General features: G+C 41.0%; 1 protein-coding gene across 1 annotated transcript; it reads right to left on the bottom strand.

Moving 5' to 3' along the window:
- Window positions 1-1873: 1873 nt before the first annotated feature.
- On the bottom strand, window positions 1874-46827 carry ONECUT2 (one cut homeobox 2). The gene is made up of 2 exons (XM_038402769.2): window positions 45419-46827; window positions 1874-6444 (listed from the first exon to the last, which is right to left on the bottom strand). The coding sequence occupies exons 1-2, from the start codon at window positions 46569-46571 to the stop codon at window positions 6158-6160; spliced, it is 1440 nt and encodes a 479-aa protein (XP_038258697.1). The 5' UTR covers window positions 46572-46827; the 3' UTR covers window positions 1874-6157.
- Window positions 46828-50679: the final 3852 nt, after the last annotated feature.

Genomic DNA, 50679 nt, shown 5'->3' with positions numbered 1-50679 from the left:
TGTAAGAGAGAAAGGTGAAAACTATAAAAGAGCACGAGCAAAATGCAGACCGCACAGAGAAAGAAATCTTTGGTATCTTTGGTATCATCAACACGATTAAAATTACAAATGGAAAAAGTCAGTGAGGTAGCCTCTTTGGTTCTCACTAGAAATAGAAAGGTTTTTTTCTTTATTTTTTTCTTTGTTTTTCCTCCCCCCCTCCCCCTGCAGAGTTCATTCTTGGAAGCAGCTAGTTTAAGGGTTTCTCTGTTTTTGCTTGTCATTATATTCTCTCCCTCCCTCCCCCCCCCCAGCTTAAGTTTTTAGAAGCCACAAAGTTCAGGCAAAGTATCTCAGTGTCTTTTTTTCTATTGTTTCTGAATGCACAGTTATAGGTTGAATATTCATTGCTTGTCCACAAAATTCGCTCTGTTGTTCTGACAGCAAATAAACTGTAGTGCTTTAAGTTGTTTTAAATAAAAAATATAAAACTATACAAAGGCATCTTCCGCAGATGCTGAATAAGTTAAATAAATAAGGTATATTGGGAAGGCTTCATGTGTCATAATAATTAAAGGTACGTCCCACTTTCTAATGAGATGGGAAGGGGGATTAACTTAAATAATTTAATTATTGATATTTAAACAATTTAAATCAATTAAAAGAAGAAATAAAACTTAAAAATCCTTTTTAACCTGTTATTTTCCCATCTGTAACAGAACTTGGCTGCTTTATGAAGCAATACTAACTTTAAAGTGTATATACTAATATAAGCATTGCATCTATGATGCTCTACAGTTCTAGAACTGATAAATACATAAAATTAACTCAGATGACAAAGTAATCAGGAATGATAAATTAAATAGTTACAAAAGATTATCACTTGAGCCTGTTCCTGCAGTCTGTAAGCAGGCAAAACTCCCATTGAAAATTAAAATAAAATGAAACCATATGGGGATTTAGCCTGAATAAAGACTTCAGGATTGGTCTGAGACTAATTTAAATAAATTACATCATTGATAGTTAATATATTGGGTCACAACCCAAAAGAGTCAGGAAAAAAATAAAATCATTCAAAGATTACCATTTTTTAAAACGTTTAAACAATAAAAATTCCCCTTAATAAATATAAATTAGGCCCAGTATAATCTATAAAGTTTTCCCACTTTTAAAAATACTCAGGTGTTGTGACAAGCAAGAAAAACATCAGATTTTCTCCCCCATAGCTAGCACAACTTTTCCAAAGCTATGTCATTACCATGTCTCCTTTTGGAAGAGGAGATTCCTATTCCCTTAAGTAGGTTTGAGCTTTGCTTTGCTGGTTTAGTCCTTCTCAGGTCTTTGGATTTAGCTTTAGTTAAGAGAGATCCAGAATAAAGCTATTCAACCGAAGTAATCAAGCACATTCTTTGTTCCTTCAGAGATGATTAAACAATATCCAAGGGTTCTTGAAAGTTGAATTCATCTTGGATGTGCCCATGATAGTGACTCCAAGTATATAGTAAAGAAGATGCTGGGATACTATTTTTACGTTAGTTTTTTGCATCCGAACAAATAAACAAAAAAGATACAAGTTATAGTCATATAGCTGTTAAGAGTTATAAACAGATGGCATATAAATGTAACACGCACATTTTGGATTGTTTTTAGTATAAACAGGATATACTGTATATCATACATATGTATACGCATACCCACAAATATATCTACAATCAGTTTATACTGTTAACACTCATTTTCTGAGTTATATGCTACATAAAAAGCCTGCTACAGTTGACAATGAAATGAAAGACTTAATATGGGTTGATAAAATATACGGGAGTCAAAAATGCAGCAGTATGTTCATATGTCCATATCAAAATCATTTTTGACAAATAGGCATATAATAGGAACATTGACATGGCCATAGCCTCAAAATGCAATCTTCTCTCAGGCAAAAATCTTACACTACAATTTTGCTTGAGCAAAGCCTGCAGGGTTGGAACCCTAATCATAACAGCAAAATCAGGGAGCCACCACTGTTCAATCAATATATTGTTTCCAGTGTGTGATTGTTTTCCAGTAGTTTAAATTTAAAGATTGGAATTTGAGCCATTATTTTGTCTACCAAGCACATCTAAACATTTGTGGGGAATCAAAAATATCACATTTTATCTTAAGGATAATTTTGGTTTGTTAATAATTCAGTATGTAACCTGGATTGTTCTGGCTACAGCTGCTGGCCTAGAGTCAAATAAAAAAGACTTTGACTCACCCCCTTGAATAAAAATAGCTTTTTTTCATTGCGTGGTTAACAGCTTTTGCATAACCCCATGAGATATGAAGCTTAGACACAAATTTCCTGGCCATGGTCTTTCCAGAGATAGTTGGGCATCTGCTGTATTTTTTATTGGTGAAATGAGACAAATAAAGCCTAAAAGGTGTTTAGATTTTAGACAATAAATTATTCTATTTTGGTCTGAAACAATCAAGGACCTGATTCTGCTTCTGTCATGTTGCGTAGCAACATATGTCACAAGGTGTCCCATTGAAATTCATAAGGCTGCTCACAGAATGCAATACTATTCAGCAAAGGTCAGGGTACTCGAATCTGGCCTTAAACAACGAGAAAGATGTGGCAGGAATTTCTAGAAAATTCACTGAGATTCAGTGCATATGATGTAAAAATGGTCTTTGAAGTTGTGAGAATTTACTCACGTTTCTCCTTTTACTTGTTAAAAGTTCACAAATCACTCTAATTTGTTAATCACTCTTTGTTAATTTTGGCTCATTTTGACAACATTCCTTAAATGATGGCTGGGATATTATTTTTTGTCAGACATACATATCAATTCACTGCAATCATAAGGAAAATTAACAGTAATTTAAAAGAGGTTAAGAAATGACATTCTGTGCTTTAACTAAAGTACTGTGTCCATTCCCTTTATAGAACAGCGAAGGGTATATAACTTTATGGAATGGGATATGAGAAAAACAATAAAGAAAAGCAGCATTGTATAATACTGCTAGACAATGAAGAAAAACAGTACTGGGATGGAAAATTGCTAGTATGGTCAATGATCATACTCAAGACATGTGTGGAGATAGGCACTCTCAAACCAACCCTGATCTGAACACTCCCTTCATTCCAAACTTTGAAGGTGAAGTTTAGATTTGGATCAAAACTTCATAGGCTGGACCCTCTTTCTATTATGGGCCAAATCAAAACCTTAAACCCCAACACCTTGATTCTTTGGAAAAGTGTGAGTCCAGATCTGACTTTTGCAACTCAGTTCCATCTCTGATAATGAGGCTTCACTTGTTCTTTGGAGACTTGTGTATGACCAATCTTCTCTGGGAAAGAGTTATGTGGAAAGAATAATTTCCCCCCAAAGCTAGCATTTATCAGTTTAGTTGCTGATACTGATTCCAGGGTAGCAATCTTGAATTTCTAAGGAAAGGTCTTAACTATCCTTATGGTACAGAAACATTTTCTGTTTTTCTTTCTTTTCTTAAAAAAAAATGTAAAATGTAGAAACTGATTATATTACTTTTATATACAGTGTTAACTGAAAAGAAGCCCTAAATCATGTGTAGAGATGGATTTGAATTGAGACACTGGTTGCAACCCTCCTCAGATTCCATCCTCCCCTGCATGCCCAAACTTTGAGGAAATTCAGATTTGGCCCTGGATCTAAACTTCATTATTTGGAAGTATAATGATTCAAACCAGAACAATGAATGCAAACCACCTGAACTATTGGAAGCTCTGATCCAGTTTGAATTCTAGATCTGATCTTTGTGACTCAGGCTCATCTCTAGTGATATGCAGTATTTACAATGAAGTATTTCAGAACCTATCTTGCAGGATTCATTTAAGGGGAAGGGGAAGAGGATCTTGTCAGTTAAGCTTTGTTTCCCCAGATGGGTTGGCTGTTTAAAGCTCTGAACATACAAGAGAACAATTCTACTTGTTAAAAACAAATAATATTCAACTGACATTTTCCCACATACTCTTATGGACAGAGAAGACAGATTAGTTTAGTATCCCAACACCTTATACTTGGAGTCCATGGAATCCTTGAAAGATTCCATGTGGGGGGAGAAACAGAAAAAAAAATTAAAAACCACCCTTTTTGTTGCTCAAAGAAACAGAACTGATTACCTTTACACAGATCAATGGTGCTATAAGCATTTTAGCCGTGCAAGAGGAGATAATGAACTGAAACAAAAGTTGTGAGAAATCCTCATCTTTGGTATTGTAGCTGTTGAGGTTTCGGTTGCTCTGTTCCTTGTTCTTTTGAAAAAACTGCATAGGCACAAATTAAAGACAATCTTCAACTTTAAGATTACTGAGTTGTCAGATGAAGCAGCACTCACATTGGCTTTACTTTGTTTTGATTTTTGTCAACCCTTTCTTTGAAATCTGCTTCCTAAAATGTCCAAGATGTCTGTCAAAACACAGTGTGTTGTGTTGTTTTTGTTTCCTGACGTGCTTCCTTGGTTTTTTTATTTTATTTTATTTTATTAAAATGGAACAGTTTGTTGCAGAAGAAGTAGGTGCAGAAAAAGTTTCTTTGGTTTCGATTAAGTAGTACATAAAAAAGTCTCAAGTGTCTTTAAAGAATCATTACAGCGTTTGGCTTGCTTTTGAACACTCAATCGGTGTTTCAAAAGGGGCCATTCACTGGTAAATATGCACATCAAGTGACCATAACAATTTCAGTGATAAGGATTGTTTATACTATTTGAAGACTACTGTAACTGCAGCTAGTATGGCCCTATTAGCTCTGCTACTCCACTCACGACTTTGCTAATTTTGTCAGCATCCACTTTCTGCTCAATTGTACAGCAAACTAAAATGATAGAGTTATACTTTTTTTGGAGTTTGCAAGGCTTTCTGATTTCTAAAATAATCACAATACTATGATGATGATGGAAATAAATGGCAAGTTATAAATGTCTTTGGCTTACAATATACTGCATCTTTGGTGTACTGTGTTCTCTTCAGGTTAAATGAATTGGTAATGGAGATGTGACAGATTTTGATGTCATATTTAAGTCATATGCAGCACATCTAAATGGTCAGTGACATCCTGAAAGTGGATGCTTTTTTTCTGCTAAGAAAATACCGAGAAACTCTAATACAGAATGCATCAATTTAAAAAAACAAACAAACAAAAAAAAGCCAACAAACACCTAAATAGACTTCAGTAACAATGAAATGATAAGGAGAAACTAGATGCTAATAACTAAAAAGGACATATGAATGACCTAAAGAAATCTAGCTTTCTTAAAGTGTTGTGTTTGCTCCATGCACTGTAGCAGTTAAATTGACCTCCTGAGTGTGCATCTGCATTATGTACAAACACAGAATTTGTGACAAACAGCAAAATGTGCTTGAAGCTTGTGTGGTCACATACTTTTCATTAACAACTTCATAAATTAGAGTGTCTTGAAAGAACAGATGTAGCAAGTCCAGAACCATTCTATTTCTGTATCTATTGTCTTTGTGCTTGATACTTTGAGCTCAAGTGAACTGAATTTTAGTGATACAAGACCATGTGAGTGTTCACTGATAAGTTTAAAAAATAAACCCAAAACATAAAATTGGATCCATTTTTTTCTAAAACATCTAAACAAAACAATGCCTGAGATTACAAAACAGGTTCTTGGATTTTTCAATTTCCATCTTTTAAAATTTGTGCTCAGTTCTCATGTTGTTATGTTATGGGTGTGAGCTTTGGTATATTGTGGTGTGGCAAGCCTAAGCATTTGGAAAACAAAGTAGGTCAGACATGTTTGTACTTCTGTTCAGCTACCAACTCTGGGCAATCCTGCCGTACTCCCATCGCCTTCAATGCTGATTCATAGTTTAAGTCTTCATTGGCTCTCAGGAAAAATTTGTGTCATGAATGACCCACTTATATTTTGGATATGCTTAGCCTGTCTTGAATGTAATACTATATAGAAAGTGATTAATTTGTGATTTGCACCTTCTAAAACTGACTAAATAGCCATTAAAAAAGTGTCCTATGTTTACAACTAGACTAGAATTACTTTCCAAGAGAATTGTGCTTTCAAATCACCAGTGAAGGGCCCCACTCAGAATCCATACTTTCTTTCTTTTCTTTCTTTTTTTTTTCTTTTCTCCTTTTTTTATGGTTGAGTTGTGCCCAATTTAGATTCCTTTCTTCAATCATGCTTTGGTACAAGTGCTGGAGGCTGAAGAGGATCCCCCTGTACTCAAATCATCCTGCCATTTCTCTAGGCTGCGCCTCCTAGCGTTCATGAAGAAGTTACTGACAGTGGTAAGTTCCAAGCCCAGCTGTTGGGAGATGGTGATCTGCATTTCTTTGGATGGACGTTTGTTCTCTTTGAAGATGGCAAAAAGTGTTCTGCGCTGGAGATCGGTGAAAACCAGACGAGATTTCTTCTGGGAATTGTTCCTGTCTTTGTTCGGTTCTTGTTCTTTGCGTTTGCATGCTTGGGGAACCAGAAAAGAGAGAGAGAAAAATGAATCAATGTATGCATAAGTACCAATAAACTGAGCAGGTGATACAGTGAAAACATTGATAAAACTGTACAGTGGATGTAAACTGTTAAACCTTATTGTGCAAACTGCAGTGCTGTCAATAACCACCGTTCTCAGGTTCATCTCTTAAGAATGTGAGTCACTGATATGCCTAGTGTGGGCAGTAAAACCAAAGAGATCAATGATCTGAATTAATACTGAGTAAACAATTAGTACTTGAAAAAGCTTTCTAGGAGGAATTATATAGGGGGGACTTTGGTCCCAAACACAGCTAAAAGGCCTGATTTTTCAAAAATGACTAGTGATTTTGAAAAAAGAAAAGGAGTACTTGTGGCACCTTAGAGACTAACAAATTTATTAGAGCATAAGCTTTCGTGAGCTACAGCTCACTTCATCGGATTTTGAGTCACTCCAATTCTAGGTGCTGAGCACCCATCCACTGAAAATCAAGCACCCTCAGGTGTCATCCAAAAATTAAGGCTCTCAAAAAAATCACTATCCTCTTTAAAAATTGTAGGCTTTTAGGTCTATTCCTGTTATAAACGGCCCCCTTTCAGAAACATATAACTCCCCCATAAAATTCGCTTCATGATCTGAAATGTAGAATACAAAATTTCAGCCTAGAAAAGAAAATTCAAACCATATCTGTCTCGCCTTTCCCAGTAGCTAACAGAAAGTGTCACTGTTTTCAGATACTTTTTGCGTGCTCTTATGACACACAACAGGCTCAGATTTTATTTTGCAAATGAAATTGTGGAGGCTATTAGTCCATTATGTCAAGTAAACCATTTAGGAAGTGGATCTATGCACAGAATAAATACAAAATGGAAATGACTACTATATGCATGCAGAGCATGTACTCCATGGGCATGTTGGGGCAAAGAGCCTTTTCTTAGGCCTAAAATTACATATGCACTCCAGTAAACTGGAAAAGGCACTACAGTGGTGAGGTGAAGGCATGAAAATCTGCTGTGTAAACGTACAGGAGAAGGTAGAGAGCAGAACCAGCATAATCCACCCCCCTTCTTACAAAGCCTCACCAAACAGACACCATCCATCTGGAGCTCTATGGATTGAAAGGATACGTCAGCATGGTAGCAGTTTTAATCTAGCAGACAGCCCTCCACACTATAATCTGCTAGCAAATCAACGTAATTTCCATGGGAAATTCCAGAGGGAGTGAATGCTGACAGTTCCAGCATTAATTCCTGCTGCATACCTTGAAGAGGGAGTAGAAAGGCATGGACTCACCAAGGTTAGGAAGGGATGTTCACAGTTTAGCATGGAGAGTAGGCTGTCTGCACAAATCCCCTAAAAATCTAAGGCACTTCCCCCCACAGATCTCAGGACATACGTCTGGATAGAGGATTATGTCCAACTCCTATGCCTTGAACTATGAAGTCTGGGCCAGATTTTTAATGGTATTTTGGTGCCTAAAAATACAGATTGGGGCCTAGTGGGATTTTCAAAAGCACCTAGGTGTCTAGCCCCCATTGAATTCCAAGTGTGAAAATCCCCCTTGGCACCTATCACATCTTCACTCACTGAAATACCTTTAAAATTCTGTCTCTCTATGCTCTGCACTCTATTGAATTTCCCCTAGTTTTCCTCTTCCTGTGTGTTGTCATGAGAGAGGATGGTTTGGCCCCAAAAGCTGTCAGACACCTGTGTTGCTAACTTGAAATGTGGAAAAGTAGAGGAAGCATTCTAGAGGACAGGTCAGGACTAGGCCTCTGAAGAGCTGTGTTCCAGTCTCAGCTCTGCTACAGATTTCTGTGTGTCCTTGGGCAAACCATTTAATCTCTCTGGGCTTCAGCTTCCCACTCTGTAGAATGGGGACAAGGAATACCTACTTAACAGTGGTGTTGGGAGACTTAATTCATTAATGTTTCTAAGGCGCTTTGAGATCCTCGCATGGAAGGCCCTATAGGAGTGAAAAGTATTATTATTACTTTTTTTACAAATTACACATTCATACCATTTAAAGCTCTTATCGTAGATGCAAATCTGGAAGGAGTGAAGTGGTTTGGAATAAAATTATAACTAGTAGTGCAAACTTTTACCCCAAACTTCAGCCAAACTAAACCTTTTTTGAAATTTAGAACTGTCTGGATACTTTTCTCCACATCTCCTATTATTTGTCATTTTCATCCATATCTGCACCAGCGACAACCAGGAAAAGAGCTGCTGAAACACCCCAAGAGTTGTGGTGCTATTTATAGCCCAAATGGGGACAAGAAGTACCAGAAAGCTGTCAAGCATGTTTATTCTCTTGAGATTTCCAGGCACATTTTGCTGACTTGAGATGTTCCAATAAAGTTCAGCTAAGAATCAAAAGTCTTGATGTTTATCAGACCATGAACTAAACTTCTGGACCTTTTGAAATTCCTACATTGCTACTGGGAAGGTGTAGCATGAATGAGACATAGAGATCAACCCAGTCTTTTAATATTATTCAAATGGCAAGCAGACCTAAAGTTCAGCAATTTTATTTTGACTAGCCTAGCCCAAACTCCCCAAAAAAACTAAAACCAAACCAACCAACCAACCCCCAAAAATATCCAAACAAAAAAAACCCCCAGTTCCCCACATCAAATTATAAATTCCTCAAATGATATGCAGATTGTATTATCCCATGTTAATTATTTAATATTAGAAAACACAAAACCAAGAAAATTCAGTTAAAACTAAAACCCCTGTTTAAAAAGTACATTAATGATGCAATATCCTTATTTATTTATTTGTGCAATATGAGGTGATCTAGATGCAGTGCTCGCATTCTATGATGCTGAGCATTATGGAGAAACCCTAGATAGCTAGATAGAGAATTATTAGCACGCCCTTTAAAACCTTGATTCAATCAGTCTCAGAATAACAATTTTTGATCAACAACTTAAAAGGGCCACTGTCAAGGTCAGTAGGCCCGAAATGTCACTCACCTTTTCTTTTCCTCTGTCTGTCTGCAAACTCTACGCAATTCTTTCTGGCTTTGATCCTGCAAGGTGCTGAATACTCTGGCCTTGATCCACCAAAGCACTCAAACACATTTTTAGTTTTAAATAAATGACTAACCCCATGGAAAGCAATGAGGCTAATCACATTGTTAAAATTAAGCACATGCTTAAATACCTTGCTGGATTAGGACCAGAATGCTCCGCACCTTGCAAGATTGAGCTAGGTATGTCAGTTCAAGCCTCCCTGTCAAAATCACAAATACTTCAATGATCTTCTTATGAAACAGGAAAGATCAAGCGCAGGTACCCCAAATTCATGAACAACCCTACAATAACAAATCAATTTGTGTGCAACAGAAGACAAAATTTTGTCATATGAAACCAGATTTCAGTTTCAAGCTTCCACGAATTACTGTAAATTGCAGTTAGAAAAAAAAAAGCATATGAGATAACCCCTTCATGGCATTTTTTGCTATTGCTAAAAAATCCACATCAAGTGTATGCACACTCAGGGGTAGAGTATCTGAGATAGCCTCCCATTTCATAAACCTCTTTTTTTTTTTTTTTGCAAAATGGAATTGTTTTCCAACCAGCCCTATTAGGAATTAACATTTCCTTCCTAAATCACCATGCTCCACAAGGGACCTCTCTCCAGCCTTCTAGCAACATGAGCAAAGACACCATTCTCATCTCCCCCTTCTATCTATAACAGATAAACTGGTTATTTGATTCACACCCAGTAAAAAAACAGATTTTATGGTTAATTTAAAATCCAACATAACCTGTCAATTATGGTATGAGGCTCAACAAAACCCTATTTAAAGCTGGTTTGCTTGAAACTCATCACAGGTTCTTCAGGCCAACTGATGCCCTCAGATTAATTTAAGGCTAGTGGGGTTGCACAGATGTTGCTGAGGGCTCAATCTAAAGACAATGGGTGGCAGAGGTGTGGCTGATGGCATAATTTGGCCCGCATATTACAATGAATATGGAACTCCAGAAGGCTCTTTTTACAATGTCATTTGTTAGGGTGGATCAGCAGTTGAGCAACAAAATTCCATCATAGGCCAAACGGTCATAGCAGGCCCCAGTTCAGTGGAATCAGTGTTTCCAATGTACTGAATAAGGCAACTGTGGACTGGGATAGCTGAGGAACTCCATATGACTAGCTCCATGCTTGCTATTCTTAGAGCAGAATGCAGGGGGCCTTAGAATCAGGTTGAGGAGAGCTGGCGGGGGCTGCTTCTCCTCTGTTACCAGTTTTACAGTAGCAAAACTCCATTGACTTCAATAGTAAGTGAGAGGAGAAGGGAGTGCCTAGGTGTCATGGCTCCTGTTTCAGCCTGGGGCTGCAGACCTGCCCTGTGCCCGCCTGCAGGACGGGCTGGATTCTGTTCACCACAACCGTGCATATAGGCTGTTCTATATATATGTTCAGCCACCTCATACATGGCCCATCCACAGCTCTCTGGATGGCCCACGATTGTTTGATGAAGCACAGGGTGATTACAGACTTGGGGCCCCATAGGAAAGCATTTAGAACTTCTCCTTGTGCAGACTAAGATACTGCCTGTGATTAGTCTATGAGGCTTTCCAAATGGAGTCAGTGAAGGACCTGCTTGTCCGAGCTGATTAGAGGGTGATGGAAGCAGCCTCCAAAGCATCTGACTCTTCTGATAGGCTAAACTCCCTCTGCAGCCTAAGTGGGGAATGCAGGAGCCTCCTAACAGGACCATGGTCAGCAACATAAATGGAAATGAACATTCATGCACAAATCCAATTAAATATTGTCATGTGCACAAATGAGCTCCACAGCGCAATCCCAATTGTGCACTCAACTGACCAATCAGGTGTACAATGCGCCCTATTCAAACAGGTGTAGGTGGATGCAACTCCATTAACTTCAATTGACTACAGTATACTGATGGTACTGCAGCTCAAAACAACTCATAATCATTGAATAGAAGAGACTTCAGGAGGTCATCTAGTCCAACCCCCTGCTCAAAGCAGGACCAATCCCCAACTAAATCATCCCAGCCAGGGCTTTGTCAAGCCGGGCCTTAAAAACCTCTAAGGATGGAGATTCCACCACCTCCCTAGGTAACCCATTCCAGTGCTTCACCACCCTCCTAGTGAAATAGTGTTTCCTAATATCCAACCTAAACCTCCCCACTGCAACTTAAGACCATTACTCCTTGTTCTGTCATCTTCCACCACTGAGAGCCCAGCTCCATTCTCTTTGGAACCCCCTTTCAGGTAGTTGAAGGCTGCTATCAAATCTCCCCTCATTCTTCTTTTCTGCAGACTAAACAAGCTCAGTTCCCTCGGCCTCTCCTTGTAAGTCATGTGCCCCAGCCCCCTGATCATTTTTGTTGCCTTCCACTGGACTCTCTCCAATTTGTCCACATCCTTTATGTAGTGGGGGCCCCAAAACTGGATGCAACACTTCATATGTGGCCTCACCAGTGCCTAATAGAGGGGAATAATCACTTCCCTCGATCTGCTGGCAACGTTCCTGCTAATGCAGCCCAATATGCCATTAGCCTTCTTGGTAACAAGGCCACACTGCTGACTCATATCCAGCTTCTCATCCACTGTAATCCCTAGGTCCTTTTCTGCAGAACTGCTGCTTAGCCAGTCAGTCCCCAGCCTGTAACGGTGCATGGGAATCTTCCTTCCTAAGTGCAGGCCTCTGCACTTGTCCTTGTTGAACCTCATCAGATTTCTTTTGGCCCAATCCTCCAATTTGTCTAGGTCACTCTAGACCCTATCCCTACCCTCTGGCATATCTACCTATTCCCCCAGCTTAGTGTCATCCGTGAATATGCTGAGAGTGGAATCCATCCTATCATCCAGATCATTAATAAAGATGTTGAACAAAACCGGCCCCAGGACCGACCCTTGGGCCACTCCACTTGATACCGGCTGACAACTAGATATCGAGCCGTTGCTCACTACCTGTTGAGCTCAACAATCTAGCCAGCTTTCTATCCACCTTATAGTCCATTCATCCAATCCATACTTTTTTAACTTGCTGGTGAGAATACTGTGGGAAACTGCATCAAAAGTTTTGCTAAAGTCAAGATATATCACGTCCACCGCCTTCCCCATATCCACAGAGCCAGTTATCTCATCATCGAAAGCAATCAGGTTGGTCAGTCCTGACCAATCCTGCCAGCAAACTCATATAAACTGTGAACTGCAGAGGTGACAGAATAGAAGTATTGAAGATAATAGGTGCTGGAACTAGCGGTGCTGGAGGTGCTGCTGCACCCTCTGGCTTGAAGTGGTTTCCATTATACATAGGGTTTACAGTGTGGTTTAATGGCTCTCAGCACCCCTAATATACAAATTGTCCCAGTGCCCCTATGCAGGATCCTACAAAAGGGAGCCTGAGTAAGGGAGTGTAATTACCTCACACTGTGCGTTACCCATCTCACAAAGAAAAGGAGGAAGCCACCCAAGAGCAATTCCATCCACGCCTGTCAGAATTCATGAAGGTGGGTGGATCAAAAGATCAATTACATCAAAGACTGCTAATGGATCTTAAAAAGTTCAGTATAAATAGCTGATTTTTTATCCATTAGCAGAAGGAGAACTTCTAGCAGGAAAACTAATGTCATCTTCATAATGTGTCCAAGGCTAAAACTAGACTGATAGAGGTATCTGCACAAAATCCACGCTTTGACATGCTTTGGAAACATGCTAAGACCAAAAGATCCCTATTAGATAAGTGATTGGATTTGCAGATGTGCTGTTGGAGCTAAGCTAACTTTAGGCACTTAAGTTTGAAAATTTAGCATCTCTGGAACTGGGAACAGGATTTGATTCATCTGCCTCCCTTCACACTGGATGGAAATGGGTGATGTTGATGGAGGTGCATCCACCTACACCTATTGCAATAAGGCACAGCTGTGTGCCTGATTGCTCAGTTGGGTACATAGCTGAGATTGCACTGACAAGATCATTTCTGCACATCAACATATTTCTTTGGATTTGTGCAAGAAGGTGTGCACTTAATTGAATTAATTGGGCCTGATTTGTCTCTTACATCATTTTTTTCTTCCAATGTAACACAATTAACTTCAGTGGAGTTAATCCTCTTTTACACTGAGTGTAAGGTCAGAGTCAGGCCCTTTGAAATGAAATTCTTTATCTCTACCTGTATTTTTGATTAGATTGTAATTGAGAGTCACTATTGCCTCTCTGATTTTCCTCCCTTCCCTGCCCGCCCACTCCTGACCACCTATGCTGAATGAGGAATGGGCATGCAGGAGGCTGCTTTCACTCCCCATGCTGTGACCTGCAGCACTCTTAGCCTATGCTGAGGAGTAAGGAAAGGAATGGTCACAATTCTGCCCTTACTTATGCCAGAGTGACAAGTTAGGTGTGGTAATATCTTTAATTGGGCCAACTTCTGTTGGTGGAAGGGACAAGCTTTTGAGCTTCACAGAGCTCCTCATTATGCCAGAATGACAGCTGACATGTCAAATGCGAGGATGATGAATGCATTACTCAGAGACTTTAAGTGGGAATTGCTTTTATGGCATAAGCATCAGAAAGAAAACTAGTGCACATGGCATGATTCCTTTTCATGCAACACACCGAGACTTCAGTGTAAGTCATAGTGGACCCATAACTGTATATGGACCCTACGCATGTCCAAAAGGAGAGATTAACTGTAAAATTAGGCAAAGTCAGGGCCACACTTGCTGTCTACCCCCCCGCTCCAGAGTTGATGGCATGTAAGAGATGCCGCACTTTTGTAGCAGGGATGGACTAGTGGCGAAAGGGTGCTCAAGGAGTGCCTCTTTGACAATCCACCAGTGCAGGACACTTTCCTGGAACTTTTGAGTGCTAGGAGAAGACCTTACTAACAAGCCTGCTGGTGATCCATAGACCCTCAGGGTTAAATTCTGCTGGTTTGAAGCCATGGTTTCTTAATCCTTTTTGCATATGCTGCAGCACATACCTGAGTGGGGGCACATATATTTCCATTTCAGAGCAGAGGTAACATGCACTACAGCATGTATCTCCCTGGTCACACTGAGTCACCCTACCTTACCTCAGGAGGGTGGCTCTGAGACCTACATCAAAGCCAATTCCCTTTGTCCTTCTCCAGTATGTGGCCACTATTAACAAAAGGAGGATTTTGTCCAGCATTTGGAAAGTGCTTTTGGCTGGAAAAGACCATTTAAATGTGTAACGTTATTATTATATTATTCTGGTACTAGAGATGGGCCTGAACCAACCCCCCAGGTTATTATTATTTGTATTACAGTAGTCAACAAAAGTTGGAGTCTTGTTGTGCTAGGCGCTGTACATATACAAAGCAAGAGACTGCCTTGCCTTGAAGAGCTTACACATTTAATAGACAAAAGAGAAGGGAAGTATTATTATTTCCATTTTCAGATGAGTAATGGAGGCACAGAAAGACTAAAGACCAGAATTTCAAAATGAGCTCTGCACCCACAGAGAGTCCCAGAACTTCAAAAGAGTTCAGCAGATGGAGTGTTGAGCTCATTTGAAAGCTTAAGTGTCACAGTGGTAGCTTCTGGGTCCTGAGCTCTTTTTGAAAATCTGGGCCCTGGTGTCTTGCACAAGGTCAAAAAGGAAGTTTGTAGCAAAGTCAGGAATTGAATCCTGATCTCTTGAGGCCTAGTGCTGTGCCTTACCACAAACCAGTGCTTTCTCTCAACAGCCATGCGCTTTGGGCAAGTTCTGAGTGGGATTCAGTGCCTCACCTGAGCTATCCCACTGGCTTCTTTTTCCATAACAGGACTAAACTATATCCCTATATCTAAACACCCAAACCCTGGGAAAGTTTAGACCTGGATCCAGAATTTCATGACTCTGACTATAAAGGGATGAATCAGAACTCCAGATCCAAAGACTCCCAAACTTTGGAAAAGCTCAGATTGGGTCTGAACGGTATAGCTAGTGGGGCATTCTCTAATTATGACAACAAACAAAACAAAGCTCAAAGCTCTTTCTTCTATTTATGATAAAAATAAATATCCCCTACCCTCATTTATCTAATTTCCATTATATTTCCAGGTCTTGTTTATTTCTCCACTGTCTTATTGTTTTACATCTCTGCTTTCCCCGGATTCTTTTTCGTATTATATTGTAACTTCTTCTTAGTCTTGGTTTGGGAACTAATGACTTTTATTTTGATGGGGGAAGATTACGGAAATTATGGATTTATGGGACAGAAATAATTTTTCACACATTCCTCCCCCCCTGCCCACCTCCAAATAACCAAGTCCTATTGAACTAATGTATTTGGGGCAAGGGGTGGAGAGTAGAGTAAGAGGGGAAAAGTATGAAATTGATGGTGTTTTTTGTTTGTTTTGTTTTTGTGCACTGGGGAGCATATTCCAGTATTTAGTTCAGGAAATGTCTCATGCATGATGAAGACTGGCCGAATTTTTTTAAACAAACCCCTTATTAAACTGTTGACAGCATGTCACTTCTCTATATGCTTGGCTGCAACCTGTTCTCGCCTGTTGCTTTTTATATTTTATAACTCGCCTTCCTTTTTCCAGTCGTCATGTCATCTCACTAGCTAAATGTTTCATTCATTTTTATTTCAGGTTGATTTTTTTTCTTCTATTCTTTCTCTCTCCACTTGTCCAACTGGTTTTTTTCCTCCTTTCTTTCTTGCTCTCTCTCTCTCTCTCTATTTTTCTCCATTCTTACTGTACCTTCTCTCCATGTTTTTCTTTTCTCACCTCTTCTTTCCTTCCTCTTCTTAATTTTGTCCCTTTTCTCTCCTTCTATCATCTGCCATCATTTTCTTCCTGGGCATCATGTGTAATTTTGCATGAATTATCTTGTATGATATGGTACAAAACTATATTTTGTATGGCACATTTAATGCAAACCATATCCCAAAACACTTTACACTATTTTTTTACATAAACACAACTTTTCCTGTGATATTACTTTGAAAACACAATGGCCCTGATTTTGATCTCACACTGGTTTTACACTGGTATAATGCCAAAGGTTTCAGTGGATTACTCCTGATTCATATTGGTGTAAATCAAGGGAGAATCAGGCCCAATGAAAACAGCAGATTTCATTGTGATAATTTTGCTACAAGACAACTTTTTCCCTCCAATCAACAGGTAGTCCAGAAAGGGATAAAAGCATTCTGAAGTCTCAGACAGAGGTAAACATGCAGTGACCTAATTCAGCCTTGGTGTAAGCTGGTGCAGCTACACTGGAGTAAATGGAGCCTTAGGACATGTCTGGATTTCAGTCCTGGACCAGATCTAACTAAAAGATGTCTGGAATTTGAGGGTGGAGAATGTATGATTTAAAAACCACTGGTTTCCCCTGCTAATGTGGTAAGGGCTCATAGGGGGAACCTGGTTTGCCATCTGTTTCCCCAGTGACCACTGAGCTCTCTCGTTCCCTCACCAAGGCTTCTCCATGATCTCTCCTCCCCTCAACTTCTCCCAGTGCTTCCCCAGAGATTTTCCATTTGTCTGATCTCCAGCCCAGTCCTTAGTTCTCCTTCTGAGTATTCTCTTCCCGACAAGTTCTGCCACCTATGAATTCCCTGCTTCTAAACTTTCTCCTTATTCCCTCTGGAGCTCTCTATAAATGCTCTTTCAAACTCAAGCTCTTTCCCCCTGAGAGGTCTCTTCTGTATCCCAAAGCTTTTATTCCATCCTTAAGCTACCAGATAATGCTATCCAAGATAATTTTTATTATATGTCTGAGAGAAAAAGAAGGTTTTAATGTAGTCATACTGGATTTTTCCATACTGTATTTTACTTAGTCTTTTGTCTCAAATCCAATTCCATGATATGCCAATGAAAGGCAAGGAATATGATGAGCTATTACATATTTGCTGCAGTTTGTAATAGGTTTTGGAACATTGGGTGGACTCAGATATTTTCTAACATCACTAATTTATGTCCAAAGACATTCTGTGTATTACAGTTATTGGTATCTAATAATAAATAATGCAAAGCTACATGCTTCTCAATGCATTCAGTAAATACTTTCCTTGAACTGTTAAGTTTGCTCTTGAAAAGGAACCATAAAGGCAAATGTTTTCCTTGATGTGCATTTATCAGAAAGGAAAAATGGAGTGGGAACTCTCTTGTGAGATAGTTATTGTCTAGGAAACTTGCCTACAGAGCGAGACTCATTTTTAAGGAGGGAGAGGAAGGAGCCATCTTGATTTTAGAAAAGTCTTGATTTTATGTACTGGAATTAATATTGAATGTTGTCTGTAAAACTGTGAGCTTTAACTGTGGACATTTGGAGCAAGAAATGCAGATGCATCTTTCTTTGCACTAGGCTGCACTGGAGAAAATAGGACTTTCTATAGGAACACTTTGAAAAAGGTCATAGCCTGACTCACCACTGTGTTACTCCAGTTTTACACATGCATAATATCATTGACTTCAATGGAGCTACACTAGCATAAAATGGTAGCAGCACAGTGGTGAATCAGGCCTTCAACATTTTTCTGTAAAAGAAGGACCGTCCTTCCTAAATAAGGATAGTGGGTTTGATTTAAACAACAACAAACTAAATAATGGGATCTGAAAGCAGCAGAACTTTTTAAAAAAATCAACAGAATTTAAAAAACCAAAGAGTTTGTCATGGTTGCTTTCTTATAATGTCACTTTAGATATTAAGGCGCTGGAATACAGAATCAAAGTGGGAAGTCTGCAGTTCAATCTGAAAAGTGAGGCTGAGATAGGAGCAAATGGAACCAGTCTATCAAGCTGTGCAGTTATGTATTTTTAATCAACCTTCATTGATTAAAAGATATTTTTCCACTATAGACAGACAGATACTGATCTCAGTTACAGTGGTTAAAATTTAGAATAATCTTCATAGTTACTCCAGCTTTTCACAGGTCTAATTGAATCAAAATTTGGCCGAAGACTCTGGTTCTGACACAGCTGTCACTTGCACCACTGCAAACCCAGAGAAACTCTAGTGAAGTCAATGGAGTTAAACTGGTGTTAAACCCTGATCAGCAAAGCACTTACATACAAGTTCAGATTTAATTCCATTGACTTCAGTGAGACAACTCACAGGCTAGAAGTGAAGCATGTGCTAAAGTGCTTTGCTGGATCTAGAACTCAGTGACAGCAAAATAAGGCTCTCATTTTTTTCCTTGCTAACATATACAGCAGCTATTACATAGCTTTGTTCTGAATATATTACTTTTATAAGTGAATTTAGTATTCATGAAAGCTGCCTGAAGGATGACATCTTCTGTTTATCAACTGAACAGGTACTGTAACTATGATCAACCGTACAAACTTCCTCTCATTGGACCTGACTTGGTGGGATGAAGTCTAGGAATGAGAGGGTAATTCTTGTTCCAGGCTCATTCCATCCTTGGTCTCTCTATGGAGCTTGCCAAAAAGGCTGCCAGTTAGCATCATCTGCAGTGGTGATTTTGTGATGAGACACCTGTGTCCAGTAAATCTAGACTAAGACCACCAAGTCATTCCATCTGGGCCACTGGATGGCTTTAAGATGGTAATCACTTTTGGTCACTATCACCCAGGACTAGATACAAACTTATAATGTAGAGGTGAAAATCTTCCTACCCTAGTACACATCCTCTGAGCCACCCAGACCACCAGGCATTGAGAATTTTACTATATTATATTACATATTCCAAGGCATCTTTAAGAGACCAGTTTACTGTGTATGTATCACAAGATACATTCTGGAGTTGTCATTAGAACTGGACATATCATGCAAAATGCTTTTCCTCTAATATTTGTTTAGATTTTTAAGTAAATCAGTTTTGCCCATGCCCCTTTTCTAGTGAATGAGTCGGCTGGCAGGAATATTTGTGGAAATAGTGAATTTAAAGCAAATAATGAAGAATGTTGCAATTTGTTTCGAATTCTGGAACATGTATATGTGAACTAGAAACTTGATTCTAAGAGTTATGTTTTTTGCAGCAGAAACATAGCATGTGGCTGGCTATATATCCAGTCAAAACTAAAAAAAAATAACTCAAATTTTGAGTACTGAAAATTCCCAACAAATTGCTTGTGCACAATCTACAAAGAAAGAATTATCCACAGAAACTAGTCACTACACTACACCACACAGCTCTAGATGTAAATAGTTAGGAGAGCACATGTATGACTGGAATTAAGGCAAATGCCTTTTTGTCTGAAGCAATACAAAATACTGGCACTATATACTGGCATTAGTTTACAGGGAAAATTGTATGTCACTTTTCTTTAGTAATATCAAAAAGTCCCAATTTGTTCAACAACCTAGAAATGTAAGAAAGATGAAAGCACAATGACAAAAACATATACTTCTCCGCCTCGTCATCATCCTTGTTATTGTTATTATTTTATTATAGCAGCACCTAGAGGCCTCCATTAAGAGGAGGGCCCAACTGTGCTAAGTATCGTACATACACATAGAAAAACAGAGTCCTGCTCTAGAAAAGTTTATAATCCAAACAGAAAATGTAGACAAAGGGTTTGTGGAGGAGAAAGTATCAAGAATTATTCTATCAAGGATCCAGTTTGTCTCTGACTGGCAAATGTGATAGGTGCAGCTGACATTCAGTAAAACTTTTTTTTGGAACACGTCTTGTTGCAATAAGTCACTCCATTGGCAGTTCAATGTACATCCTCAGATCACTCTAATGTAGTCATCTGCCCAGTCTTAAGAGAAGAACACAGGAACATTTTCCACCGAATGCATCCAATGAAGTGAGCTGTAGCTCACGAAAGCTTATGCTCAAATAAATTTGTTAGTCTCTAAGGCGCCACAAGTACTCCTTTTCTTTTTGCAAATACAGACTAATGCGGCTGCTACTCTGAAAGAAGAATGTAATGCCTTTATGAGGCACATCCCTGGAACAGCCAAATATGAGCATCATTAAGAAAAACAACATGGTGTGCCTCTGAGATGTGGTGAAATCCTTCACAGGGTTATTAACTTTAACAACAATACAGGAAGCCTGTCAATGCACAAAGATATATCTCAGAAGCAGAAGCTGCTGGTGCTTGAAAGAAAGGAAAAGAAATGTCATATGGGCCCATTCTGCCCTATGGTACTGTCATGAGGCTTAACCCCCATCATCTGCAAGGCTAGCGAATGCATCCAGTTACTCGTGCTCTGCACCGAGGGAGGTCAGTAGCTAATTGGCTCCCAGCCAGAGGGGACAGAGCTAAGCCATAATAAGTAGACTGAAGGAGTTCAGTTGAGAGAAGGAGATGGCAGAGGAGACAGGTGTGTCTTATTGAGAGAAGCCCAGGGTTAGGATACACAAACAGAGGCAATGGGGCAGCACACTACAGGGCCAGCATAGGCTCCTGCAAGAGAAGCCTTGAGATAGGGTCTGCTAGTGAATATGCCCAATTAGGAACCTGAACCTGGGGAGGTGAGTAGCTAATTGGCACCTGGCCGGAGGGGAAGGAGCTAAGCCATAATAAATAGACTGAAGGAGCTCAGTTGAGAGAGAGATGACAGAGGAGGAGACAGGTATGTCTGATTGAGAGAATCCCAGGGTTGGAATACACAGACACAACAGGGGCAGTGCAGGCTATTGGAAAGGAAACCCCAAGATAGGGTCTGTAAATAGAGAAAACAAGATTTCAGTATCTCAGGATGGCAGAGGACTATTCAGTTTTGGCTGAATTTATGATACCCTGGAAGCGGAGTGAAATTAGGTGACTTGGCCAAGGCCTGAGACCCCGACAACCTGGGGCCAGAGGGAGGCGGTTGGCAGGAGGGGCTGGAGCCAAAGATAGTGTTAACCTTCCGCACTGATGCAAGTGAGTGAACCCCAACAGAGGTACATGTAAAAAGCTGGAGCAAGTGGCTAGACACTGTTTCCCTTCTCCACCAACCTCTGGCAATGTGACAAATTATTTTTGCAGGGGCTAAATTCACAAAGGCACTTAAAAGCCTAACTGCTATTTTAGGTTTTTGTGTCCCAGACTAGGCGCCACTGGCATTGACAAACCCCACTCTCGGCAGCCACCTAACCTCACTTAGCCCCTAAGTTATTGCACACAAAGTTCCCTAGACACCTATGTCTCTGCCTCTGAGCAGGTGCAAGGCTGCTTTACTCTAAGCATTCAGATACCTTAGCCCCAATGAGATTCATGAACTGGGGGAAGATAGGCACTTCTCTGCTTTCAGGGCCAAATCATGTACATATGCTCAGAGCCATCTAACTCTACATCCTGCTGCTGCGAACGTTTAGGTGTCTGACTTCAAGAGGGGGTTCACGACTGTGAATCCCAAGTGAAGATAGGTGCCCCTCTGCAACCCAGTGTCCGTCTCCCTGAGAAGGGCAGGGATTAGCACATAACCGTTTCTTTGGTCTCTCCCATTGGCTATCTTAAGTGGGGCAGCAAGCTGGCTTTTGTTAATCCCATTCTTAGGCACCTGTCTCTCCCCATTCATTGTATAGGGAATCTAGGTTCAGCCTTTGTGAATCCCAGTGATTTTCTAGGTGCCTAAATCCCTTTGTGAATCTAGCCCCAGGAATACACTATAACAAAATAATACTCATGGTGGCAATTTTGAAATTCCAAACTCAATTGGGAAGCTAATTATAACATCCACATTTCATATGAGGGCACTTATGCTTATTTAGAAACCTAAAAGTCTGTTTTCCATTCTGATGAGACACTTTTAATGGCATCTGGATGTTCTATTTAGATGCTAATGTCTGAGGATGAAGCCCACAGTTGTCAATGAACATAAGTCAGACTGCTCTGTATTGGGGATATTTTTGTCACAACCATAAAACTGATTAAAGAACCAGTAAAATGATTCACTGAAAATATAAAACATATATGCCTGAAACTGTAAGGCACGACTGCTCTCACTCACACTGGTTTTTATACTACTGTAACTCCAATTATTAATTATTACTATTATTAATCATTCTTATTGCAGTAGTGTCTGGGGATCAAACAAGTCTGGAGCCTGATTGGGCTACAGGCTCTACAAACACAGAGAAGTAGAGAATCCCTGCCTTGAAGAGCTTACAATCTAAATATGACTTCAATAGATTCAATCCTGGTTTAAAGCAATTTGAATTAGATCAGAACTGAGCCGAAGAGTTTCTGATGAGATATCTTCTTAGTAAAAAAAACCTATCATCACCGAGAAATCCATTTAAATCTATTTGCAATGACCCCACAAAAAAAGAGAAAATCAGAACAATTGTTCTGTAAATTCTATATAGAGTAAGCCTGCATTGTGCAATATATTTTACTGTGGAAACTTATTTTATTAAAAAAAAGACCCTCAAAAATGAGATTGGACTGGGATTTTCTTTACAAACAAACAAACAAACATATGTCATTTTGAATAGATTGTATTCATGGGGGAAAATTCAGTTTCATTGTGTTTATTATTGTTGTTATTTTATTTTGTAAATCTTGATTTCTATTTTTTTCATATGCTGCATTAAAGCACCTTTTTCAGATGCCCCTTTTTGAACTGGTTAGACCTGACTTTTGACAGAGCTGTTCACATTTTTTGTACACTGCAATTGCCTTCATGTTTTGTTATGTACAATGGATATCTATTTTCTAGGTGATTTTTATCTTGGCACCTTTAAAGGATAGAAAAGTGGCTGTCTGACTCCAAGCAAGCTTTATCCTAGTTAGGAACAATCCAGGATTTACACAAAGGCAGACTTATAAGAGAAGGAGTATCTCTCCTGGGGATCACATTCTTAGTTTGGCCTTTAGGCCCCATTTGTCTCCTTCAGTATGACTTCCCTCCCATATTTGAAGGGTATGCACAGAACCAGCTCCCCTTAGTGTGATCTGCTTTTTGCTCAGCATGGTACAGCCTTTGCCACACCAAGCAGAGTTGTTCAGATCTTATCTTCTTCCACTAGGTAAAGTAACTAACGGGAGCAGGAGCATAGTGAGCATTCTGGGCCTGATGAAGCAATACAAGCTTAACTTGAAGCTCATTACTAGTCCGAGTGATTTAAATGGAACTACTCAAAGGGTTTGCACCCACTTCATTTCAGTAAATGGAAAAACTCTAGTTATCTTCAGTGTGAACACTGCAGGCTCCCACACATAAAGTTAAGCTCGTGTGTCTCTTTGCAGGACTGGGGCCCAGAGCTCAATGTTTTGCACAGTGGAGCCCTTATTCGTGGATAAAAAATGTCATCAACTCTTGCATGCATTGCAAGAAGGTGACCATATATGTAAAAAGCATAAGTGATTAATGAGTCGTAAAAAATATATTAACTGGAAAGCTGAGGTAATTGGTATGAAAAATCTTTAATGAAACAGGTTTGACAAAGGCCACCATTGAGTACTACAAATTTGTAGTGTTATTTGAATGTAGAAGCAAAAATATTATAGCAAAGCATTAGTGTATTTTATCATTAGATATTATCGAGCTCACCCAAAAGTTACCTTTGGTTATAATAATTACACACCAAAACACTATGTTAAAGGAACCTTATTTAAATTGCAAAGTCAAGTTGAAAGTTAGGGAAAGCTAGATTTATGGTTGCCTCTGCAACCTTAATTCTGTCTCTCTGTGCAGCTATCCTGTGCACTAACTGTGCACCTTGCACAGAAAACAAAAGATGAGACCCTGCACTAAAGAGTTTACAATTTAGATTTTAGACATGATGCAGCAAATGAGGAGAAAGGGATGAGAGTCTTGAGAAAAGTCTAGGGCTACAACCATAAGATCATGTAGCAACTTAGCTTTGACATATACACATCTTGTTGGTTCTCTCTTGTTTTGATTTTGAATAAAATAAAGCTTCAACTCAAAACCACACACATTAGTATAACCACAATAAAGTCTGCATATGGCAAGATGCATCATATATTAGGCTCTGATTCAGGAAAGCATATAAGCACATGAGCTAAGTAAGGGAAAACATGTAGTGGCACTGTCCCAGGAGCAGCTCTGAGGCACAATCCCTCTGTTTACTTAGTGGGGAGGGAACTGCATCAACCTTTACAAGATACAGCATACTTCTCCTGCTAAGTCTAACTTGGGTTTGAGGGATCTATATGGGTTTGCCTAGTCTGCACACCTTCCTGTCCTCCTTCCTGCCCAATCAACTGCAGATGGATGTAATGTAGTGCACACAGCCCTTGCTGTTTCTTCTTTAAATACAAACTCCAACATAAACCTAATCTAATTCTGAACCCCTCCTCATTCCATCTCTAATGTTACATAAATGAAGCTAGGGAGCTTTAACCATGTCTCTTGGGAGACTATTTAATAGTATTGAACATTTCACAGAAAGGGCACTTTTCATATCCTCATCTGACATTTTCCTTTTTTAGACCATAAGAACAGCCATACTGGGTCAGACCAAGGGTCCATCTAGACCAGTATCCTGTCTTCTGACAGTGGCTAGTGCCAGGTGCCCAGAGGGAATGAACAGAACAGGTAATCATCAAGTGAGCCATCCCTGTCGCTCATTCCCAGCTTCTGGAAAACTGAGGCTAGGGACATTGCAGAGCATAGTTTTGTATCCCTGCCCATCCTGGCTATTAGCCATGGATGGACCTATCCTCCATGAACGTATCGAGTTCTTCTTTGAATCCTGTTAGTGTCTTGGCCTTCACAACATCCTCTGACAAATTGTTCCACAGGTTGACTGTGTGTTGTGTGAAAAAATACTTCCTTTTGTTCGTTTTAAACCTGCTGCCTATTAATTTCATTGGGTGACCACTAGTTCTTGTTTAATGAGAAGGAGTAAATAACACTTCCTTATTTACTTTCTCCTCACCAATCATGATTTTATAGATCTCTCTCATCCCTACTTAGTCCTCTCTTTTCCAGGCTGAAAAGTCCCAGTCTTTTTAAACTCTCCTCATATGGAAGCTGTTCCATAAGCCTAATCATTTTGTTGCCCTTTTCTGTACCTTTTCCAATTCTAATATATGTTTTTTGAGATGGGTGACCACATCTGCATGCAGTATTCAAGATGTGGGCATACCATGGATTTATATAGAGGCAATATGACATTTTCTGTCTTATTATCTACCTCTTTCCTAATGATTCCCAACATTCTGTTCGTTTTTTTGATTGCCGCTGCATGTCGAGTGGATGTTTTCAAAGAACTATCCACAATGACTCCAAGATCTCTTTCTTGAGTGGTAACAGCTAATTTAGACACCATCATTTTATATGTATAGTTGGGATTTTGTTTTCCAACGTGCGTTACTTTGCATTTATCAACACTGAGTTTCATCTCCATTTTGTTGCCCAGTCACCCAGTTTTGTGATATCCCTTTGTAACTCTTCACAGTCTGCTTTAGACTTAACTATCTTGAGGAGTTTTGTATTATCTGCAAATTTTGCCATCTCACTGTTTGCCCATTTTTCCATATCATTTATGAATATGTTGAATAGGACTGGTCCCTGTACAGACCCCTGGGGGATACCACTATTTACCTCTCTTCATTCTGAAAACTGACCATTTATTCCTACCCTTTGTTTCCTATCTTTTAGTCAATTACCAATCCATGAGAGGACCTTACCTCTTATCCTATGACACCTTAATTTGCTTAAGAGTCTTTGGTGAGGGACCTTGTCAAAGGCTTTCTGAAAAAATAAGTACACTATATCCACTGGATCATCCTTGTCTACATGCTAGTTGATCCTGTCAAAGAATTCTAGTAGATTGGTAAGGCATGATTTCCCTTTACAGAAACCATGTTGTCTCTTCCCCAACAAATCGTGTTCATCAATGTGTCTGATAATTCTGTTCTTTACTATAGTTTCAACCAATTTGCCTGGTTCTGAAATTAGGCATACTGGACTGTAATTGCCAGGATCACCTCTGGAGCCTTTTAAAAAAATTGTCATCACATTAGCTATTCTCCAGTCAGCTGGTACAGAAGCTGATTTAAATGATAGGTTACATATCACAGTTAGTAGTTCTGCAATTTCACATCTGAGTTCTTTCAGAACTCTTGGGTGAATACCATCTGGTCCTGATGACTTATTACTGTTTAATTTCATATTTAATTTCACACCATCACCCCACTCCTAATTTTTACTCCCTTCAGTCTCCCTAAACAAATCCTCTCCTTCCTCAGTGCATAGACCCTCCAATACGTGCTGATTTTTAATACTAGAACAATAGCGACAAAAGAAGCCACAATTTTTTGGAACTGTGACATGGACACATGAAATAACTGCTAACTGGTAAAGGAGCCAAACCTTTATGAAAAATTAAACAGTCCTTCTAATTTAAATTTAAGTAATTTCTCCATATCTTTTGCAAGGGCAAGACACGCATATTGATCTCTCATATGTTGTTTTATATGTGTGCAGTTCAAATTCAGCAAAACCAAGTTATCTGCTTGATGGAGCTTAAAAATGTTTCTCAATTTGATTTCAAACAGAACTCAGTGTGGAGGAAATGTAATTATGTTAGTAATACTAAACACAATGAAATGATCATCAAAACAGTTTCCAAAGATTTAAAATATTTTTCTTTTGATATAATTTAATTAGGGCATCTCTTGCATGTCTGTGTTAGTACAATCTCTTAAAAAGTAGGCCTCAGAAATCAATTTGATTATCTCTCTGAATTAAGTATGCACAAAAGAGAGCAATTGAGATCAATATAAATTAGGTTAAGTACTCCACTGTGTACAAAACCATTATGTAACAAGAAACAATTTGAATGAAGACGCAAATAAACACATTGTAAGAGTGTGCAGCTTGTACATGTTTATCTGCTTATTTCCATCTGCTACACATACATTAAACATGCTTGACTTTTTTTATTCTTATGAATGCCCTTTAAAGACACTTGTCCATCATGATCAAATACGCACACAAATGAAAATGCAGTATCAAGTGTGGATTCTGTTATTTCAGGAAAGATCAGGCAATGGACTTTATGGATTGGAAAGATCTCTTAGGTCACCTAACCAAATCCCCATGCCAGTGTAGGAATGTTCCTATGGTATATTTTCTAGTGCCTTTCTCAGGCTATTTTCAAATGCCCCAATATATGGGGATTCCATCACTGCCCCTGGTGGGTATATCTTACACTGCAGCTGGATGTGAGTCTCCCAGTGCAGATTATCAGACTTGTGCTAGTATTGTTCCAGGTAGCACGGTAAAAATAGCAATGTGGCTGTTCTGGCTTGGGCTGGAGTTCAGGATCTCAAGCATAGAGTGACAGGTAGACTTGAGAGCCTCAGTTCCAGCCAAAGCTGGAACATTCATATTGCTATTTTTACCATGCTATCTTGAGCCCCTATAGAATGAGCCTGTTCACCCAGGCTTGGAGACTTCCCACAGCCTCAGAGAGCTCATTATGAGGAAAATTGTCCTGATAGCCTAAATTTTCCCTTTCTTCATTTCATCTCAAGGATCCCAACTATACCTTGGACCACGTGAAATAATTCCTCTCTACCCTCGGTGTTTGCCATGCTTCCGATATTTGGAATCTCAGCAACAAAGCCAGTTCTAAAGTGATTAGCAATTAAATCTAATAGTCAGCACCTTGTTAATATTATTAATTATTTTCAAAAGGTACTTCACTCCATAGAAATTACACTTTTATTCATTATTGGCTTGTTCCTAGGTCCACTAAAATCCAGTGGATAGGCTCCTATTGATTTTAATGGGCCTCAGATCAGATCCTAAATGTATTTGTCTCTTGTATTAAAATATATTCATAAAGACTATTCTTCGCCCCTTTCAGCTTCTTTTAAAATATTAATTGTAAAACAAAAGAAAGGATGGAAGGAAGGAAGAGAAGAAAAGGAAGATGTTGAGGTTTTTCTTTCTTTAAGTCCATGTGCTGTGTTTAGCAAGTCTCAAGGTAGCTCAGTGATAGGTCCCTTATGAATATGACCTATAATTTAAAGATTAGATTAGATTAGATTAGATTGTTATTTTTTGGGGGTAAGGACTACTCTTTACTATATGTGTGTACAACACCTATTATAATAGGGTGCTGATCCCTGACTGGGGTGTCTAAGCAATACTGTAATATACAACAACAACAATAATGATTGGGCCCATTTATTACACTCTAATGCAAGCATGAGTTGAGGTGTGGTGTGGGTACAAGATTATTTAAGTGTTGTCCTTTCCACTGAATGGTTGTGAGCCTCAAGCTTGGACTTGTGTAGCCTCCACAAAGCAGCTCCGCTCTGCGTCCTGGGAAGGACCCTGCCCCTAATACATTTATACATCTGTTACTCAAGCCTGACACAGGGCAGGTAACTTGCCCTCTAGTTATTAAAAATGTATTACCCCTGGTTTGGAATACTAAACTGCTTTGGTGTACTGGTAGAACCTTCTAAAGGTAGCTGCATTCAAAACTCTTTCATCATTCTGAATGTAAGACTTGGTGCTATCCATTGTATAGCTCTGTACAATTCATTGATGCACCAATCTATTCCTGAGTTACAATTCTTCAGGTAGATTGTATAGAAGATTCTGCTTTAACAGCACATTGCAAGCAGGCCTAAAATAAACCAAATAAAACTTACAAATTGAAGACAGTAACACATTTACTGTAAGTCATGGGAAACCATCTCTCAATTAAACAAAAAAGTTTGGTGATTGAATTCGACTAATTACATTTTGAATTTATTTCCTATCATGAGTCAATTCGCCCTAAGGCTGATCACAATTATGGCAGGGCTGGCACAGAACTGGCCTCAGGACCGGGGGAGCTGAGGTCAAACATCTTTGCTGTAGCTTTCCTCTCTTAGCTGAATGCCATGTTCATGGGGCACAAATGAGGAAGAAGCTCACCATGTTTGTTCAAACTTTTCATGCTACATTTACTAAACCAAATCAAGAGTAATTTTGTGCCATTCAGCACAGTAGGTTCAAACCATGTTCATTATTGCTAATTATTAATGACTTTGCCCTCTGTACTCACTAGAAGGTCTGGAATCAGCAGAGAATTAGGCCTTCCCAACACCTCCATGAAGTGAATATAATTCTGTTATACTCAAGGGAAAACTGAGATCTGGAAAGGTCACGCAGGAAGTCAGTGGCAGGAGTGGTACTTAGATCTCCAGCTCCCTAGTCTTATGTTTTCCAGAGATTGTGATTCATGTTTGATAAAAAATAATAATGACTTACTCGGAATGGCTCATATTAATGGGATACAATGGGGACTAGTGGACTTTTGTGCATTTGAGTCCTTATGTGTAATTTTAGGACCAGAAAACTTTTATGGTCAGCAACTAAGCCATTTATAGGCCTGATCCGAAGTCACTGAGAGTCTTTCTATTCAGGGCCTATGTAGATTGTCCCCAGCCCTTGCTAAGGATGGTTGGGGGAGGGGCCTTTCTCAGCTGAGGAAGGCCAACTAAGTCAGATTGTAGCTTTTTGCTACTGAGGGGACCAACAGGGCCTGCTCATACGAGGGTGACCAGACAGCAAGTGTGAAAAATGGGGACAGGGTATGGGGGTTAATAGGTGCCTATATAAGACAAAGCCCTGAATATCAGGACTGTCCCTATAAAATCAGGACATCTGGTCACCCTAGCTCATACATCTGACTGTGAGCAAGTGAGTTGTGGGGGCAAAGAAGGGTAGAGAGGGGAGTAGAGTGGAGAGTAATCTGCACCTCCAGAAAGGGATGTAGTAACTTCCCCCCTTCCCAGAGGAAGGAGGAGCAGGGGAGGAATTGTCTCTCTGCAGAACCGTCCCTTCCTAGAGCACCTCTTCCTCTCCTTTGTGTCATCCCTGACTCTGGGCTGAGCCTAATGGCTCAGTCTAGCCCTTAGCTTTTTTTCTCTCCATATGACAAGAGGGGATCTGCTGGAAAAAATCATGCTCAGCTCACCAATACGTTCCTCAGTTATTTAAATACAATTTTGGTCTAAAAGGTAATGTGGGTTGTAAGAAACAGCCTGCATCCAGTGCTAGCCCAACACATTTTCAGCTGTGCACTTCACCAGTATTTTGAACACACTTTTTCACAGTGGATTTGCTTGATTTTTGTGCTTTATTTTTTTTTACCCTAATGGCTTTTTTCTTTTGCATTTTCCTTCAGAATCAATGCAATGGCTTGTTGACTCCTGAATATTTTGCCTTATTTCTGAACCCACCTGAGAGAGAAGCAGAATCCTGCATGCAAAACTCACCCAGAAATCAATGAGAAGTTTGTGTGGAAACGGATGCAGGAGCGGGACTGCACATCAGGATCTTTCACCAGGGAGAAAAAGGTAATATCTAGTACACACAAACCTAATGTTGTCTCAACATATTCATGTCCCCTTATGGCTGCCTTTGTGCTAGAGGTGCCCTCTCCATCCTAAGAGCTTTCATTCTGAAGGCAGCCATAAAAGACCTGCACGTCTCTCTGAACCAAGGAGGGGCCTGCTAGTACTAGAGATTGATGCCCCAGAGGAGGGCGTGGGGGGGAGGCTGACCATAGCTGAGTGATGTGTGTCTGGAAGGGATGGAGGCATGACCTCCAGTTTGTGGCTGAGGGCCGCACATACTGTATCTTTTCCAAAAGTGTAGCAAGGACCACCAATAGTTGTACTTCTCTGAGTGCACCTACAGGCACCCTGCAGCAGTATAAGTCTTAGTCAAGCCTACCTATCCTCATGAAGAACAAGGGGAGAAAGACAATAGAGAGTGATTGCCAAAGAACACTTTTGTTCTCTTTTTAGAAGTTTTCTGAATGTGAATCAGGGATGAAAAAATACATTCTGCCTACTTTAGAACATTAGAGCTCTAGAAGTTCAGCTGGAATGCTGGTGGTCAGGAAGAAGAGAAGAGTGACTGAGAAAAATATCTAATGAAGAAACAGAGACCAGAAATAGCCAGAGTGAAAAAAAATACAGAGAGTGATTTTAAAAAAAAAGGAGAAAGAGGGAAATAGAAATACATCTAATGAAAAAATAGAGTCAGACCTTCATTGAGCAACCAATCAAGAGACTGACAAAAACTCACTGGTTAACAGAGATGACCTTCAATTAAAAGGAGAGCAGAATTGTGATCAGTGTGTTTTTATAAGGAGAGCAGAATTGTGCTCAGTGTATTTGGGGATCAGATGGAGCAATAAAGTAGGACTAGAGGTTGCTTTAAAAAACTGGCACATGATAAATGCAATTTATCACATGGTAACACAATTTCTTACACGGATGGCAGGTACTACCCACCAATCCATATCTGGTGAGACTACTTATAACATTTAGAGCCGCTAAGCACCTTTGAAACAGTTTATAAGAAGTGAGATATTTAGTTAAACATTAAAAATATAATTCAAGAGATTATTATTACAAACCTATACTATTTACAAATATTTAATGTATTTCCTTTAACATTTATATATGTTGTTACTTCTTAATTTTGAGCTACATCTACAGAAGATAAAATATGTAGTCCCACAAATCCATTCAAAATTTAGCTAAAATATAGACAGACATGCTGACATAGATGGTAAAAATGCACCAATGAACAATGACTCATGATGCATTAAAAGACCATCGAAAGAAGATAAGGAAGTCATAGCAAAACTATATTCTTATTCTTACTGCTGAAGGCAGTGAAATAAATATAAATATCTGTGTGTGTCCTAGAAATTGCACCAAAAGGTTTCTCCTTATCTAAATAAGAAAGATGTCCCAGTATCCTAACCAGCATTCTTCACCTCTTTCTAGTTCTTTATTAAACCAGCCCTCAAAGGGCCTACTTAGCAACATCCCAGGGAGAAGAAAGAGCCTCTAGGACTGAGACCTCTGGTCTGCAGGAACATGCAGATCTGGGGCCCCACAGTCGCAAGCTGGCCCAGCTCTTACCTCACATGGTCTCTTGGGAAGAACACTGACTTGATATTTTTAAGGTTGCAAAGCAGTAACTGTTCATGGTACTGAAATTAACATGAAGATCCAGTTGCAAAAAGTATTTGTATGCTCGGCATTACTGTGCAAAGAAATATACACACACACACTTGCTTTCCACACAGCTATGGCATTCACGACATTCAGTTCATATTGCCAAAGAATGCTATTATGTATCACAGTGTGCTCCTCTAATTTCTCTGTAATTGCTGTTAAGATGTCTTAACTTTTAATTAATTTAACGTCATGAACTTCTGTCTGTTATCAGTGGGGGGTGAGATTCTATGGCCTGCATTGTGCAGGAGGTCAGACTAAATGATCATGATGGTCCTTTCTGACCTTGATATCTATGAATCTATGAATCTTCCTTTGTTGATTAAAAATTTCATATTAAATTTTCTAATCTTGGTGAATATCTTATATTGGTAAGAGAAGTTCCAAGATATTGCCCATTACATACAAATAAATGATTTTACCATATAGCAATAAAGCATAGTAGCAGCAGATGAAGCATTTTAATCTTGGGGAAATCACCACTGCAGCTATGTAGCAGGTAGGCAGATAATAAAAGAAAAGGAAGAAGAGCTTTCTTGGGTGCTGGTTCAAGAATGTAGAACAAACTTCCACAGGAATGAAGTACCACTCCAAACCTCACCTTCTTCTGTAACAAATACAAGGTACACTTCTTTGACCTTGCCTTTGCTAATAGCAATATACATCTGTCACTTAACAACAACTACGATAATAAAAGCCATTGCACACACAATTTCTCCCTTGGGAAAAGCATGAGAGAGTGAGAGCAAACCACACATGACAGATATTAGCCATATCTCTTAATGCACCTCTGGAAGGTGCTCAGATACCATGGTGTTGAGGGTGGTCTAAGAACCAGAACAGAATAGAACAGATTTTGCTAGAAATTGTGCATACAGTGAATGTTGTTCATGGCTAAGATTTTCAAAGCAGAATTCTTACAGTCACCTCAGTCCTTATTTAGGCCTCTATCTAAACGTAGCCTGATTTTCAAAGATGTTGAGCATCCACAGCTTCCTTTGATTTTAATGGAAGCTGCTAGGCCCAGATGTTCCTCCCACTGAAATCATTGGGATTTAGGCACCTAAATCTCTTTGAGGATCTGGGCCTTAGTAACTTTCAAAGGTGCTGAGTACTAATAGATTAAAGAGAATGTGTTCACCTTAGAAAAGAGATGACTAAGTGGGGGTATGATAGAGGTGTATAAAATCATGACTAGTGGGAAGAAAGTGAATAAGGAAGTGTTATTTACCCCTTCACATAACACAAGAACTAGGGGTAACCCAATAAAATTAGTAGGCAGCGGGTTTAAAACAAAACATAAGGAAGTACTTCCTCACACAACATACAGTCAATCTGGGGAACTCATTGCCCGGGGATGTTGTGAAGGCCAAACATATAACAAGGATAAAAAAATAATTAGATTAGTTCATGGAGGATAGGTCTATCAACGGCTATTAGCCAGGATGGCCAGGGATGCAACCCCATGCGCAGGATTCCCTGAACCTCCAACTGCTAGAAGCTGCAACTGGACGATGGAGGATGGATCACTTGAAATTATCCTGTTCTGTTTGTTCCCTCTGAAGCATCTGGGACTGCCCACTGTCAAATACTGGGCTCCATGGACCCTTGGTCTGACCTGGTGTGGCATTTTTTATGTGACAATAAAGCCACCAATAGGTGGTGCTATGGTTCAGAGCTGGAAGGAACTCTCTTCCATCTCTCTTGGGAAAATAGTAGCTCAGAATTCAGTGCCTGTCTCCAGCAGTTTTTGCATATTGTCTTTATCTTGATCCTGCATTTATCCAGGCTATATTCCAAATAAAAGCACTGTTTGCACATTCACATTTGCTGAAATGCACAGTGATCAAGTGAATATAAATAAAAAGTGGTCAGTGGGAGTATTTTGAACAGATGAATCATTGATGGCATTTTGGTACAAAAATGTTTCATCATCAGTAACATGATTCAGCAATCAGGAAATGCAAACAAGTTATGCAAGCACTTTGCTGATCAGCCCAGAAAAATCAGAAGTATTTACAGAGTGCAGGATTGGTCTTACCCAGTGTTTTGCCCTCCCTGTGAATTATCATTTTTTGTACACTAGGGCTAATTGTGACCATTGACTATTCAAAGCAGTACACAATTTGGATGGGGTTAACTGCACTTTCTGCAAGCCCAGACTGTGTAAACAAATGTCTTATCCATTTTAATAGGAGCACATTATTCTGAGAGCTGATTTTCAGTCCAAGCTGCAGCAGCTGCTCTACAGGTCACTGGTACCAATAAAGCAATTTTCCAATGAGAAAACACTTCTCACCCAAGGGGACTCAAAGATTTTACAAGGCATTTCATAACCAAGTTGAGCTTGGTAGCTTGCCTAAGACTTTGTAATGAGAGCCATTTTAATTGCATTCTTCATATGTCTGCTTACCTTACATTTGGTGCAATATTTGCTTAACAGAGATGTGGTGCACCTTCTAAGTGATAATATTCAGACTTTTAGTACTTTGCAGTCAACACAGACATTAGGATATGGCTTTGTGTTCAGTTAACCTGAACCATAGTTGAACTCTGCCCTTTGAACTCCCTAAACAGATAAATACATTAACTCACCTAGGGATCATTAATATTTTTCATCCTGACAAAAATTTAAGAACTGCACTATTAAGCCGAGATCAAATAGAGAATTAAAACAGAATGTCTCCTTATTTGATATTCATGCAGTTAAAAGGCCACAGAATTAGTGAGGCTGATCTAGCAGATTAGTGCTGTAAGCAAAACGGCCTTTCACAGGCTGTAGTTATTGGAATTAGCACAACACATTAGTATTATCCAAGGAATGTAGCAGTCATTCCTGTACTATGTCCTGTATTATCTTATTCTTACAATCCTATGGACTCTTCCCAGGGCCCATCTAACATCATATCTACCCCCAAAATGCCACATGAAAACTGTATGGAAGAGATATCAGCTGATGCAAATGGTTGCAAATCCGTTGGTTTCAATATATTCTATACTATTCTATACTTAAATAGAGTAGTTCAAAATTCTGGCCTGGACATACATTTGAAAAACCAATTGGCAGTGAAAAACACATGTATTAACGCTACCTTACAATTTGTAAGAATATTTGTACATGTAAATACACTAAAGACTCAATAAAAATTAACATATCTGAAGGAGAAATAATTGCACATTTTGGCAAATATTTTAGGGCTTGGCCCTTCGAGTCCTTTCTCAGCCAAAACTCCCACTGACTTCAACATTGACTTCAATGGGAGTTTTACTGGGACAAATGCTGCAGGATGGGCCCTTAGTTTTCTAATATTTAAAATCCCATTGTATTTTTCTATCTTGCCTTTTGTTTAGATCTCAGGTTTAATGCTTCCATACTACCCTAGATGAGACCACTTAAAAGAATATTGCAAGCATGAAGGATAAATCTATTGAATGGGGGGTCTTTAACAATGTGGTTTCCTTAAAGGGAAAGATTGGATCAATAGGATCAACACAAAAGGTTTCCCTGACCCTGCATAAAACAATAAAGAGCTTCTCTTTTCACTGGTTTAACTTTCCTGTCTGACAAATGCAAATCAATGGATCTGTGTTTACAACAGATTCTCTAACAGACTCAGAGAATTCCCGCTTAGACCAGGGAGATGAGAAGTTTGCAAGTTCAGGAGGCTGTACTGGAAACTGGGCAGAAGTCCCAGGGTCATATCAATTTGCATAAAATGGAGCAGATTGAAGCCGCCCTCTTATCTTTAATGTGAAAGTCTGGTCCAAGAACATAGGAACATTGGAACCTACAATCAACATAGGCCATGCTTGAGTCATTATTATTATTTATTATTATTGTTATTATTTTTAACAAATTGACTTTAGCCATTCACTTAATGGTATAATTAACTAATTAATAACACAGGCACCTCCGAACACTGCACGAAAGTACATTTAAATCAGTAAAATTCAAAAAGGGTAGTTATGCACAATCACTAAACAAATTGCCTGCTCTTGCTCCCACTGAAATGAATGGAAGCTTTGCCAATGACTTCAGACAGAGCAGGGTCAGGGTCTGAGCATTCAAACCATTGTACTGGGCCTAACTCTGATCTCTTACCTGTTTTGCACCAGTGTAAATCCATTGACTTCAGTAGCATTGCTGCTACTGCATTCTGTATCAGGGGGATTAGAATCGGGTGCAAAGAATCCAAACCAAAACCAGCTGACTGGGGAAGCTACTGGACAGCTCTGTAGAACCAGCACTTTGGCCACTCCTGAGCCAGCAGTCCTCAACAGGCAGGACTCCAGTTGCAAATGGCTATTTTATTATTCATAAGACTGATCCTGCACTGTTTATTCAGGCAAATGTCCCATTGGCTTCAGTGGGACTTTTGGTTAAGTAAGGATTGCAGGTTCCTGATCAATTTAATATTAACAGAAATTAATCGATGACAGGAGTGCCTATGTTACATACTGAGATGATAAACACACTCTGAAAAAGGGAGGTGGATACACAGGAATGCGCATTCCTTCCTCATTAAAAACAAATGTAGTTATTTTGTCCTCTACAAAAAGTATGATTCTTTTTCCTTACATGTTTCCATTCCCTTTCCTGGTTCCGCATGATTAGTATTTGTGACATGCTGCCAAAGTAAATATAGACTATATACATTTAAACTATTTTCTTCCTACAGGAAATAGTATATGTATATTTGATTATATGAGCCAAGGCCCAAGTGTGATTAAATTACTTTAGAGGTATGCTTACAACCCAAACAATGTCTGCCTGCCTGTTGAGAATAATTCATCCGAAAATGATATAGAGCCTCCCTGCATGAATACAAATATGTCTTCCCTTTGAATATTTTGGGCCTGATTCTGCAGGCCTTACAAATAAAAAATTCCCAGTGAAAACAATGGGAGTTGTATCCTGGTAAGCATTACAAACTGGTCCCTTTGTGTACAATGCCATAGATAAACTCTTACATCTATTTTTAGACATTCTGACAACTGTTATTTGAGATTCTGGCCTTTCCTTAGAATATTACTATCTCAAGCTTCCTCCTTTTAATACTAATAGGACCTCACACTATAGAAAACTTTTGGAAAGATTTGTACACACATGCACACACACTGAGACAATGGAAATAATGTTCTTGTGTCTTCAAAACATTTGATGAACAACTAATTCGTTAACGGAGACATGGGAGCCAAATCTTGGCCTTATTAAAATCAGTTGCAAAATGAATGGGATTTGACCCATAGAGATCTATGTATAGTGAGCTTTAGCTATATTAACGTTCAATAAATCCGAGATCATGACTGAAATCTGTACCGCCTGAGCTTCTTCTACATCTCTAAAAGCTGGGCAAACACTGCAGATAGTTTGATATCTATGCACGGAAGGCCATAAAGCGATTACGCAATTCTGATCATTCAAGTACAGAAACGGTTGGAGATGAGCAATCGACCTCTTCATAATCCATGAAAAAAAAATAAACACTAGGAACAGCCACACAGCTCGCGTTACCTGACAAGCAGGGACTGGGTTCTCCCGGAAGATAGCACAGCTTAGCTACATTGGAGAAGAACTGGCAGGAAAGAGGACAGCATGCGGTGGCAGTGTTACTGTAACCTGGGCAGCGTTTGGGTTCTTCCTCTCATTCAAGGGGAAAGTGAGGGTCGAAAGAAGAAGAAAGAGGAGAAGGGAAAAGCAAACACTGAGGCAAGGAGACCGCATCGTCACACGTGCTCGCCTGAAATCCATGCTCCGGAGAGCGCCGTCATTTACAAATGTCCTTCCCCGCTGTGAAGCTCTCCGGGCCTGCGTACGCGGGTCTCTCTCCCCGGGAGAATCAGGGGCCAGGCTGGACGGGCACGGGGCACACATGGGTGCAGGGATGGAGTGTGCGCGAAACAGGGCACTCTTGGCACGAAAGGTCTGCCCTCTACGTGCTCCCTGGACCGGGGGGGCTCCCTGCTTGCAATGCCTTAAAGGCAAGCAAAAAAACGCGTAGGCCAGGGTTACAGAAAGTGGGCTGCTGGAGGGAGGGGGTAGCATTTATAAGCAATAATTAAATATATTCCACACACACACACACACACACACACAACCCATCAGGGGCGTTTCACTGTTACCACCTGAGGTCAGGGAGTAAACGCGCCCCGGTTTTACCGGGGAGCCAGAGCACAGTATAGACCGTCTGTATATTCCAGCCCATCTGCCCGCTCCCTCCGAGATTTTGCAGGTTTACAGAGCGTCCCGGATCCGTGGAGGTGACCCCCCTCCCTGCACCGACAGCGCTGGGGGAGACTCGCGTTTCCAGGTAGCAGCTAGCTCCAGAGCCGATGGCAATGCGGTAATGCGATTGGAGAAGGATAAGCGGCAGGAAACACTCGTGGCACGGATGGAAATGCAAAGCTGCCTTGCCCCATCACGTCTCATCGGACATTATACAGGGGCTAGGTCTGGGCTAAGCCGTTCCCCTCTTCTACACCCGGCTAGCTAGGATCTTCCAGCAGATTTTACCTGCCTGGGAGCCCGGCTCAGATCAGCTGAAAACCACGGCTTAAGGGACTTGCCAAACTATTCTCTGCACGAAGGGACAAAAATGAAACGACAAACAAGTCCCTTGCAGAACTCCCTCCGTCCCAGAGGCTATCCACCTACCCACGAGGGAAAAAACACCTGGAGAGCACCATTTAGAAGGAGAATCGGGGGAAGACAGATTTGTCGTTGTTGAGTTTTTATGTTTGGTTTTAGTTTGTCATATGTAAAGGTTTTTTTTTTATTTAAAAAATGCTTGGATACTTCCAATGCAAAACACAAAATTCTTTAGATGGCAATCTAAATACCCTTAAAAAACGAATGATCAAAACAAACAAACAAATCAAACGAACGAACGAACAAACGCAAAACCCCACCATCCATCTCATTTTGAGGCTCCATCTTAGCCACAAACAAACAAACTCGGATCCACTGTATACGTCTGGTTTTGTTTTCAACTGAAATATTTTTGGGAGAAGGGTGGAAAGAACTATATAGTAAGAACGTGTGTATTGTGCGTTAGTGTGCGACACACACTCACAAACACACACACACAGTTAGAGAGAGAGAGAGAGAGAGAGAGAGAGAGATCAAATGTATAAATTTTTACCTAAACCTGAAAGAAAGAAAGAAAGAAAGAAAGAAAGAAAGAAAGAAAGAAAGAAAGAAAGAAAGAAATCCGAGTTTAAAGTTGGAATTTCCTCCTTATTCACAATTTTTGGGTAGGGCTTTCAGAGGCCATAGTCCTTCGTTTAGTGGGGTCAAGAAGTGAAATAATTTCCATTCCCTCGCGGCTAGACTACACAGGGATATCAAATAAACCCTTAACGCTGAAACTTTTGTGTGGTTTCATCGGATCGTTACCCCCAAAATATTTGATTGTACTGAAGCTTTGAAAAAATGGGCACAAAGAAGTAGAAAAACAGAAAGAAGGCCGATTATTTAGAAGTGTGTAAAATGTTTGTTATTGCTCAGAGAGCAACTGTCTACTGTGTAATTTACCTGTGTAGGGAGTTTTTAAAACCCTCTGTATTGATCTAAGAGCATACACTCCTTGTTGGCTCCTGTGACTAGTTAAGGCTGGGATGCTGTATGTACATGGACATCACGTATACAGTCATTTATAGTATGCAGAGTTTTTAAGCAAGTTAGGGAGAGCAACGACTGCGCATCCACCGCAGCAACTGTCCAGATTTGGGGGCTGAGAGAAGGCGTTGGGAAGAGGGATGACGGAAGCTCCACTTCAGTCTGTCCCCATTAGCCTGACGCCGTGTCAGACAGCTTCTGTCCGGAGCTGGCAGCTTTCACACTGAGAGCCATCTCCTAGGAGGATGAGACAGGCACTGGGGTCATTTTTGTACTGGTCCAAGGGAAAAGCGTCTCCTCTAACGCCGGCCTTTCCTTCTGCTAGCTTAGTACCGCACTGAAGCAAAGCACCCAGCCGTATAGTCACCTCTTGGCATCACTCCGGGGGGAGAGCTGAAAGCGAACCCGAGGCCCGACGCGCAGCCTGCTTCCCCACAGGGCTGACAGATCGGCTCCCTCGGGGAACCGAAACGTGGCTTGTAGGGTGAATCGCCAAGTTGGCCATTATCTTTCACAATCTGCTCAGCCAACATTTTGGGAAGGTTCGCAAGCAATGGGGAAAGGGAAGGATTGCGACACACACACACACACACACACACACACACACACACACACACCGATGGGGGAGTCTTGTGCTGGGAAAGCCAGCGCCATCAGCTTTACTGGAAACAAGCCGGATCAGGTTCCAGATCAATGAAAACTGGGTCCACACGTTTATGTTACTGTTGCCAGCATTAATGCTCTTTTAATCTTCTAAACATTATCAGCATCGATCTCCCTCCATATACACATTTGTTTGAGAAAAGTGACATAACCACATGGTTGGAAAGACTGGAATAAAAATAAATGTTGGAGCCTTCTCGCTTTATGGGATCCTGTTCCCCGGGTTATTTCGCGTGTGGTGTTCTCTCTCTCCTACCCTCAATGCTCTCAGGGACCCAGCACTAATGCATATTAGAAAGGTGTTATTGATTCACAGGGGACTCGAAAAGACAAGGACAGTAGTGAGCTAGCCCTTCAATTATTAATTTGATCAGCCCATCAAGCAAAAGTATGTCTGTGTTTTGTACAAATGCTAATGCACGTTTCTCTAGGGCGCAAGGTGCATATAGACTAAAGTGACTTGACACTGTAGGTACAGGATTATGTTTTTCATTGGTTATAATAGAATATTGCAATATGATATTATAGGATAAGATGTGGCTACACATACAGGCATAAGGCTATTCCCATATGTGCAGCTATAGCTGAGATTCTGTGTGTCCACACACAAACATAAACATATTCATAAATATCTATTCTCTCACTGAAATAGTTGCAGAGAAATGTGAACTCTCTGTCTCATGTAATTATAGGAATAGGTTAAAATATTAGGAAACCTTATCCATAATCATTAACAACTATTAGATGTGTCTCTTTACCTCTTTACTCTGGGGTTTAGCTGGAAGGCGAGCGGTTAGCATAAATTAACAGGGCTTCAAATATGAAAAGTTACAGCCCAATCCTGCCGTCCCAGAAAGCAGCCGAAATCCCATTGACTTCAACAGGAGCAGGATAGGGTCTGGAATGTGGAGTTCGCCGCTTAGCCATGATTGCTCTTTCCTTGGGTGTCAAAGGGACCGTGTGTCTAACTGTGCCGAGAAAACCACGCCAGTTCCAGGGATCTGGAGCGTGCAGCCGCCACGCGAACGGCACTCTTTCGCCGAGGGACGGAGGCTGGGACACGGTGGATGTTAATCGAAATGACAATGTCCTAAATGAGCTAACTGAAGGAAAAGTCGCATGTTAGAATTAGCGCCACAAGTTACCCCTCCCCCATGAAAGCAAAAGCGGACGACAGGTTTCAGAGTAGCAGCCGTGTTAGTCTGTATCCGCAAAAAGAACAGGAGGACTTGTGGCACCGTAGAGACTAACAAATGTATTTGAGCCTAAGCTTTCGTGAGCTACCGCCCACTTCGTCGGATGCATGCATGATTGTATTTTCCACTGCATGCATCCGATGAAGTGAGCTGTAGCCCACGAAAGCTTAGGCTCAAATACATTTGTTAGTCTCTAAGGTGCCACAAGTCCTCCTTTTCTTACAGCAGATGACTGGCTTTAGTTTTAATTTTCTTCCCCGATGTCGATAAGGCAACTGGCATATTCGTCACCTCATTACTGTATGCAGATCTCCTCTGCCTCCATTAGTGATGTTTCCCTAATTGAAAATCGTTCAATTTCGTGTGCGCGCGCGTAAGTGATTGTATCACAAAGGTGAAAACCATTAACGCGTGATCTCTCCCGCTTCGAAGGCATCCCAATTTGATTAGTAACATTAAACGTACATCGCACTCCTGAGAGCCTCCTTCCGAAAAGATCCCAGAATTGATTCTACTTCCAGGATCCCAGCGCCGCAGATAAACACAGACTCTGCGGCGAGATACATGCATAATGCTGAAAAGGGAAGGGATAAATACACAACCCGCTCTCGCCCTGGGTGGTAAAGAAGATACCATGAATTTTTAATAGCCTAGGAAGTCAAGAACAAAATCACCTTCCCAGTCTGGAGCTCTTTCCCTCCTCCCCCGGCCAGACTGGGAAAAAATCATCAAGCCCACAGGACTGCTGTAAAAATGAATGTACCCAGCTGGCTTTGGGCCGCCTCCTTCCCCCTGAAAATCTCTAAGGCCCTCAGTGGTGGATTTAGGTCCGAAAGCCGAGGCTCCGGGTTTGTGCCTGTTTAACCCAAACCAACGACGCTGGCATCTCCAGTTGTAGGGCGTGCAGAGATTTCTATCAATAATGCATGGAGAGATGGCTTCTGTTCTCCCCCCAGCCCCCAGCCCCTGTAGCTACACTGAGTACATAATACCTACTCACCCAAATCCCCGCTCCGGCATATCTGACTACAGGAGAGTGATCTATTGACCGAAAAAATAGTCTCCGATGATATACAATAAGTTCTTAACACACTTGTTGTTGCTAATAAAACCACACAATAAATGGCAACATCTCACCTTACTTTAGATACTAGATACTATCCGGATACTTGTATGCATCTATTTAAACGCCTCTCAAGAGCAATATATTTTATATGCCTCTTTTCTTTATTCAGGACTTCAAGTGAACGATCAGCCCTTATCCTGCAATTTTAGCAACTCTGACCAATTCCAAACGGTATCTCTAAATTAACCGGAATAGAGCCGCAACTTCTCTGTTTTGTACATTGCATTTGGGGGGAAAATCATGGTTCACACAAAGCTTGCCATATCAGCTACACCACTACCAGAGACGCACTGCAAGAGTCCCACTGACCACTGAGATAGGCCGAAGAGATCTATTCACTCTGGACTTCTCACACATGAATTGTCCCTAAGACCGAATGAGAAAAGAGGAAGGGAGTGGAACTTGCCTTTCATTGTATAGTGTTTCCAAACAACATTGTTAGAAAGTGTGCCAACTACACACACACACACACACACACACACACTAGAAACAAAGGATTTCAAATCTCACACCAGGTTTCAATGGGACATTGTTAACAATAACAACGCACACAACTCCCCCTACCTTTTGCGTTTATTTCCACGGATGTAGTGCATAATAATAATAACAATTAATATTAATCAATAATTATAATTAGTAAGAAATCATATCAGAAGCTTCAGAAAGAACTTCACTCAGGATTTGACACAACCAGAAAAACACAACAACCACCACTCCCTCTGCGCACAAATGGAGGGTGGATTTTGAAGCAAAAAGTAATCTTTCCGAAAGGTTGTTTCCTATTTGCCCTCTGCTAATCAATAATACCAAACGATTACTTGGTACAGATTGGAATCAATCCAACCACAGGTGAACTAGGCAGTTGTCAGAGTAAAATACTGTTGTCTTTAGAAGTTGTCTTCTAAAATACATTTGTAAATATGCAGCTGTCACATTATAAAAATGAGCCACACACACTATTATATATATATATATAATATGTATATATATTATATATATATATATATATAATGGGAACAAGTTTGTGGTAAAGGGCTAGTATGTGTCAAAAACAGGTTGCCAATATTTTATGTATTATGTTAAAATGTGATGGGACAGTGAAACAAATTCCAATTAATGCAGATATGTTAATTCTTGCCTGCATGTCTTTCTTTCCAGATGTAGAGCCAAAGCACTGCTGAAAGGACTGCAGATGTTCCTCTAGGCAGACACTTTATCCTCACTGTATGAAAAGAGATCTCCTCCCTCCCCAGAATATAGGTGTTGACAAGTCTATTTTTTGAAACATAAATACTCTGTCGGTTCGCTCCTCCACTGCACACTATATCAAGGAAAGAAACATCTATACATAATCCCATGTACGCTTTTCCAGATACCGATTTATTTTTCAACCATCTGTATTCTTATCCCCCACTCCCATTCGAATAGCAACCTTAATGGACGATTTCTTGTAATCTTAGAACAATAGAGGGTTGTACTTCTCTTTGATTACACCAGAGGGAGCACAAAACAGCTCACCTCACATTAGAACAATATACCAAGTGTGATTGTCTTCTCACTCGGCTTCAAATCCAGCTCTCTGCTCTGTACAAAAATAAGCGCCCGTGTCTGCAAAGAGGGTATTGCAGCCTTATACTTTGGATGCAATAATCTATAGCTTAATTTCTCGGCGCGTAATGTATCACACTCCCAATGCGCTTCCTTTCACTGAGGAATCTAGGAGACTTGGAAATGATTCACACAACGTCGGCTGTGCAAAGGAAATACACATTTTGTGATTTGTCTAATAAATGCGTTGATGCGACAGCTACTACTACCAGAAATGAAAGATACTGGCGCTGTGGCTAAAAAAATCAAACGGAAGCAATCAAAGCCTGGAGAACAGCTATTCTAAAACTGCCTCTCACAAAATGCGTCATTCTTTATAAGAGATTTCCCAGGATCTGATGCTTTTTTCTCTCCTAAAATTGATAAAATACATCCGACACATCCCTGGACCTCTCGTTATGTCCAAGGAAGTTTTCCGAGAGAAATAAAACAAAACACCTCTACCGTAGAAATAAAGAGGCAATGTACCTACCATGCATCCTTATTGTGGGTCAAAACTAAAGAGCCTTTTGCTGGGTGTATTGGGGATTTTCCAAGTGCAATAGGAAATGTCAAAAACTCGGCACTATTCTAGCCTAGATCATGTGAAAACAAAACATCCAAACCATTGTCCTCTTAGCAGTGCCACCAGACAAGCCAGTCTGGTAGCACCCAGTAGCTCGAAGTAGTCAAATTAAGAATATTAAAGCGTTAAGTCAAGACAAGGGCAATCTATTCATCGTGCTGCTCCTTAAAAAAACAGCGCCTTGAATACATCAAGCACTAGGCTGTGCCTAAAGTCTGTACCGGCAGCATCACATCACACTTTTCAGGGGGTCTTTCCCTGGGACGCTTTGTTTATTTGCATGTGCACAGAGATAGTATTATTGATGCCAGAACTCACCTGCAAGTCTTAAGGCTGACATTCTCTGGAACTCGGGTTCCTGCAGCCATTTCCACATTCTCCTGAACGTCTCCCTGCCAGATTTCAGCTTACTCCAAGGTTTAGGGTTCCTTAGAAGGTCTGAAAGGGTCCCCTGAGAACGGCACAGCACCCTCTGCGCAAAAATCGCCTGGGGGATGCTGTAGCGCTTCAGCTCTGCAGTGATCCTTTGGGCCACTTCTTTGGTGTTGATCTCTTCTAACTGCCCAGAGTTGTTAACTTGAGATCCGGAGGAGGAGGGCGGCCTTTCCCGGCTGGAAGCCAACACGGGCCCGTGAGGCTGAGCATGGCCAGGGTGTCCAGGATGGTGCATACCGTTTAAGTGGGACATCATGGCCGCAGGGGGGGTAGCCAGCCCCCGGGAGAGGTGCTGCTCACCCCTGGCCAGCATGGCAGTGTGGGCATCAAAGTTGGGGCTGAGCATCTTGTCGTGGCTGGGGGGTCCATAGTTATGGAGGCTCTGCTGGGTGTTGTGGATGGACCCCAATCCGTTGCCCAGGGGGGTGCCAGCCAAGGGGGACAGGCTCTGCCCCATGCCGGACATCTCCTTGTAGGGGCTGTAGAGGTTGTTCATGGCCGGCAGCCCCCGCTCGTCCCTCATCAGGGTGAAGCTCCCGCTGACATTGCCGGAGAGGCGCTGGTGGTGGTGGTGGTGATGGGGATGGTGGGCATGGGGGTGGTGATGGGGGTGGTGGAACTTGTCGGAGACGGTGGAGATGGGCGGCAGGGGCTGGAGCGGAGTCAGAGTGGTGTAGGTGCTGCTCATGCCCATGCCAGGGGGCGAGGAGTCACAGGGCATGCTCATGGCATGGTGGAGGGGGATGGACAGCTCCGGGCGGTAATCCCCTGCCCCGTCGAGCAGGGAAGCCATGCTGGACACCATGGCCGAGCGGGACGAGGCAGACGCTAAGTCCTGGTGCGAAGGAGGAGGGTGGACCCGTAGCGATCCGGCGCTGCGGCTGGGGTGGTGCGGGCTGGGGCTGCCCAGCAAATCCTGCTCATGGCTGGCTGCCCCGTGCAAACTGCCCAGGCTGTCCATTGTCATCTCCGGGTTCATGGCGCAGGCATCCAGCTCTTTGGTGAGGCATCGATAGGCGGTGTAGGCAGTCTTCATTCAGTCCATGGGGGTGCTGGGCTGGCGGGATGCTCGGAGCTGGGGGGCGGGAGGGGTAATATAAGGCCTCTCAGTTGTGTGTGTGGGTGTGTGGGGGGGTGTGGGCGGGGGGAAGGGGGTGTGTGTGTGTGTGAGGGGTGGGGGGGGGGAGGGAATCACCAGTCTCTATCAGCCGGGCCAGCGCCGTTCCCTCGCCATGTCCTAGCGCTTTCCTCCTCTTACGTCTTCTGTTTGGGGAGCTGGAGCTGTCCAGAGTGGGTTTGCTGCTCAAACAACCTAGCTTAGCCCGGCTGGGCAGGGCTTGGGCCAGGACTGACAGGCAGCCCAGCCAGAGCCCAGGGAGGGAATGCGGAGCCCTCGCTTTGTCGGGGAGAGCCCTCCAATGGGCGAGGGGAAGGGTGGGACTGGAGGCTTAAAGCTTGGCTGAGACTTCAGAGCTCCTTCCCCCCTCCCCCCCCCCGCCACTGGAATCAAACGTCAAGGAGAGAGCGAGCGAGCGAGTTTAAAGATGCAGCGTCCCCCTTGTCCGGGGGAAAGGCAGGCAAGGCGCTGTGTCTCCGAGCCTGGGAAAGCGCCCCCCCCCACCCCCACCCTAGCAGCTGCGAATCAGGACGCAGAATTTGCTCTCAGTAATAGTCCAAAGTAAGATGCTACAATCGTGACTTGACACAAATGTAAGAGACCGTTTGCTGCTGTCTTGTAATTCAGTGTCAGGCAGAGGGCACCCCCCTCTGAACTGTCTCTGCACCGTGCTGGCCAACCGAGGGTCACTATTTTAACCCCATCACAAAGTCCGGGCGGGTGGCGTTTGCACAGCGCCCGCCAACTGAGCACCGAGGCATTGTTTTAAGTTTATTCTCACAAATCGCTCCTTTATTACAGTATTCCGTCTCTCTGGAGCCCTCCGGACTGCAAAACAAAGCTGGATCTTTCGGCACTCCAGATATGATTTTTTTTTAAACTAAAGTGAAGGACCCCGTAAACACAATGCCCCCAAAGAGACTAGCTACATGTTCTAATTACTTGTAGTGACAAAGTTTTGCAGCTCCCCCCCCCCCCCCAGTTCTGCAGCACGTCTGAACAGCCTGCTCCGGGCTCATTTGACTTTTTAAAAAGCTCTGTGCACCACTTTTTCTCCCAAGAAAAGCCAGGCATTGTGCAGCACACGCTGCCATATGGCTCCGAAATCTCTGCGTTCCAGAAGGTAATACACTTTTTGCTTAGTCCTAATACTGTTCTGAAATGGATCAGTGGATTCCGAAAGCATGACCAGGGCCTGTCTTTCACTTTTCCCTCCTCTCTTCAAAAGCCCCTCTCCATATCTATTCCTTGAATCTGTGTCCTCTGTAAAGAAGAAAAGACAATGAAGAAAGACAATCACCAAGAGAAAGGGCATTGCAGCCAACAGCCCCTGCCTGCCCCCCAAAGTAACAGATTCTTGAGGAGCAGGTTGCTCTCCCTGTGTTATTCTGGACGTTTGAACAGGCTGAGGTTGCGCAGATGTTGCCTTTGTTTAAAGAGACAGTAATTAAGGGCAGGGTGGACATAAGTTTGAAAAGCGTGACCTATTTTCTTTTTATCAGCTGTCAAAAGAAGAGCAGGGGGTCTTCTTAAGGCAGCCCCTTCCAACCACTTCCAGCTGTTAGAGAAAACTTGATAAGAAAAGAAGGAAAAGTGTCCAAAATACTGTATGTGCCATCTTGGCTAAAAAAAGGTTTGATTCATGTGGAAAACACGTCTGACTCTCCCATGATCTTTCCCTTTCTCCTGCTATCTGCACAAGGAGAAAACATCCCCTCACATGAATATACAGTAATGTTATGGGGTCAACTTCAGAGAGTTCTGGTCAGTGCAAGTATTCTCTTAACTGACACTTCCTTCCCTCTTGCACCAGATCTTTTTAGTAAATTGTTTTATTCTCTATATTTATAAAGGTGGATCGCCTTGGTTGTCAGGCATCTATAATTCACTACAAAAGCTCATGCTATTGCAAGCTCTTGGTCCCTTGTTGGTTGGTGTCACCACTGATACCCAAGGTGTTTGTACATTTCCTGAAGCATTCCATGAAGTTTTTAAAAAGCCATCCTGAAGTACAGCTGCTCTTAATGGCTTTTGTAATCTGTGCTTCATATGCAGAGGTCTAACCCCACTAACTTCACACTTGCACAAATAAGAAGCTCTTCTTACATCAATAAATTAGCATATTATTTCTCTTCCTTTTCTGGGAGTGGTTTTGCGGTGCGGGGGTGTGCAAACCGTAAAATAAGCCTATTTTCTATCATGATCAAGATATACCCTGTGAGCTACACTTCTGGGCTTGGGAATGATCACGTGTGACGGAGTTTAAAGGTGAGCTGTTGCATGCTCCCACCTCCGGATCAATACTGGGTTTCTCTGTGAAATCATGCAATCCTATTTCTTTCTTTGTGTATCAACCGGGCAGGATTTCGACAGGTTTCATGGTTAGTTTCTAATGGAAACGGGACATTTTGAGGTTTACCCTTAGCAAACATTTACATGAGAGATGCACAGACTGAATGAACCACAGTCTAAGGTCCTAGGTTTAAATGAAGTCTCTCCTCCCCTTTTAGTAAAATATTGAATTGTGTGTTCCCATTCAGGTTCATTTATACAGTGACAATTTTGATAGCAGTCACATTTTTTTAGTGTTAATTTATTTTGTGGGATTTTTAATGGTACCATTAGATGAAAACTACAGCTCCAAAGGCCACGAGAAGAGCTTTGTAAACTGCACTTTGCAGAATTTAAGAGTCCATATTTTACTCTCTTGATTTCATCGAGTTATTTCCCCCGTTGGAATGATTTTTCAATATATTGGTAAACAATGCAGAAACTGTGATATGGTCAATACAATTCCTTCATTAATAAGGTTTGGCCAAACTATCCTGTAAAATAATATAGCAAAGCACATGTAATATTCCACTTTAAATATGATACAGATAAGTTGGAGGGTATAATCACCGTGCATAACAGTGTGATAAAAGTAGATATTATACAAATGTTTTGAAAATAAGGTGTTTCATGCTCTATTTTGTTCTTAACTCAAGATCTCAGGCAAATTAATGTGATATAAATACTTCCAACTAGATTAAATATATCAGCAACTAAAGCTTGGCAAATATACATGATCAATGTAAAATAAACTACATATATATTTACAGAAGTATACAAATCTCACAATCTTCACTTATCTTGCTGATAACACACACAACATGTATTTTAGAGACTATTTTAGCCATTTTCAGAATATTCAAAAATGTCTGCAATTCTTTGAATGTAGAAAGACCAGAAACACATTTATTCTCCAACTAGGGTTATTAGAGAAGCACAAAAAGATACAATAATAGTGAGTTGATTTGAACTACTTTATTTTTGTCCTTACCAAAACCATCTGGCATGTGAGTGCAGGGGTATTGATCAGAATCTGTGTGCTGCAGACCCCATGCTAATCTATAGCGTTACTGGCAATCAGCTTCGCCAATGAATTGCATCTGTCTGTACAGCTATCAAACAAACATCTTCCAAAAAGTTCCCCTTCCCCAGCGTAATCATCCATTCAGGGGTAAGTCAATCCTCTTCCTTTCTGATTCTGCTAAGGAGAATTAGATAGAAAGTTTGTGTTGCTGGGTTTTAAAGGAATGAAAGCAAATTTTTTGTAGCCAGTGAATGATAATGCTTTTCCAGAAAGGCCTCAAGCGTTTGTATTAATCTGACAACAAATTCAATTTCAATATTGTAGCGGAATTTTTAGGAGAGGCAGAAGAATCATTATACTACCTAAAAATGAAGAGCTGCATTTTAACCACTAAATTCTATTTTAGCAAGAGGACTATGCTGAAGAGTGTGCAGCTATTTATATGCATATGTACGGGGGTGTGTACATCCACACACACACACACAGAATCTCCAAAGGAGATCTCTGTAGCTTCTGACACATGTAGCTTGTTTATATATAACCATTCAATAGGCGTAAGAGGAGAGGAAAAGTACATAAAGCCAGCCTGCAAGTGAAAAAAATATGTGATCAGCCTAGAGACAAAAAATCATTTAGATCCCGAACAAGAATTGTCTCCCTGGGTAACTGGTG

This window comes from Dermochelys coriacea, chromosome 5 (assembly GCF_009764565.3).
Source record: "Dermochelys coriacea isolate rDerCor1 chromosome 5, rDerCor1.pri.v4, whole genome shotgun sequence".
Classification (NCBI taxonomy): Eukaryota; Metazoa; Chordata; order Testudines; family Dermochelyidae; genus Dermochelys; species Dermochelys coriacea.
Note: the sequence above shows the minus strand (reverse complement) of the source record. Positions and strands in the feature narration are given on the sequence as shown.

What these genes read in the sequence shown, in the direction of transcription:
- ONECUT2 (XM_038402769.2), bottom strand. Translation starts at nt 46,571, where the DNA reads ATGAAGACTGCCTACACCGCCTATCGATGCCTCACCAAAGAGCTGGAT. An exon ending in GTCAGCCTTAAGACTTGCAG is followed by an intron (nt 6,445 to 45,418) that starts GTGAGTTCTGGC and finishes TGGTTCCCCAAG; the next exon opens with CATGCAAACGCAAAGAACAA.